This window comes from Thermobia domestica, unplaced genomic scaffold, assembly GCF_964235325.1.
Source record: "Thermobia domestica unplaced genomic scaffold, izTheDome1.hap1.1 HAP1_SCAFFOLD_128, whole genome shotgun sequence".
NCBI lineage: Eukaryota > Metazoa > Arthropoda > Insecta > Zygentoma > Lepismatidae > Thermobia > Thermobia domestica.
The window spans coordinates 34,967-107,055 of record NW_027655893.1 but is presented as its reverse complement, the minus strand read 5'-3'; the positions used below and the strand labels follow the sequence as shown (position 1 = coordinate 107,055).

The 72,089-nt window shown below is 36.4% G+C and overlaps 1 long non-coding RNA gene across 1 annotated transcript; it reads right to left on the bottom strand.

The window, feature by feature from the left end:
• Positions 1–20,179: 20,179 nt before the first annotated feature.
• On the bottom strand, positions 20,180–51,761 carry LOC145676384 (uncharacterized). The gene is made up of 3 exons (XR_014129387.1): positions 51,609–51,761; positions 48,063–48,218; positions 20,180–20,590 (listed from the first exon to the last, which is right to left on the bottom strand). It is a non-coding gene; the product is annotated as an uncharacterized LOC145676384 (long non-coding RNA).
• Between the last annotated feature and the right edge of the window lie 20,328 nt (positions 51,762–72,089).

Sequence of the window (72,089 nt, the reverse complement as noted above, 5' to 3'; positions counted from 1 at the left end):
AAGAATATGGTTTCTGCAAGGCAATTTGTATCGCGTAATGCAAATGCACGAACCGTTACTAGTTTTTATGCAAGAAAAGAAAAGTGATTTGAATGTTTTAGGAAGGAAAATGTTTGCATCAGAAGTATGTACAGTGATTTTCCATTCGGTTGTTACTGATGCCAGAAATTTCGGGTTTTCACTCAGTATCTTAAACTCTGCTATTAAAATTTGCTCGAGTATACGACAAGGATCTCAATTATAATCAAGGATTTTCTTAGTGTTTCTCGTTATCACAGGTAAGAGCTCCTTAGAAACATGAGAAAGGAACTTTTCACTGTAAAAGTAATGTTGCAAATAAGAGTTAACGAAGGGCTGTCAAAATTTCGCAACCCAATCCAGGACTGCAGGTAGGATAAATGGAATTGTAAACTTTACATTAATGACAATATTCTTATTGCGTTTCTCAGTCCCCTAAAATGATCATGTGTGCCAAATCAACGAATTTCACGAATATCGAGATCTGAGCTGTCATGAAATTTTGTTTCAGCAAGGTAAGTCAGCAAAGGAAAATCATGAGGCAATCAGTGAAACACTATAAAACTCTCCTTCGTTATAAGCAGGGGTCAAGAAGTGGCTGGCAAGGTTAAAACGTGTCGATTTCTCAACAGATCGTGCTCCACGTGAAGAAAGAACGAAAACAGGTTGCCTCCTATATCGTGGACAAAATTCGTGACATTATTCTTGAAAATCACAGAATCTATGCAAACCTGGTGGCAGAGAATGTAGACATTCCTTGGGGAACCGCCCGTAGCATAATTCATAAACTTTTGAACATGCGCAAGCTGTTGGTTAAATGTATACCCAAAAATGTGTCAGCAGATCAAAAGTCTTAAAATGTGAGGTATTAAGGGAAGTCATCATTCATTTTGACCGCAAAGGAGACGTTTTCTCTCACGTATAGTAACGAGTGCTAAACATGGTTGTATCAGTATGATGCTGAATATGAAATATTGTCAATGGAGTGACAGCACTCAATTCCCCCTTGCTCCAAGAAATTCAAAAGACAGAAGTCGGCTGGGAAAATGTTCGCAACATTCTTCTGGAATACGGATGGAATCCTGCTCATAGACTGCCTACTGAAGTGTCAGGCATTTGATGGAGAATATTGCTCCGCATTACTCATACAACAGGAAGACAAGTTGAAAGTACAGCGACGTTGAAACTTGATAAAAGGAGTTTTATTCCTCCAGTACAATGTCCCGGCCCATCAAACAATGTAAACACAACTGACATTACATTGTCTAGGGTTTAAATATCTAGATCATCTTGTTCTCCATATCTAGAGATGTCAAACTATTATCCATTCCTCAAACTCAAAAAAACATTGAAAGGATGCCATTTTAAATCTGATAAAGAGGTGATTAATGCTATTCGGAAGAATGGTGAGAGGAATTGTCTCAAGACTTCCAAAGCTTGGATCATTGTGCCAGGAAATGTATTGAACTGCGAAGGAAGTATGTGGAATAACTAAGCTTTGTCATTCCAGGTGTATTCCATCTGGATTGGCCTAGAAAGCCTTCAGCAGCCTCTAGTATATAGTGTTTTTATTGAACATTCAAACACATATTCAATAACATCTCTTGATGAAGTTCTGGTTTGAATGTCCATGGTTGTCGTTCATAAACACGACACATAATTCTGCGAAGCTCAAAGATCTGCTACTAACTGACTTTTCACGCCTTTCGTGACAATCCGTTTCTAAAAGACGTCATTATTTTGTGCTGGGTTGTTGTGACTCGCTCATCTCGTTGAGTTGTTCTAAGATGATGTAACAGCCTATGGTTGAATTTTGTGTTGAAGTCAGCCACACTAGCGGTCTTTCTGCTGTCTTCCTATGTACCTAAAAGGCTTCCGCTAATAACTTTACAGTTGGATTCAGATTGATTGTTATGGTTCGTTACAGATCCTCCTTGGTAAACGTTGATGGATGCCGAGACCATGGTTGATCTTAAGAGTTTGTGTCCTTGTCCCTGAAATTTGAAACCAGCAACGAAATGTGCCTTCGTCAACTGTATTCTTACTACAAATTTGACTAATGCAGCGTTGGGTAAAGGTCGCACTGCTGTCTCCATTGAACTCCAACAGTAAGCGGTGTCTGATGTTCTTTATTGGTCTCCATTTCATCGGCACAAAACTCTTTGCAGTTAGAAGCCACTAGAACACAGTCATTCCCTGCTGCTCCTATAATATTCTTCCAATAACATGACCACCGATTCCAGCTCTTGGAGTTCTATCTATTCGATCACACCACCTTTCACCAGCTGCAAATAACAAACGGGTAGAAATTTCGCCTATACCAAGTAAGTAATTTTTGCCATGTTGAAAAACTGGCGGGATTTAACGAAATAAATGCCCTTTAATGATCTTTAATGTTATTAGCTCCACGTAATCCAAAGTAATTTATAATTTTGACTACGAATATTAAAATGTTTACAAGAGGAAATGACTTCAAGAAATAGAGATAATCAAGTTTTATCGAAAGGAATAGAACAGATTGTACTACTATATTTTAGTTAGCCTTAGCTCTGGTATAGGATCCGCATAGCCTTGTATGAAAGAATAACTCCTAACAGTGTGTGTTACTTGCTACTTTGATTCTTCTGACTAATTTCAGAACAGTAGTAGATAAGTTTTAGAATGAACGTCTGTTTTATTTCTCTCTGTATCATTATTATTTCTTTATGAATTTTAAATCAAAGTTCAAATATATTATCTTCAACTCGTGGGGACGGTTCTATCTTTATTCCTGACCTCAACTTCCCTAATTTTTTAGATTCCACCATCTCCTTCAGGAAGTTATCAACTTAGATCGAACACGCGTGAAACTCAAAAAGGGAATTTGCTTTAAATGTAAACGGTGCGTCTTTTCATATATTTATGTTAATAATTATGAGTAGGAAATGATGTGAAAAGATGTTAATCACAAGTGAGATCACGTATATAATTTCGAAGTTGGTGAAGGATGTATTTCCTAATTATGATAAGAAACAACGCAACCGGGCCGAAACAAGCAATCACAACGCGGAATGACTCGTCTGAAGTGTAAATTTGTGTAACTTCGCCTTATTAATTGTATCTAGCACCAAGTGACTTCTACTTCTTTCCAAGTTAAAAAAATGAAGCGCTTCAAAGGAACACAATTTCATAACTGTGAAGAAATGCCAACAGTTATAAACTAGTGATTTCATTAATAAATAAAATCATTTTTCCTGGGAACGTTATCACAAGCGCCTTCAACTCCGAGGCGAATATCCTAAACGTGTGTCAACTTTAATTGAGGTACCTCTATATTTTTAAATAAAGTTCTAATTACAGAAGGTCGTTTCAGATTTATGGTAACCAATTGAATCACTAGATGTAAGGAAGAGCAAACATCCCGAGAAGTGATTCCAAATATTTTAAGGGTGTTATACATTGATTTGCATGGAGGACATTTGTTGTGTATAAAACTGGTCATAGGGTACCAAAATCAGCTCCTTTCCAACGTAGGTTACAGCTATAGTCAAATAAATTAGCAACGTTTTCATGTGTGAAAGAAATAGATCAATACATCGCAACGAAACAGATAACCTTGCTATTGCTTGTCCCTGCATTATTGTGTGTCGTAGATATTGGAGTACCCTCTGATATGATCCAAATAGCAACGTTCATTAGTGCGAAGTAAGTGCCCACCGCCGAAAGGAATAATAGCACGAGCAGTGGAACGTACCTCCTAACCAGAAAATCGCATAACTGTATAACATTTATATCTGGTAAAGGAGTATAAGATCCCAGTTCATATGTTGCGCATTGGACGTATCAAGGAAAGGAAGGCGAACAATTGATAGCAATTTTCAGATAGATGTTTGTAGTAATTTTCAATGATGCATTGGTTAATGTGTAAAATGACTTTTTGTAAAAGACCATAGTGAAACACTCTTATACCGTTTAGAAATTTTCAACATGATTGAAAGTTTAACGCATAGTGAACAATTTCTTTATTACTCCAAATTAATACATTTTAGATGTAATACTGTGGCTTGTATATCATAAGAATTGTAATTTGCTTTTATAGTATTTAAGTCTTTTATGTTTCTTCAGTGATAACATGAAATGGTTTTGGTTTCAATGTAAACCCTCTATGAATTCTGTTGATGGTGGAGGTTGATTCAGTGGAACATTGAAGGTACATTTCTGCAACATCATTGTTGTAAATAGAAAATGACCATATTACTCACATTTTAACCCAAACATCTTCTCCTTCCTAAAAAGAAAGAATAACGTTTAAGTATTTGGTCTAGGAATTAATTCGTGCGGGTGGACAAGAGATGGCGCAACGAACGGAGCGTCCCACAGTTCCGTGTATCCACACATGTGTTGCAAACCCCTGTCATCGCGTATCGTTCGTAGTATAGGGCAGTGGATTAAAGCGTCAACAACACCAGTTTGTAGTTAAGTGAACATGGCGCAATTTGTGCCTGATAAAGTGTTTTTGCGGGGTGTCCTGCTGCATTACTTTAACATGCAGAAAAGTGCGACTGAAAGTCATCGTATTTTGGTGGAAGTGTATGGTGACCATGCTCTAGCTGAGCGAACGTGTCAGAAGTGGTTTGCACGGTTTAGAAGTGGTGATTTCGGCTTGGCAGACCAAGAGCGAACTGGATAGCCAAAAAAATTTCAAGACGAAGAATTGACAGCATTGCTCGAGCAGGATTCGTGTCAAACGCAGGAACAACTTGCAGCAGCATTAAGCGTTGATCAAACAACAGTCTCCAAACGCTTGAAAGCCATGGGAATGATTCAAAAGATGTCACATTGGGTTCCACATGAATTGAAAGACAGAGACGTTGAAAGACGAAAAACCATTTGCGAATTGTTGCTTCAACGACAGAGCAGAAAGGGGTTTCTGCATCGAATTATTACGGGTGATGAGAAGTGGATCCATTACGAGAACCCTAAACGAAAAAAGGCCTGGGTGAAACCAGGTGAACCAGGTCCATCACAACCAAAACGAGATATTTTCTCTGTGCAAAGGTTATGCTGTGCATATGGTGGGATATGAAAGGTGTGGTGTACTATGAGCTGCTGCAACCGGGTGAAACTATGAATGGAGAACGTTATCGACGACAATTAATGCGTTTGAAGCAAGCTCTGGCTAGAACACGACCAGAATGGGAGAACAGACATGATAAACTTATTGTTCAACATGATAACGCTCGCCCACATGTCGCAAAACCGGTCAAAACCTATTTAGAAAATGTCGGATGGGAAGTTTACCCCACCCGCCGTATTCACCAGACGTTGCTCCTTCGGACTACTACTTGTTCGATTGCATGAACAACGATTTGATTGGACAGCGGTTTACTTCTTCAGAAGATATCGAAACATGGGTCTCTGACTGGATCGCTTCCAAGGATGAGGACTTCTTTCGCCACGGAATCCGTACATTGCCTGACAGATGGGCGAAAGTGGTGGCTAGCGATGGACAATATTTTTCTTAAGGTATTTATGTATTTTGTGTTTGTACTACAGCTTCAATGTGTGCGTACCAACCGCACGAATTAATTCCTAGACCAAATATTATATTAAATAATTACTACCAACATTGATTTTAAATTCTTTATAAGAAACTTTGTTGAAAATATGAATATCTAGTACAAACACAAGGCCCAAAACAACACAAGCCCCAAAACAATCAATGCTTTAATGCCCTTAAGAAATGTAGTTTAAGTTTCCATGATTGTAAGCTAATTTCAGAATGCACTATAAGTGTTTTGGAGTAAGGAAGTTTCCTCTGTACATACAGGATAGTCAACACTACTATGGCTCCTAGTGGTACTTAATTGCTTTCCTGAGCTCCACATCTCATAGGCTACCTTCTGCGGTGCAGTTTGAAGGTGAAAGTCTCATATAAGGAAAATCTTAATTTTCATTCCATCAAATTTTCCAAGAAGGAATCATTTGGGAATACAGTGCTTGATACCACTTATATAGCAATCGATGAATGCCCATAGTGTTACTAACCATGAGAGAACATTTTGAACGATTCTGATCTTTCATCGTGTTTATTATAATAATGAATCCAATCAAAACAAATTCATGTAATTGGGACTAAAATACTACATAGAAGAGGTGAATCAATAATTTACCACGCTATTCATTTATCCTTAAATACGTAGACTGAAACATTGAAATGCTAAATAGTGTTATCTTCCTACATCATTAGAAGTCCGAAAATCATCGATAAATTTTAACAATATTATATTGCGTCATTATACGTCTCGTCTCTAATCGCTAGTCCTTCACTTCAGTTTATCTATTTTTCTACATATTTATCTATTGATCTACAGATTTTCCAACTAATGCGGGGGAAAAATTGGGAAGATTTTTCGGTTCCCAACCTTTGCTCTGTATACGTGTTGGAAGAATTATAGAACGATTTGATTTTGATTTGAGTTTGAGTTCAGAGTCCTATTCAGCAGCGAAGCTATTTCAGACGTGGATCTACGGCTTAACATGACATGCGACCACATGAGCTTCCTCGGGAATCGAACCATCGTCTCCTACGGCAAAGACACGGTAACCGCTTAGTAACGAGGGACCTTGTCTTATAGATCGACTACGTCCATCAATCGTTCGAGCTTCTTCCACAGATATCGGACCAAAATCGGTTAAATATTGTACAGATAGAAACAATGAAAGTATTGCAAAACGTTTAAGTCCAAATCACTATCAAACTCTTACGCCGTGCTTATGCATTCAAAAAGACACGTCTTGATTTACCAAATGCTTGTGGTCAATCGAACTCCCCCTCCTCCTCTCATTATCTAGAGCGGTCTGTGTGACGTATTACCATTCAGACGGGGAAACAAAACAGGAACCATGTTTACAAATGTTATAGGCCTAAAACCCCCTCTTTCATTGGTTTGTTCTGAATGCTTTTCTAGAGCCTGACTGAAACATTTTGTTACAAAAAGTTTGCAAAGCTCCATAAACGCCGGTATTTGCATTCTTCCACTTTTTCAAAGGCTGCATACCACATCTTGCTCCTTGTGAAATCTATGAAAATTGTCAATCACGGTAGTAGGTTTAGTGCTTCCAAAAGTCTGTACTGTGATTGAAGACTCTAAAAACTACTGACAAAAGTGAGTCGTATTTAATATGATTAATTCATTTTGTATCTCAGTAATTGCAGGCAAATGTTCCAGAGGAATCATTCGACAAAGCAGGATAATGTAATTCCCACTTCCTGGACTCAGATAAACATATACTGTGTGATCAAATGTGTAGTAAATCACTGATATAAAAAGTGAAACTCTTAAATTGGTGGAGAGCCTTCCTTCGAACAAAATCTAAAATGATGCTCCCTTTAACAGCAATCCAATAGAGTTACAACAACAAATTGTTAGAGCGCTTTCATTTGGTTTCAAGAGTCGAAGGTTTGATCCCAAACCATGTGCATTCATAGTAGACGACATTGAGAGAAAGGGATTCAAATATAGAGACAGAGAGGGATGATTTATATACTTATTAACATACTTTTCCTCTATCTATGTTGAGAAACTAATTGAATGGATATTCCAAAGTTGACTCGGTGCGTGCACCAGTTACATTGAACATAGACCCATCTTGTAACTTAATTACAAGGTGCATACTGAACTTCTTGTTCAGAAACACTTTTCAAGATGCTAAAAAAATGTTACTGATGTGTTAATTGAATTATATTTGATAGAACTGTCTGCTAAAGTAGTACCAAGTACTCAGATATAAATCACATTTTGTGAAGCTCAAGTGGAAAATGAAAGAAATCGTCGTAAACATGGTGGACTTTTGAAAAGTAAAATTTAAAACAGCAATGAAAATGCGCCTAGGATTGTAACTTGGATGCGAACCTATAACTTTAAAAAATAGCTTGTTCATTATATTATCTGTTAGATGAATGGTTAGTGTGAGGGACTCCTACTTGGATGGTACTAGGTTTGAATTCCGACCGTTCTTATTGTTTTCGTTTTCTTAAGCTAAGGTATATTGTGCGTTCCAAAAGTTCAAGTTTGTATTAAATGTAGTGGGGCAAGTTTAAGCCGAAAATATTCCCAACTATTAGTTTGTTATTATATACTTTTCTTTAACTTGCAATGTTTCAATTTTGGCATTAAATCTTAAAATTAATTTTTGGATTATCAAGCAATCAAATTCGAAGATTGTTACTTTCTAAAGATAAACTCATTTAATTTAACTCATTTTCCTACGTAATATAATAATCACGTTTTGCACAAGATTTATTGATGAATAAGACAGACATCACGTACAGCAAATGGTTACGTCGCTTTATATTTCATTCTATGCAACAACAAGATAACCCAATCTGTAGTTATTCCGTTACATTTCAGAACTTCCGTTACATTTCAGAAATATCGAGAGCTTGCGTTATGTAATCAATTATTTTTTTTAATTATCAACCAATCAAGTTCGAAGTTTGTTACTTTCTAAAGACAATTTAACGTTTGATGACGCAGTACAAATGGCCCGGTGTGGAGAGTTGTAATGCCCAAGTTTGGTTAAAGCAAATGCAAAATATTCATCACGAGTTAACACCAGCTTGTTGTTGGTGTTCTCCATTTATCAAGTATCAACAAAGGAGGTTTCCATGCACTAGGAGCAACAGATTTTATGCTATCCGTAACTGCATTGTATATGGAAAACTACTTTTTCTGCCATAGAAACATTTATTTTGCTTACACCTGCATGACTCAAATCTAATTCAAATATAGTACAACAGATACAATAGTTACAAACAAACGTAATGCTAAAGAGTAACTATAGTACTAGTATAGCAAGTGGTACGAACATCAATTCTAAACCATGATTGTCCAAAAACAGGAATGTTGTATGTTTACAACCGACAACTGAACATTCTAGAAATGATTTGGATGTTAAAAAAAACAGAAGTAAAAAATGGAGTTAAACCTTTTAAACGGAACAGTTCAGTATTAATATATACAGAGGGAAATGAAGAAACAAATTGCAGTAGGAATGTAATTATTGACTTGGAGCGTAAAGGTAAAGAAGTGCAAGGCAATGAGGGCGATAACATAAAGTATAAGGAGATAAAATAACAAGAAAGGAAAGGGAAACAGAATATTGCTGAAACGACTCCTAGTTCTGACATTATTCATCAGCAGAATACGTTCGAAGATATAGTGAAAAGAAGAAAAGAAAAATATAGAGTGTCCAATATACAATGCAACCTGGAGTTTGGGATAGTAGAACTTTTGAACCTGAAGTGATACACAAATAATGGTTATACCAAAATGAAGCCTTGTTCATGCATATATTTTTAAACTAGGAAGCAACGATTGAAGTACACTAGGAACCACACAGTGTTGCCAGATGTAACCGAAGGTGTAAGTCAATTCTTTTTTTTTCTTTTTTTTTTTTTTTTTTTTTTGTAAAACATGAAAATTGACTCATAACTCATACGTATGGATGTTCTGTCGTTAATTTTCAGTTTGTTTAGTTGGAGTAGCTTGAAAACTATGGAGCACAAGAAAGAATTTTTCATTTCCGCCGATAACTAATCGGATGAGGCCTCTGTAAGGGTTAACTAGGGAAATCGCAGTTTTCATATATTAACACTCTGGATTGACAACCCTGTTGATGTTTTAGTGCATCAAAAGGTGTGCTAAGAATTTGTCTACATTATGCAATTCCTGAAAATAATGAAAAACAAACTTTAAAATTATCATGATAAAATTTTTACTTACATGCGCCCGGCAACACTGCTATTCATTTCTATGGGGCTATTTAAAGCAAGAGGTATACAAGAAAAATTCTCGAACTATTCAAGACCTGGAAACGAACATTGCACTGAAACATCAGCAAAGTTGCCAATTCAGAGTTATTTTAATTTATAAAAACTACGATTTCCCTAGTTATCCCTTACAGAGGCCTCATGCGATTAGTTATCGGCGGAAATGAAAAATTATTTTTTCTGTCCAGTTTCCAAGCCACTCCAACTAAACAAACAGAACATCCATACGTATGAGTTATGACTCAATTTACATCTTTGGCAAAAAAAAAAAAAAAAAAGATTTACACCTTCGGTTACATGTGGCAGTACTATGTGGTTTATAGTGTACTTCAATCGTTGCTTCCTAGTTTAAAAATATATGCATGAGCAAGGCTTCATTTTGGTATAACTATTATTCGTGTATCATTTCAGGTTCAAAAGTTCTACTATCCCAAACTCCGGGTTGCATTGTATATTGGACACCCTGTAGAGGATGAAGAAATGGAGCAAGAAAAAGTAGAGCCAGAAAACGTAAAACGTGCAAATTCTAACTGTAAACTCGAAATTATGCAATGTTTGACAAAGGAGTTAAGGATGAAAGATGATTAGTTGGAACAAGTTAAGAAAACGAAATGGAATAATAGAGCAGTTGGTTATTAATGACTTAAAGAAACATGAAGAATTATTGGAACAGTTGCGAGTAGACATTACGAGACCAAGGATAAAGTTTGATGTGCATACAATGAAAATCGAGAATTTGGAACATAAGGTTGTATCTTGGTACATTCATTTAGCCCAGGGTTTCTGGTGCTCGCGAGAGGGCTTCATGGAGTACGCGAATATAAACAGAAGACATAAATACAACTACAATCTGATACCGCAAAATATTTTTTTTAAATATTATTTTAATTTTGCTCTCAAAGGGATACTTTTATTTTTATACATACTGATAAGAACAACAAAAAATTGGTCTGCTAAACATTTTTAGCGGGTGCAGAGTTGTTTAAAATGCAATTTAAATGAAAGAGGTATGATATGAAACTAATGAGAATTGTATATTGAAATACCAAATAAAATACAAATGCAACAAAATCTGCATACTGAAATACGATTAAAATTGAAAACTCTATCCCACAATAGCTGTGTTGCGTTTGTTGATAAATCAACAATGGATAAATTATTCTGTTGAGAATAAAAGGGATTGCTTTTGTTTAGAATCCTTTCTTGTTCTTTGCAGAATTGTACACGTATGTGTGTCAACGAATAGTCTCTTTTCCAGCTAGCTGGGCGCAATGGAGGTGAAGTTTTAGTGTGGAATTTTATTTGTTTCCTAAGTTTTAAATGTAAATAAGTTGCTCTTAACATTTTTTGGTGATACTGTACACATACACAACAATGTACCAAATTCTCAAATATTTGAGGTAATTCAAAGTGTCTGCCTCTCGAAAATTAAAATACTCGTTAACTTTTTTGAACTACTGTTCACACTTTTAAAATCAAAATTAGAAATCATTATATTTTAATCACATGACCCAAAACTAGGGGAGTAATGAAGTTTTAAAATTTTCAAACCGCCTCAATTGCGAAACAGTATGACAAACCACGTTCAATATTCGTAATATAAATGAACTCACCAAATTTGGTTATAATCCATTCACTTTTAAGGAAGTTGCTCTATCCACTATACACAACATATAATTTCTACTCTTATAGAAATAAATGGAAATCGTTAAGATCTCCGCAATAGCTACATTAAAATCCCACAAAAGTTTATTACAAACCAGAAATTATAAGGGGTCGCTTGCAAGAGGATGAGACGAAATGAGGTAGTGATAGGAATTAGGTTGAGAACCACTGATTTAGCCAATGGATGAAAACAAATGCTAATATCGCAATAGTGTGGTTTTCATGTTAGAACGGTGAGAATGTTTGGTGAGAATAGCTATGGAATTGGAATTGATTCATTTATTTTGTTATGTTGTGTTTATCTGTGGTAATATTGTTATTGGAATTAGATTCAGTTAGTTTACCTACTTTCTGAAGGTGTCTAGAAAAGTAAGTTGATTTATGTAAAGGGAGGAGAGTGTTGGACGTTATGGAATAAGACTTGAGGGCTACCGCCTTCAAAGGTTTTGAAATAATGGCACATGCTCATATTATTTTGTGTTAGGAGGCATACGCGCAAACAGTTAGTTTGTATAGTGACAAGAGATTAAGATTTATAGAGTTGAATATAGATGGAAGATATAGAGTGTAGATATGGATTCATTTGTTAAGGCAATATTACAAGGAAGATTTGATTGTTTAGCAACCAGATTTAGATTGAAGATAGGTTGATGATTAATCAAACAAGGTTATAATGAAGGGTTTTTAATTGGAGTAATATTGGAATATATAGCCACGTTAGTGTATTTGTGGTGTGTGTGTGTGTGTGTGTGTAATTGTTATAATTAGCTGTATATCAGTAAGGCACAAGTTAAGAATAAAAGTATAAAATAATTCAGTTGTTTATCTTAAGATGTTGACATTGATTATACTACTGAATTATTAATTTCAGGTTTTTGTATTCAGAATAATATCTGTGGAGCGTGGAATAGTCTTGTTAATTAGTTTTTGTACGATAATCAATTGAAAAGACATAATATTCGTATTACCTCCTCCAAATGGATAAATTTCCTTAGAATTAACAATTTCTCCATCTTCGATAAAACCGTCTGATCGAAATTCGTCTGCATCCTCCCACGTTTCTTTGTCAATGTTTGCTAAGCTCATGTTAAGCCATATAGTTGTTCCCTGAAATAAATTAAATCTGACAATGAAATTCAGCTAATCCTACAGTGATAAATTCAAAACCTAGAATTTAGTAATAGCGTAAAGGGGGCAGATTATTGGTCAATGGAAAATAACTGGTTATTTATCACTGTAATACTTTGCAATTCAGATTACATGAAATTTCAATCTTTGTGGAACAAAACTTGCCTAAAATTGTCATTTTCTCTATCATAATGGCTTGACAATATTGTTGGAAAATACCCCCTTTACTCATCTCCTCCCGTAGGATTGTACAGACGGCGCATTGAACAAATGATTTGAAAAGTGCAACCTAGTACAGTACGAGTTCTTATAAGTGACTTGTCTTCTTCTTCCTCACCTCAATCATAGGTTGATGGACAACATTCAAATTTTGAAGCTTTTCTCTCTCTTTGGAGAGTTTTTTTTTTTATATTTTGGTAAGTTCTCTTCTTGATAACAGCATCTAGATATTCTATCCTTGGTCTTCCTCTTCCTGGTTTTCCTCCTGCCTTTCCCTCTATCAACACGGTGATCCAATCGGAGTGCCGAATAAGATGGCCAAGTATGCTATTTCTTTTTTCCTATTATCTTCATGATCTGTCGTCCTTCATTATCTTATTTTTCTTTCGGTCCATGATATGCTCAGTATTCTGCGCCAACACCACATTACAAATACTTCCAGCTTGGAAATTTCAACTTTTCTCAATGTCCACGTCTCTGATCCATAAAGCGCCACGCTCCGTACCAGAGTCTTAATAAATCCTTTTTGAACGTCCAATGACACATTTCGTGGTGTTAGCAGTCCTCTTTTCCTACTGAATCTTTGTTTAGCCTGTGCCATTCTGGAACTTACGTCTTTTCCACTTCTTCCATCCGAGGATATTCAACTTCCTAAATACGGGAATGTCTTGACTTATTCGATTTTCTCACTGTTTAGCAATACGTTTGCCCCTTCCTGTCCTGCTCTTGTGCATTTTATCACTTAGGTTTTCTTCTTATTTATCTTCATTTTGCATATTTTTTTCCAGTTGGTCGTTCAAGTTTGAAAGTGTTTCTTGAAGGTCCTCTTAATCATCTTTTTTTCCATCCTTCTATATGCTGAGAACTCGTCTTAGTAAAGTTAGCAAGCTTCAAGAAACATTTGAAAGTTTTACCTAATCTTTTGAAGACATTGTACCTTCACCTAGTACTAAACGCTTGTTTCAAAATCAGTAAGAGAATCATTGCTATCAGGCAACAAAATCGGAGACGAAGGTTAAGATGAAGAGATGACACAATGTCGTCAGTAAGCTTTCCACTTTTAACCTTGCGTTTTCTTTTAGAGAGCCACAAGTTTCAACATTTTCTATTTTTTTTTTTTTTTTTTTTATGATATCAGCTATTAGTTTGCTTTTCGATGTTTAGGATCTTTGTACAGTAAACACTGAGAAATAAATTCCATTACTTCGTTGGGATTCCCGGTTCGCTTTGTCTGTAGTATAGCCGAGTGTATTTGGTTGGCATGTTCTAGAGTCACTTGAAGGTCATGTAGTATCTGAGTACAGCACTGAATTGTTGTGTTGAAATGTTGTTACATTTTATTACTGAAGAAAGGATGATAGCTTCCGTGTTCGCAATTGTTCCTAAGTACTTAAATATAATAGTAGTACTTAAATATAGTAGTAGAAAACCGCGCCATCTCTCTTATGCTAGATTGAGAAATTTTACCCTATATTATCGAAATAAATGTTTTTTAAATATATATCCAGTTAGTAGCGCTGGCTAAAATGCACACAACAACTAATGCAGTATAGGAGACAGGCTTTCCACATATGTGCTTACAACTGTTGTCATTGTGTCTATACAAAAGCTACAGTGTGAACAAAATAAATTTATTTCGCTTACGGCGTATACTCTAACAACTTGAAAGGTCCAAAGTTCCTTTGCGTTTTGGTAAACAGAAGACCTAACTCTTCTGCTGAAGATGACTTCTCTTCAACTCTAAATATTGACGCCAAGGGCCTGTTCCTCCACTGCTAATCATGTGATGCCTTTTCTGTCCCCATCCTCGTCGTCACCCCTTATACTTTTCATTAAGCACACGATACAAAACGAATTCAAAACATATCTTATAATATATTAAATATGGAACACATCAATTTAGAAGAAATTTGGAGTCGTTAAGATTTATATGCGACACCTACTTTTCAATATGAATTACTAAATTTTAGAATATTCCTGTGGCTGTAACAATATCTTAATAATAATTTTACTCTGCATGTATTTACTTCTGAATTTAAAGAAACACAATACGATGTAATAATGTTGGAGACGGTTGTACCAAATATACAATTTAATTATTACTTTTAAAATTGTCCTCAATGACCAGTGCAAGGTAATTCATTATCAGCAATTAATGCTGTGTTGGAACACCAAATTTGTAGAACAAAATCATTTTTAAATTTTAATCTTGGATCTGAACATTTGTTTGGATATGGAGGGATAGCATGTTCTTATTAGGTAATGTAAATTATTTTCTTAATATGTATATTACTGTAGCCCTTCTAATTTCTCCTCTGAAAGCTGAGTAATCAGACTAAAGCACTTCAATCAGAGGTACTCAGTTGTCAAATTGTCTTGTAGCTGTAAAGGCAGGCTGGTATTATATGCCTAAAGTTCTCACTGACTGGTTCATGAATGCACGAATGATAATATTGGGCTCAAGATGGAAGGTTTTTATGTTGAGTTGATGTATTGAAAAATGATTATTTAAGTGGCTTAAGCTGTTTTTGTGTAAAGTTTTACGTTTCGGTATTAAAAGCATGAAACTTAACAGCTACTATATACAAAATGAAGTATATGACGCTCTGATTTGAAACCTGAAACCAAACTTTAAAAATATATTGTTTAGTGTAGTTTATTAGCAATATAACTTGCATCTTTAAAGACACAAACTTGAATTCAATAAGATTATTTATCGGTACTTAATCATTTACAATTTATGCAGAGAAACAAGTTCGTATTTTAAGGTTAAATCTCATTTATAATTATTGCGTTCAATTCGTTGGAGCTTCGAATTGAGTAGATTTACCAGCAATATCATCGAATGAAACTTCAAACATTATGGTAAAGTATGAGTAATATTTCATGAGTAATATTTCATATTATAGTTATGGAGATTTTCCCAATTTTTTTCAATAGAAGATATACCACAAGTTACTATGGAGATGGTAGAGTTTACATAGTGGGCTCTACACAAAGAGAGGTAAATGTCGGATTTCTTACTCTCATATCCAGTTATTTGACAAGATACTATTCAGCATCAAGGGGGTGCGGTGGCTCAGTGGTAGAGCGTTCACCTCTGGTGCTTGGGGTCCCGGTTTCGATCCCAGCCTACGCCAAGTGAACTTTGTGGTGGACAAACACCGTGCTCGTGGGTTTTCTCGGGGTTCTCCCGTTTCCTCCCACTTTCTTCATTCCACCATTCCACTCATCTCTCATTATCACCGTCTCCTTTAGCCTAACCGGCATAACTGTGGGACGTAAAACTTAAAGATTTCATTTCATTTTTATTCAGCATCAAAGCGATGTGAATTGAATAATTCCGGAAATAATTACCAACTAACTGACATTAGAAACCTTTCTGCCTACATGGTTATATACACTGACTAGCAGAACACCGTGACCAACCGCTACTGTCTGAACGAAGTCGTTGGGCTGATAAAAATAACACGGGACACAGTATAACCGCTCGCCATACTATCACAGCTATCTCAATCGATCAATCAGTATAACGATTGTGCGTAGAATTGAGAAGACCGACGATATAAGAGTTCGATATTAGCCAATTAGTGATGGCCAGATGGTTGTCAATGAGTATATCGCAACAGCACCATTTGTCAGATGCTCGCAAGCAGGCATGGTTAATGTGTTCCGAGGGCAGGAAGAAGATGCTGAAACAATCACTAAGTGACAATACAAAGGACAGCCACATCTCTTGGTAGTCGTAGAGTATTGCAGTTGGTACAACAGAATACGAAGCAAACTGTTCCACAAATAACAGCAGTGTTTAGAGCAGCAACAGTTGGACAAACGACGAGTATGTATGAGCACAAAGTTCACAGTACACCATTATATATGGCCTCTGTACCCGATGTTCCATTTGTATATTAATGTTAACCTCATGGCATCGTCGATTGCAACTGGAATGAGCATGTGCCTACCTTCATTATACCATTGAGCAATGATACAACGATGCACAGTCCTGTGAATCACGATATTGTAAACATCGCACCGATGACTGAATCAGGATTTGTTGTCTTCTTGGAAATCAACTATTACAGAAATGCACATTAGTACGACAGCAGCCCATTGGTGGCTACATTGTGATTTAAGAACCTTTTACATGGACATACATAGGTCCAGTAGTGCTTGTGGAGAGTATAATGACTGCTACTAGCTATCTAGAAGGCATTGTCGTTCGTGTCGGCTAGGTTTCCAGCTGAGAATGACAGTTTTCAGAAGGACAATGCTCCTTTCTGCAGGCTCAAAATTGTGATCCAGTTGTTTGAGGAGCACATTGGTGAATTTAAATTGCTGCGTAAACTCCCAAACTTACTCGATCTTAACCCAATTTAGCTCCTTCTGGAGGAATGTCGTTGAAAGTCAGATCGAAGCCCATCGCGGAATTCACAGGACTTAAGTAATTTGTGTACTACACAGGTTGGGTATCATGTCTCCAGACACCTACCAAGGCCCTATTTCTTCCATGCTGAACCGCATTGCTGCTGCCCTGTGAGGCCAAGGTGAACGTACAAAATTATATGTAAGTGGTCATAACATTTAGGTTGCTCAGTAATGGTTACGACGAAAATGTGTATGAAAATTGTTAATTATTCTTTTCAACTGTTCAATGGTTAAATATACAACGAGAATCTACTTTGGATGTATTTTGGGTGTTACAGAAGTAATACATTCGCAAAATCTGTTATATTTTTGTGATTATAACTTCCTGAAGGACAAGAGACTCAGCGTATTTGACTATGCTTGTTGCCGGCACTTGCCTATCGGTAGGTGTCGTCTTGTCATGTGCAACAAATACTCGAAACAGTTCTGGTTCGAGCAGCAGCAATATAGAGTTGAAAGTTACTGCCGTGTACAGCACCTTAGTTTCCACGATTTATGAGATTACGGATATCCTAAAGGAAGGTGTGATACTGATAAATCGAGGACATCCCAAACTTTATATAATATAATATAATAATATAATATAATAATGCAAATCGAACGCACGAATCTATAACTATACGCCCTAATACTAAAAAAGTAGAGTATTAAATGAGTCTACTTGCACTGGTGACTGACGTCCTATCAGTTAAGAAACACTGAGATCCTTGTCAACTGTGGCATCTCAGTATACATTCGATCGGCAATTCTGTAGATTTCTTGCAGTCTATTATATGCATCACGCTGGGAGTCACTTAATTCCACAAGAGGCGTATCTGAAATTGCAGACACAGCTTGTAATCTATATACAACGAATTTGCATACTTCACTCTGCCTTCTGTCCGACGATCTGCTATCTATTACCAGGATGCTCTCCATAGTAAATAGCCTTTTTATTTCAATTTATGTTTATAGTCCCTTTCAACAGTGAAGCAATATGAGAGGAAGACATAATTTAACATATGATCCAAACCACGTAAGCCAACACCAGTAATCTAACAGGAATCTTTTGCGCCAAAGGCGCGTACGTTATCCACATAATCAGAGGAGAGATCCTGCCTGCCATTCATAGTACCAAAACTGTGGGACTTTCTAACATCCTAGTCGCTCAGAAATGTTGCTTCTGGTGAGATCAACGTAGTCTGGTAAGAGGGAAGATGAGTGACCGTTCGTACTCACCAGATAGTGTTTGGATTCATTCATATATTCAGTGTCGTGAAGATAATTGAGGATCTACTTGAAAAATAGGAGTAGCAAATTCCAGCTCTTGATAGGCAGTGAAGGGGACCAGTATCTTGACCACACATTAAAACAAATGAGTGAGTGTTACACGCTGACTGATAGATAATGACCACCTGACTGTTAATATCAAGAGTCATTTCAGATTGGGTTTAGTATGTCGGAACCTACAAACTCATCCAAACTAAAATCGGCATGTGCTCTACAGGCGCATTCTACGATGAGACTTCCTTTCCAATCGGGTCACGTATTCCACATATTTGAGAATGCATTGTCCCGGATTCTAAATTCCTAAATAGTAATAACTGTATATGCTTTTATCAAAACAAATGTAACTGTTCACTTTCTCACCTTAGTTATTTTATAATCCGAGAGGTAAAAGTCCTCTAGTGCCTTTCTTGGAATAAGCGGCAACACGGGCATTATTTTTTGGACTTCAAATATGAAGGCAACTGTATAAGGCATCCTAAAATTAAAGAGACCAATCAATGCACACAATTAAAGATTAAAATAAAGTATTTCTCGATGGTCAAATAAAGACTGCGTTACAAGCTGGTTTAGAATAATAATTGATCTGGGAGAAAGAAAGTGTAAATATAGGCTTCCCGATTATATTGTAGAATTACTTGAGAGAAACAAAATTAACATTTTTTTTATTTCTTGCCATTTCATGTGACTGGCAAATGATCAATTGTTAACAAAGATTTGTTTTTTGCCTTTTCATATGATTGGTGAATGATGGTGAATTGTCCATTCCTATAACTTAAAGATCAACGTTAAAACGAGACTCTTATCGCTTATATTCTTCGGAGAGCAATATTGAAACCAGAAATCGTAATGGATTTCTAACATATCTAACTGAGAAAAATAACAGCAGGGCATCTCGACCAACAGTCGTGGATAAACGCAGTATACTCAGTTGGTTTGGAAAGTGTTGTTCAGGTGACAGAATATTAAAGAAAATAACCCCATCGCCCACCGATCAACAAACTCGTCTAATTATCTCCTTAGGAATACCGTGGAAGTAAGGCCACCGGAAAAGTGTTCGTGAATGCAGACTAGTTAAACAGACTATAAACTTGTCCTTCCACGCAACATATAAAGTGAAAGAATTGAACTATTTTGAGTCGAAAAAGATTATGCCAAGCAATAAGGGTCGTTCTGTCTAGGTGTGCAGTTTCCTCAGCAGGACACATCACCAGTGGGCTTTCCTGCATTGAATTACCACTTGTAATTCCTTATCTTTTTAATGGATCAACTACGACATCCTCAAATGGACAGAACTGTGATCAATGCCCAGAGTGTTTTTTTTTGTTTTTTTTTAAACACCACTTCACCCACAAGAGGTATATTTTCAGATGGTGGTCTATTTTGGACGTGATCCATCATGACTTTGTCTGTCGAAGAAAAACTACTATTGTGGATAGTTTGGTTGTTGTGCTCTATTTAATGCACTGTAATTTAGTCCACAAGCATCCAGAAATGGTTAACAGACATAATATCCTTACTCAGACTGGGAGAACTAAATTGAAGACATGCCCATAATGTATTGCAGAATTTAATAAATATACACTTGAAAGACGTATTATTGTTTATGTGAAAAACTATTTAAATTACTTAACTTTACCTTGATACAGTCACCGAAGAGTTTCTTTATTTTAATTTGGCTGGTGTAATTGTATATCCTGGTAGAACATATCAAAGCAGTGGAAATGCATTTAGTATTAGTACTGATTTCGTTGTTACTGATTCATATTCTTCGAGTAGATGTATCATTTAAAGTAACACTGGATCACTTTAACTGAAAATGTCCTGCAATTAATCTCCATATACAATTAATAACAGGTGCATGAAATATATGATCCACTGCAACTCCTTTCAATCCAGATTCCAAAGTTCTGTGTTGTAACATTCCTATGAAACGTGATCCTTCGTCAGCAATCATCGACTCCGTGATATTCTTTCCAAGTTCTAGTGTTCGTAATATTTTAAAGCTCAATCGTCTATGTTCCAACCATGTTTGTCCACTTCGAGAAAACAAACCTGAAATAAATACACTGTATTATAATACGAGATACTTGAGGATTGCCATAGAGATAACTTTCATTTTATAATGTCGTTTCGATTACTCATATTCACATATGAAAGTGTTGCCCAAGAAGTAAATGTGACTTATGCTCATTATAGTTTTTATTTCTATAAAGTATTTAATCGTTACAATATACATACTTCAATTAAAATTAATTAGTTTTGGTGTAATAATTAAAACTCAAAAGTTGTATAAGGTATCGTAATAATTATTTTAACTGTGGTGCCTTATCTATACCAAGATGCTATAAATAATCTGTCATTTGATCTTATCATATCAACTAAACTCATACCAATATGTTATATCTAGTTGTATTTTTACTCCCACTCAAGATAATTATTAAAAACTTTAGTTTCGTAATTGCATCTTAACATCTCTCAGTATTTTTCTTTTAAGATAATTCAAGGAAATAGAGACACACATCAAGACAAAATAACCTCTGTTGTAACCATTGTAAACAATACTGTACCATAATATATTCTACGTATATTTTTGCTTGATTCTATAGTTAAGAGTTTTGTTTGAGTTATCACAACCGGAATAAATATTTAAAAAAGTCAATAACGATAGTGTTATAATAATCAAATTAAAAATAGAAATGAATTTTTAAAATATCAAAGTTGTCTCAAATTAGATAGATCGATTGTTTTTGTATATTCTGCATCTTGCTCCTGTAATTTTAACCTCCTCTTGCAGTAAGAATAAATTATGCTAGATGATGGTGCAGGTTTTATATAAAGTAAAATTTTATTGTATTTGTAATATATACAAAAAATTTTGAAATAATTGTGTTACATCTGTAAAGAATCCTATCGTTATTACGAGTGTATGTGTTAACAACAGAAATAAATAAAAGCCAAATTAAATGATGAAGGTTTTATAGACAGGTTAAATTTACTACCACTCTGAATTCTTTCAAAAAATTAACATAATTTGACCTGATCAATTTAGTATCACTTGTACCGTAGAATAATGTTGAAATTTTCGTGTGTCTTATAAACAAGAATATAGGACAATCAAAAATTACGTAAAGACGATGTCTTGTAATGTAATGAAAAATTGGTACAGTTATCTAAACATTCATGGCAACACTATGCTACTTTCAGGGTATTGTGCTGTAGATTTCTTTTGTTTTTTTCTTTCTAGTGATTAAAAGTAATTGGGGACGTTTAACTTCACATAATGTGACACTTTCATTCTCAAATAGATGCAAGGAATTTCGAAATTATCATTGTATATTTCTTCTAGATCAGGTATGTCAAATTCAAGTTAAGCATGGGGCCAATTCAGCCCGAGCCGAATCAACGACGGGTCGCACTTTAGAACAAAAGAATACATCATATTTTGATGTAACGAAATTTAAAATTGATAAAAAATTCGTAAATTGTAAAACATCTTACCGGTATTTTTTTTATCGAACAACGAATTTACAAATGCAGTAATTATGCTGTCTGACTACAGTTAAGTCATAGGTGCCACGTAATTTTTTATTCATCAAATCATTTAAAAAAAAAGAATTCGAATAGAGATGAAAAATTACACACAGTCATGAAACAAGAAACAACTGATGAATAGCCAATAAAAAATTATTGAATTACACTTACGTTACTGGTTTTTCGTTTAGAATTGGCATCTGTTTCGGGAAACAACAATTTCAATGTCAGCTACTTGATTCTGTGAAGATGCTATTTTCAGGAAGGAAGACATGTTCTGCTGTAGGTCCTGATCTATGAGGAGTTTTGTTTGTGTTCATAAAGGAAAATAATTATTCACAGAGGTAGATGGAACCAAACAGGGCTAGTATTCTCGCAGAACCTGACGTATTGCAGGGATTCATTTGGCAAATAGCAATATAACTTACGGATCCCTACTTCACTATATTTGTCTATCAACACAGAATTGAACTAAACTTCAATCAGTTCAATTTGGATGTTACTGTCTGCCTTCCGAATGTCAAAAGAGAATGGAACAGTAAACAAAGAGAAATCACTCTCACACGATTCGAAGTCTTGAAACCTATTCTGAAAATCATTGATTAATTCCTTTGTGTTAGAACTATAACTGTGAAGTCATAATCACAATGAGACTTCTTGAAATCCTGGCAGGTAGGAAAATGAATTAAACTGACATTGCACTTCTGTCTTTCCCCATAGCCTGAGTTGCAATGTAAAGGCCTTAATTTTGTCATACAAGGGAACTACAGCCGTTGTGTGTGTGTGTGTGTGTGTGTGGTGTTCTATATGTATATGGTAGCGAAAATATGAAAACTGGAAGATTAAGATAAAGAAAGAACTTTTATTGCTTAGTTTAATCTTACAAAGAGTAAATACGATGAAATACCATTGACTGTATAATACAAATGAACAAATACACTACACATATTAATAGTTCATGAAGCCAAACCTACCATAAGAATATTAATGTTATGTAGTCACTATTATTGCTTAGTTCTAAGCTTATATATATCATTTCACAAATGTAAGCATAAAATTCAGAATTAATTACCTCTTTTTGCAAAAAACAAAAAGTTTGCACTATTCTACATAAGCGTAATACAGGGTGTTGCCAGAAGACTAGACCGGGCTGAATATTTTACAAACTACGGTGGGTATGTATTGGATCTGAAGTCAAATGGAATCAATATTAGGAGAGGGAGAGGGTTATGCTTTGATGTGATTCCGGTCGTTGTCCGCCATTTTGATGGTGGCTGTACTCAATTCAACTTTGTTATGTCAAATAGCAACATGAACGTGTGATATATCTAATGACTTCCTCTCTCAACAAGAAATTGAATGGTACAGTCTATTCTACGATAACTATAACAGCAGTGCACTTAGCGTGGAGATGAACAAAAGTCTAGACCGGACTTAATATTTTACAAACTGCGTATGGATTGAAGCTCATATTAAATGGAATCAATATTAGGTGAGACAAAAATGTTTGGACGTGGTTTTGGTCATCGTTTGCAAACACGATGTCGGCCCTACTTTCTTTTTTATGTCGAATCGCAATGTGGCCATATGATATACTAAATGACACCCTCTTTGAATGAGAAATCGAATGATAGAGCTTATTATACGGTTGCTTTAACGCTGGTGCACTTATCAACGATTTTTTATGACATGACTACCTTGCGATTTTGAAGCCTTTCGTAAGTGCACCAGCGTTAAAAATTAAAGTAAATTGAACTGCACCATTCGATTTCTCGTTGATTATTATTATTTTTTTTGTTATATCACATAACCACATTGTGATTTAAAATAAGAAAGTTGAATTCAACATGGCCGCCATCAAGATGGTGGACGACGGCACGTCACGTCACATTTCCTACTTTCTTGATTTCATTTGACTTTAGGTTCAACCCATACGCAGTTTATAAAATTTTCAGCCCAATCCAGACTTGTGACAACACCTCGTATACTAATAAATGTGCTACTATGATTGTAATAACTGAATGAAAGTATTGGCACAATTAACTGTAATGCGTAACTATTAAAACATCACTTTTTTGAACAAAGTAGTTTGCATCCATTGACTTTAGACGACACCTGTTAGTATCCTTGGTGCAGTACAAAAATTGATGAAAAAAAAAACCTTTGACATTGCGGCATTTACTTAAGGAAAACATATTTGTTCATTATACAATTATTATACTATCTACACCGGTGTATGTTCCTTTTAACAGAAGTACAACTACGCGAAGATTGAGATGTGTGTTACAACAGATTAAATTAAAACCAGCCATGCACGAGCGTTTTTGACTCCTGCAGAAAATAAATAAAAATGAAATGAAATCTTTGAGTTTTACGTCCCACGGTTATGCCGATTAGGCTAAAGGAGACGGCAATTATGAGAAATGAATGAAATGAAGAAGGTGGGAGGAAACTGGAGAACCCCCGAGAAAACCCACGCACACGGTGTGTGTCCACCACAAAGTTTACTTGACGGGGGCTGGAATCGAACCCGGGACCCCAAGCACCAGAGGTGAACGCTCTACCACTGAGCCAACGCGGACCCAGAAAATAAATAAGAAAATACTTCCTTTTACATAAAAATAAGATGATATGCAGTTATCTTCCAATTCTACACAATAATTAATAACGGGTTCAATGTTACGATCACTGCTATCTTCAATGTTAATGGAGACAGCCTGTATATCACCATATTGTTGATTTCCTGTCTGATCAGAAATATTCTTAAGAAGTTGTCTTACCTCATTGGAAATGTTCATGTATAACTGCTGTTTACCGATTACTTTTGAAACAATAGGCATACTGAGAGAGAGAAAAGTAACACGAAAAAAATTACACAACACGCCGCAAGAGAAAATAAAGTACCGTACTTTTATTATCTTTGTTCAGCATATCATGTACGAATCGCTGAGGTGCATGTTTCAACAAGACCTTAACTGAGTCTGTAACTTCTTTTTCTGATAACATTGGATGGAACTTTCTGGCACTACCTGAAAGGGAAAGATACGAAGCTTTAACATTGCTTTTTTTTTTATGGTAATCTTGTGTTTTCAACTTTCAATACAGGTATGTTTGCGTCTGATTTACATAAGAATTGTAATTCTGCACTTCTGTAACACAGAGTTAAGTGTTTGAATTGAGAATGTATATTTGGAAAGGAGTAACAGTGATTATAAATACAAAATAATACCTAAAATATAAAAACTTACTCTTTTCCTTATCATAGCACCCTCTTATTCTACACTCCTTCCTCAACTAAATGAGGATTTCAACTTACAAAGTATCAATGACACTATAATTGTATTCTATAACCATAACACCCCACAGCAGAGGCAGTTGCTTTCCCATGGATTTTAGAAATACGTATTAAAATATGTTAGATTTTTTTTATTTACACACTACAGTTAGTAAAGTTGGCAGTGAGAATAAATAAATGTAATTTTACCTTAAATATTCTATGGTTCAAAGTGTCTGTATTCGCAACTTTATCCTATATAAACGAGTCCTGTAACCGAGGAAGATGGGTTAAAATAGCTAATTTTCTAAGCCCAAGTACCAGGCAATAATAAAGTACAATGAGCAATTACGAAGACGAGACGGCTATTGTTACCGGAAAGCTGTACAATTGTTATTTTTCTTGCGTAACCAAGTAATTCGGTTAAAACTTTTTGCCAATTTACTCGGTAACTAGTAACTCAGGAAAAGGCAAAGTGTAGTTTCACCGGGTACTGCCCGGTTATTATTCGGCTACGATTTCTAGCGTAGTTTTAACCGTAATTCGACTAGTAGCAGCCAAGTTTTTCATTTAATTCTTACTCTGTATACGAACAATTTTCTCACTGTATGTGCGAACACACACTTCATGCAGAAATTTTGCAAGTGCACCACATGTATATTTTTGTAGCTATATATTTACTCTTTTCATGGAACTTCACTTTTACCCCTTTACGATCCTATACTACATGGAAAAGTAAATTGCCTTTCTGCTAGATTATTACTGCCCTGTGATTATTCCTTAACACAATAGTACTGACCATAGGGAAGCAACTATGGAGCTCGTTTTGAATAGTTTTGTTACATGTCCCCTTGAAACTCACCAGTAGGTAACCTATTTCCAGAACCTACTGCACATATTATGTCTAACCAAGATATCAACTGTGTTGTTCATTGTAACATCTGTTGGGGTCGCAGTGGCTCACAAGTAAACCTTACGTTTGGGTGAATCGAGTTGCTGACTGAGACACATATGAGAAAGTAGTAATAAATGTGGGCAGTATTTCAGTGAAGTTGTAGGTGCGAAGCTCTAGGGGTTTAGGAGATACAGCTACCAGAACATCACATGGAAGTACAGAATAGTCTTCATACAGTTGGAGGTAAAAGCTCTGTAAGACCTCTTAAACGACAAAAGGTTAATAACAAATACATGGGTACATACTAGGACTGGGGGGAAGTCATATAGTAAGGGTATACCTGACGGCGGCCATCTTGAAATCCGCCATTTTGAATTAAGGTTATTTTTTAAAATAGGAATAGGGTCATGTGAAACATGATTTAAGGCCCAAATTTAATCCGAAGAACAATGGTGACGTTAATTTTGATATACGCGCAATTGGTAAAAAGTTACAGGGAAATTAAATATTGTTGCAGCATATGTATTAGTCCTTTACCCCACCTTGTAAATGTTGTGATAATGATAATAATTAAATAAAAAGCAGGTGGATGAATATTAAGTCTATGGTAAGAGTTGCCTTGATGGCTGCCACGTTCAAATCCGCCATTTTGAATCAGACAAAGGTTTTAAACAAAACGCATAACATTGACACGGGGGTGTAATATCCTATGTGATGTCGTAAACAAGCAGTTCCACGCTTCAATGTTTACAAACAACACCACATGGTTCGGCAAGAGGATCTTCCACCAGAGGGACCTGTAATCACATGCAGACGACGGCTTCTGGCCCCTCCCATGGAGCAGAAGACGACATCGGAGCAACAGCGCCACCGCCACCCAAAAGGACCCAATAAATTGGATGGACGAAGGCAACTCGGGACCAGTTCTCTGGTGACCCTCCTCTAGTCTGCAACGGGACTCTTGGAGTAACCTAACCCCAGGCCTCTAGTCTGCTACGGGACTACGCCTATCCTATCTCCTGGCTTAGCCTGCTACGGGGCTCTGTCTGGGAATCCCAACCTCAGCCGCTTAGCCTGCTACGGGGCTCTGTTGGCAACTTAACCTGCCTCTGCTTGCTACGGAGCATTGGTTCCTTAACTCCACTCCTCTTAGCCTGCTACGGGGCTCTGTTGGAGATCCTGTCTGCGACCACTCGGTCAAAGACTACCTTTTACTCACCCTTTTAAATAGAGACCAAATTGTATAGTGTTTTGTACAAATACTCATATAGTGGATTTTATAATAAAACTGGTAGTGGGAGTCGATTCCGGACACTCTTTTTATTATCTGCTCTACCTCTTCCTTATATGAGACGAAATTACACAAAGTTTTACATGGTAGAGGCTTGACCGACTCAGAATAAGCTCTGAATACTCCCCTACCGGACGGTATTTTTATTAACCGGAAGTGGACTTTTTTCTTTGGAAGGTATATGAATTTTAAAGTGTTAGTGCTTTTAGTGAAGTGAATTTGTTTATGCCTCAAACTAGAACTGGTAAAAACACTTTTCCAGAAAACATTTTTAACATGGAGCAGAATTCGCGCCCTTCTTTTAATATACCACACCTCACTAAGTATTCGGGACACGTTACGGAGGACCCCGATAGATTTTTTATGCTTTTTGACCATCTTGCATTGTTGCATGCATGGAATGAACAGAAAAAGAAAGAACTATTACCTATGTACTTACAAGATGTAGCACTTGATTTAGTACTACAGTTAAAGGCCCAGAATCAGTTAGACGCGCTTAATTATGAACAATTAAAAGACAAATTAGTTGCACTGAGTAGACCAAGATTACCGGCATATCGAGCGGAATTCGAAATTTTTCAAGTCCAACAAGGTGAAAACGAGCCAGTAGATGCTTATTTTCTCAGAAAATTAAGGGTCATTAGACAAGTTCTGCCTCAGGCCACCGAGGAGCAGAAAATAAATTATTTATCCTTAGGTTTAAAGAAAACTTTTTTGCAAAAGATAGCGTTAGAAATATTTACAACTGTTCACGCCTTACAAACGCATTTACACAACCTCGAGAAAGCTAATGACCTAATGAAGAAACGAGATTACGTGGAATTACAACAGGCATTCTATTCACTCTGCGATCAGAGTACACCAGTCAGCAGTTTACATTCATCAGCAATCGCTGGCGCTTCCTTCCCTGTGCATCAACAACAACTGACCTATCCAATATGTAACCCAACACCTAGTTGGAATCAATACCAGCAACCAGCTTCAGTTTTTCCTACACCTTCAGCACCACAGCTACAGGGTGCATCACAAAATCAGATAATTCCAAATCCTTCCCCCCAAGTTGCTAATCCGAATCCCCCTCCCGAACCCCCCGCGCCTAGTACGTCTAGTAATTCCAGTGCAAGTAATTCGTTAGATTTCACTAAATTAGCAAATCAAATGGCTGAACTATCTCTTCTTGTAGCTCAAAATGCTATAAAGAACTCACAATCTAGGAGAGGTGGCCGTAACAATTATAGGTCGAAAAGTACAAATAATGGAAATCAAAATCGGCAGAGAAATGGAAATAAGAACAATTCTAAAAATAATAATAGTAATCCTAGGCCGGAAACAGTTACGGTATGCGGTACGTGCTATAAGAAAGGTCACTCTTCCAGCACATGTTATAAGAATAATCAGCAGGGAAACGCCTAGGAGGGCCCCAGGACAAACCCTCTCAAGAACATGTTCTGAGGGCCGAGAAACAGGAAATAAGTGAACAACAAAAATTGGCAAATACATCACTTTATGCAGTAGCTCCGTTATCAGATAGAAGGGAGAACATTAAAATGTTAAATCAGGAACATAAATTATTAATAAATGTGACAATTAATAAAGAAAAGTATCCTGTAATCATACACACTGGCAGTTCATTGAGTCTTTGGCCTAAAAATTGGCTTCCACCAAACACAAAATTGATTCCTTTTAGCACTAATCTACGAGGAATTGAGAATTCTGTCGTAAATTTACGCTATATAGCTTTGATTACATTCAGAATTGGCTCAACAACATTTTCTCATTATTTCAGAATTTTAGAACATGGAGATTTTTTGCCTTTATTCGGTGAAGACATTCTAAATCGATTACAGACCAAAATTGACTTAAAGAATAACATGTTGTCAGTATACAAGAAACCACGGCCTCCGCAGTATCCAATTGAAATTGATACCCAGGAAAAATTATCTGCTAACGCTATGCATACAATAAAACAGCACAAGTCGGCTGATGTTTTTACAACTCGGAAGGTTACCATACCAGCCTTGTCACATTTCTTTTTACCAATTAGTGTCAAGAATCGGCAAAAGAATAATAAATATTTTTTCATCTCTCCATTAGAAAATTTGCTGGACAAATACGGACTACAAACGTTGCCTACTAAGGTACCTAAGAATAATTTGACTTTATTAATATCAAATCCTACTAGTAGACCGGTAACGTTAGTAAAGAGCACCCCAATTGCTTACGTAGAAGAGAATCTTCAAGAAGTATATTTACAGGGTAATTGTCAATATAATGGCCATGATGACGAAACTTTTTATAGATCAGAAAAAGAAATTCAGGATCGATTAGAAGAAACAAAATCATTTTTTAACATTAACTTATTTGACATAAACCCGGATTTATTAGAAGAAAAAAAGAAAGCCGTACAAGATTTACTCTTTAAATATAGAGATGTTTTTTCCTACACACCAACAGAGGTTATATACATAAAATACGGATAGACAAAGGAGCATCCTTCCATCAAAGATCTCCTCCGGTTCCATTAGCAGTAAGACCTCAAATTGACTTACAAATTAAGAAAATCTTAGACGCAAATATTATCAAGGAAACTAGCGATAGTTCGTTTTCATCGCCATTGCTCATTGTGAAGAAGCCAGGGACTTCGGAATTCAGGTTAGTCTTGAACCTCCAGGCTTGTAATAGGTTCTCACATTATCTAAGTATACCATTTCAAAATACGGAGGATAGTCTACACGTTTTAAGAGGAAAAAACTCTATATCCACAATTGACATAAAATCCTCCTATTTCCAGCTATTGTTGCATCCCAAAAGCCAAAAATACATGACTTTTGAGGTCAACCATACTAGAAAGGCATATAAATTCCAGAGGTGTACCATGGGTCACTCCAGTTCCGCCGCCGGACTCAGTATAGCTGTACGCATGCTTTTAGAGGGCCTACCACCCCGTATAACTGCCTTTGCTGATGATTTGGTCATAGGAAGTAAAATTTGGAAACAACAGTTATCGGATTTAGAATTACTTTTTAAAAGATTAAGAAAGCATGATTTTCGTGCCAGTCTAAAAAAGACCCACTTATTATACACAGAAATGGACGTTTTAGGCTTCACAGTTAGTGGGAAAGAAATCAAGATTTCACCCAAAATCGCTAACAAGATTCGAAATTTTAAGAAACCAACTACTAAAAGAACTCTGAAAAGCTTTTTAGGATTATGTTCTTATTTAAGAGCACATATCAAAAATTTCTCAGAAAAAATAGAACCATTTCAGTGCCTTTTAGACAAGAATTCAAAATTTAAATGGACCTCTCAGCATGACGAATTATTTGAGAAACTTAAGACTGACATCATACACGCGCCATCTTTGTTTCACTTCGATCCCTCACTGGAAATACGTGTGTATACCGACGCTTCCTCTATCTCCGCAGGAGGCTTATTAGCATGTTATAACCAAAAAACGAAACAAGAACGTGTTGTTGCCTATGCTAGTAGACGTTTTACACCAAGTGAAAGGAAAGCATCCACTTGGCAAAAAGAGCTGTACGCCTTAATTTATGTTTTGAGAAAATTTAGATACTTCCTACTAAATAGAAGATTTAAATTATTTATAGACGCCAAATGCTTGACATCTCTCACAACACAAGCGGACAAAGTTGGAAAATTTAGTCGCTACCGAATATTCTTAGCAGACTACAATTTCGAAATACAACACATTAAAAGTCAATTACACCCAGCGGACATCTTTAGTCGTTTAGAAGATAAACAGGAGATTAAACAGGGAGAAAAACAAGAAATTGACAATTTCTCGGACACGGAAGATGCTAAAGTATCTGCATCCCATTCTTTAGACACTACTCTCCAAATTGAACAACCTATAATCCTACCAAATTTAGGAGAAGAACAAAGGAAAGATCCTTCATTCTCTGACATCATCACTGTTTTGGAAAATAAGGAACCTAATAAGTTGTCTACTTTTCGAGCCGCAAAATATTTTTCTCTAAAGGACGGGATATTATACAGAACACAGAAGCATCCCCAATTAGGATTGTTATATCTACTTTGTGTGCCGAAATCTTTATTAGGTAAGTGGTTTGATGCCTTACACAATAACCCCATGGCACCACACTTTGGATATACCAAAACATACCAGTCGGCGCTTAGGAAATACTATTTTCCTAACATGAAAGCTTACATAGCCAGTAGAATAAAGACATGCAATCTTTGTCAAAAACTAAAGAAGTTACCAGCTAAACCAGCGGGCCAATTGCTACATCATCCATCTAAACCCATTGCCACTGCTTGGCAGTACGATTCAATTGGGCGAGTGCCGGTCGGAGATGGAAAATTCAAACACATACTAGTTGCTATAGAAATGTCCACGCGATACTTGTGTCACCAGAGTTGTAGACAACATCACAGCAGAAGAAATTGAACAATTTCTCATATATGACATTATTCTTAAGTACGGAGCTTTTTCATACCTGTATTTGGATAGACACCCTGTACATAACGCTAAGAGACTGCAAAACTTAGCAAAATTCTACAATTTTGAATTTAAATTTTGTCCAGCGTATGACCACAAAAATCTGGGTGTAGTGGAAACATTCCACAGAATAATACAGAACGCTCTTAAATTTTTTGTACAGAAGAATCAAAATCAATGGCCAAAACTAATTCCATACATAACATTCGCAATTAATACATTTGTGCAGGCCGGAACTAAATATTCATCTTTTCTCCTCATGTATGGATACTAACCTAAGACCATCTCTGATATTGCATTAGCGTCAACTCCAACATTATGTGTCAACAAAGAACATTTGAATAAGATACGAGGGATCGCTCAGGATAATTTAATCGCAAGTTATAATAAACAGAAAAAATATTTTGACAGCAGACATCAACAAACTAATTTTGATAAGGGACAGAAAGTACTTGTATTCTTTCCCAATCGTCAAGTTGGGATACCAGAATCATTTTCATCCAAATACGTAGGACCTCTAGAAATTATCGAAAGAGTTAATCCTAATCTTTATAAGATCAAATTTCCAAATTCATATCGTCAAACAATACAGGAGATTTCAGTGGACCGGATTAAGCCATTTCATGAATACAGAGATCATATAGAACAAGAATAAATAACTTCATTTTATTTTCTACACGAGCGAAAAAAAATGCAGTACTCACCACTAAGAAAGAAAGAAATACAAAGACATGACTTCAGCAGATAAAAACACTCTTCATAACGATGCAAACATTCATTTCCTTTTTTTTTGTTTTATAAAAAGCTGATTCATTTATTTTACGGTGGACTGAAAGAATGCTGAGATCTGCATTTTTGCATTTAAAAGGCAACTGACCTTTACAAGAACAATCAACTTATAATCATACAACTTCTTCATTCTTTGAGCTAAATGGTGCCACCAACATAGAATATAAATATTCTACAGGACGTTCCAAAAGTTATGACCACTTCTACATTATACAGGATGATCAGGAATTCAGGACCATTATTACTATTGTCATTGACATTTAAAATTGGATTATTTTATTGAAATACATATCTTTAGTGTATATATTTTAGAAACTTTTAGACCTTATACAGGGTGACCAAGAAATCACGCCGTTCGAATCAGAAATTTCCAATGTAAATTATCTTTATATAACCGTATTAATTACAACTTTTTTAGTATTCCTAAGCCTTATTATTTTATACATATTCGCTCGTTACCAAACAAATCTAGAACGACCCGCATAGAAATTTCATCTCCTATTCCATTGGAAACATTTAATACCAATAATACAACTAAGGAGCAACAGCTAACACAGACTCCAACCCCACTTACTATAAGTGAATTAGTATATATTTATTGACGCCAAGCCAAAAACAGCCCTATCTCGAGGGAAATGAAGTATCATGTGCCATGTACGGATCCTGCCTGTATATAGGGACCACTTGTTTAGTGCTTCCTTTCGCTACCTTATTATTGCTCCGAAAAGTGATTTTTTTGTGTTGCAAGTGTTATTAATGTTTTAGTGTTTTTTGTGTTGTTGTGATACCTGTGTTGCCAACTCTCATATAAAGAAAAATAACCCTTCGGCTTATTTTTTAAACAAGCCACGGGGGTGTAATATCCTATGTGATGTCGTAAACAAGCAGTTCCACGCTTCAATGTTTACAAACAACACCACATGGTTCGGCAAGAGGATCTTCCACCAGAGGGACCTGTAATCACATGCAGACGACGGCTTCTGGCCCCTCCCATGGAGCAGAAGACGACATCGGAGCAACAGCGCCACCGCCACCCAAAAGGACCCTATAAATTGGATGGACGAAAGCAACTCGGGACCAGTTCTCTGGTGACCCTCCTCTAGTCTGCAACGGGACTCTTGGAGTAACCTAACCCCAGGCCTCTAGTCTGCTACGGGACTACGCCTATCCTATCTCCTGGCTTAGCCTGCTACGGGGCTCTGTCTGGGAATCCCAACCTCAGCCGCTTAGCCTGCTACGGGGCTCTGTTGGCAACTTAACCTGCCTCTGCTTGCTACGGAGCATTGGTTCCTTAACTCCACTCCTCTTAGCCTGCTACGGGGCTCTGTTGGAGATCCTGTCTGCGACCACTCGGTCAAAGACTACCTTTTACTCACCCTTTTAAATAGAGACCAAATTGTATAGTGTTTTGTACAAATACTCATATAGTGGATTTTATAATAAAACTGGTAGTGGGAGTCGATTCCGGACACTCTTTTTATTATCTGCTCTACCTCTTCCTTATATGAGACGAAATTACACAAAGTTTTACAATATTGTTGCAGCATATGTATTAGTCCTTCACCCCACCTTGTAAATGTTGTGATAATGATAATAATTAAATAAAAAGCAGGTGGATGAATATTAAGTCTATGGTAAGAGTTGCCTTGATGGCGGCCACGTTCAAATCCGCCATTTTGAATCAGACAAAGGTTTAAACAAAACGCATAACATTGACACCTTATTAATAGCAAATTTTATCATAAATCCAACGGTATAACCATTTTTGCTTTATCGTTAACCAACTTTTGTTATCGCATAAACAAGTTGCTAGTTTAAGGAAAAATGACCAAAGTGGAATTGAGCCATAATTGAACTTGGGCCTTTCTTCCAGAAAAGTCCTCAATTAGTACAATCAATATGTAGTTCAGAAAACAGTGCATGAGTTGCACAAATGCTCTGCTCACAGTGAGAACACCTGACAAAGGCAATCGAGTTACACTTGACACATTTGTCGTTAACAATTCCGTCAAAGCAGTAGTCGTAAAGAGCGATCCATTTAATTTCGTGCTGGTTAATGATAAAGCAAAAATGGTTATACCGTTGGAGTTATGGTAAAATTTGCTATTAATAAGGTGTCAATGTTATGCGTTTGGTTTAAAACTCTTGTCTGATTCAAAATGGCGGATTTGAACATGGCCGCCATCTAGACAACTCTTACCATAGACCTACTATTTATCCACCTGCTTTTTATTTAACACAAAGTTTACAAGATGGGGTAAAGGACTAATACATATGCTACAACAATATTTAATTTCCCTGTAACTTTTTACCAATTGCGCGTTATCAATATTACCGTCACCATTGTTCTTCGGATTAAATTTGCGCCTTAAATCATGTATCACATGACCCTATTCCTATTTTAAAAACTTAAACTTAATTCAAAATGGCGGATTTCAAGATGGCCGCCGTCAGGTATACCCTTACTATATGACTTCCCCATAGTCCTAATATGTACTCATATATTTGTTATTCACCTTTTATAGTTACAAGAGGTCTTACAGAGCTTTAACCTCCAACTGTATGAAGACTATTCTGTACTTCCATGTGATATTCTGGTAGCTGTATCTCCTAAACCCCTGGAGCTTCACACCTACAACTTCACTGAAATACTGACCACATTTAATACTACTTTCTCATATGTGTCTCAGTCAATAACTCGATTCACCGAAACGTGAGGTTTACTTGTCAGACGTAGAGCGTTCACCTCTGGTGCATGGTGTTCTTGGTTTGATCCCAGCTCGCACCAAGTGAGCTTTGTGGTGGACAAACACCATGTGCGTGGGTTTTCTCAGGGTTTTCCTGTTTCCTCCCACTTTCTACATTCCGCCATTTCATTCATTTCTCATCACCGTCTCCTTTAGCCTTTACCCATGGGACGTAAAACTTAAAGATTTCATTTTTGTAAACTCTGCTGCTTTATGATATGCCGTAAATACATCTACCTGGTAGGCAAAAGGATGAAATGAAATAGCACATCAAAGTAATCTACACCAGCATAAAGATGACATCCATTGTTAGCTACAGAGAAAAACCTGAAAAAAAGGTATAATTTTCTAGGAACATTTTAAACCTTCAACTTTCCTTTGCTTTTTTTGACATTATCGTGAAACGGTTTTGTCATAGCGGCTAAAGGAAACGTGGATCTACAGGAGTATTCGCAGCAATTGATCCAACTTTTGATTATCCAATTTGGGGCCACCATGGACCATAGCGAATAAATCAAGGATGCTTTGGCCCGGGATTACGTCACCTATTGAAATTTTGCTAATGCTTAACAGGGGCCATGCACGCTGGTGCGAATGAGTCAGAAGTACCTTGGCCCTACTATGACGTCATTGAATTGGGAGTTTTGGATAAGATGTTATGATAATTCTTTAAAATTACTAAAAATATGATCTTGATGATTTATTACGTTATGAAATAGTACAGGCTTACGAATGCTTTTTATTTTTCGTTCCCTTTTATGGCATAAAATTTGGAGTTTGTTATTTTTGATGAGATGGACTAACACTGATGCAAATGAAATCTTTAGTTTTACGTCCCACGATTATGCCGGCTAAGCTAAAGGAGACGGTGACGATGAGAAAGGAATGAAACTGTAGGAGAAAATTGGAGTATCCCGAGCATAATGTTGCCACCACAAAACTACTTTCGCGGGGTTTGAACCAGGGACACCCATACAGCAGAGGTGAACGCTTTACCACTGAGCTACCACACTCTTTACTGGTGCGAATGAATTAGAGGTATTTGGTTTGAGCTAATGTGTTCGTATGACGTCACTGAACTGGGATTTTACGCTTTGAGGTTATGATGGCTTGTTTCGTTCCCTTTTATGGGTATAAAATTTCCAAAACAAGGTTTGATTTCTTTCTTGATGACCTATTACATTATGAATTAGTAGACCCAGTAATAGTATAAATTAGTATTAGTATTAATATGAAACTCGAAAACCTTGGAGTTCCTCCGTGGCTAATTGGTTAGCCTATGCGCTTTAATGTGGGAGAACAGGGTTCGATTCCCGGAAGGAGCTTATGCGCTTCGGATTTCACCTTAATTAGTAGGTTTTATCCTCGTTGCTGAACGGCAGTTAAACTCAAAATCAACTTAGCTCGAAAACTTTGGGAGGAATACTTGATTTTTGGTTAAGGTATAGATTTCATTTACGGGACTTATGGGACTCGAACCACGATATTCAATTGTCAAAAAGTGTGTCCAGGAAAGCATACATTTATTTGAGACGCATAAAAGAGGGGCAGGGGTAATCCCGGACTTTGTTAACAATAATAATTTATATTGTATTCGTTTGTGGATTAAATAAAACTGTTGAAAAGATTTAAAAAGCTTCTTTGTGTATTGACTTATAATCATATGTTGAAAAAGAATCGTCAACTATAACGTGTTACATATTCTTACGCATTCTTTGTCATAGTAACGTTGGCATTGTTTGTTTGAACAAGTACGGTGTTTAATTGTCAAATATTGTGTAATGATTTACTTTGAAAAAATATATTCATTCTTTGAGAAGGAGGAAAGTGATGAGATGAAGTTATTTTGGACCTAGTTAGTACCTCTTGTTTTCGTCTGTGACGCCACATTTACGTTTTGCTTAAAACTGATTGGTTCATTGTAATAACGATTAATCATACTCATGTAACGAGATAACATTGAGGAGTTATATCTTATGAGAAAACAAGAACATTTACTTTGAAAGAATACATTCATTCCTAGAGAAGGTAAAAGAGGGAAGTGATGAGCTGAACCTAGTTACTACCTTTCGTTTCCGTTCTTGGATAAATAATAATGACATCATGAGTATAAGCTTTTATAGGGCATGGGTACATGAACGAACACTAAAATTTCATGATTGGTGGATTAATTTGGCAGAACCAAAGTCATGGTCTCCAGAACTAGTTTTAGTATTTGATCACCTAAAATTGCTAAAGATATAATTTGGGAAGGTTTCTAACCTCATGTATTTTCTTTATTACGTTATAGGCATGCACAGGCTAGATTTAGTTTCCGAAGATCATGAGTTTGATTCTCGATGATGGCTTATATGACTGATTTGTGCTGTTTTGGATTTATGCTCTACATAGACGTTGTGTGAGCTCCTCAAAGCGGAGTTTACTGTCACTTTATTTACATATAATGAGGATATGCGTACCTTAATGCACTCCTCTTAAGCTTTTTGATAAGAGAGAACCATGATACCTTAAGGTTACCTTCTTGGTCTTGGTGTTAGTTCGTGTAATTTATATCTTAAATAACATTGACGGTTTAGTTAAAATCATCATCTGAAAATATTTTAGCCAAAATTTTTCAGTGAGTGCAAAGAGGGAATTATTTCACAGTTAACCGTCAAACCTTATCAGGTTTTTAACTATTCGATTAACAAATAAACGGTTATTTATCTATTCGATTAACAAATAAACGGTTTTTAACTATTCGATTAACAAATAAACGGTTTTTAACTATTTGATTAAATTTTGAGTCACCTTATTTCCAGTTATTACAAAAGTTCAAGTGAAAATTAGAAACTGAAATTTCTAGAACTCAAAAGTTTAAAATCAAAAAAAATTGAACTGAAAAAAATTTTATAACTTGAAATTTTCAAATCACAATTTTCGAACTAAAAGAGTTGAAACCAGATTTTAAAACTAGAAAGTTGAAACTAAAATTTTCGCACAAAAAAACGAATTTTTTTAAATTCGTAATTTCAAATCAAAGAAAAAAATTCAAACTGATATTTTATAATTAAAAGTTTTCGAAACAAATTTGGAAAACTACAAATTTTCGAACCAAAAAGTTGAAATAAAAATTACGATTTCAATTTTTTCAAATAAAACAACTTCACACTGAAATTTTCGAACTAGAAAATGTATACTACAATTTTTCGAAACATGAAATCTAAATTTTCGAACCAAAAGAAGTTGAAACCAATTTTCAGAACTAGAAAGTTGAAACAAACTAAAATTTTCGAACAAAAATAAAATGATTTTTCAAACAAAAAATATCGAACTAAGATTTCCGAATTATAAGTTTCAACTTGTGAAACTAGAAATTTTATAACTTTAAAATTTCAAATTACAATTTTCGAACCAAAAAAGTTGAAACCAAATTTTAGAATTAGAAAGTTGAAACTAAAATATTCGAACAAAAAATGAAATCAAGATTATTTCAAACGAAAAGAATCAAACTGAAATTTTCGAATTAAAAGATTCAACCTATCAAACTAAAAAAATATGACGAAATTTACAAATCAAATTTTTGAACGTAAAATTTCAAACCAAAATTTTCGAACTGAAAGTTTAAAGTTTCGAACAAAAAATAATTCGAAATTTTCATACAAACTTTTTGGAAAAAAATTAAGCTGAGGTTTGAGAGTGATCACTTAATTAGATTACACCTTAGAAATAAACAGTTTACAACAAATGAACATTTTCGACTACATTTGCAATCTTAAATGAAAATGAAATCTTTAAGTTTTACGTCCCACGGTTATGCCGATTAGGCTAAAGGAGACGGTGATGATGAGAGATGAATGAAGTGGTGGAATGAAGTAAGTGGGAGGAAACGGGAGAACCCCGAGAAAACCTACGAGCACGGTGTTTGTCCACCACAAAGTTCACTTGGCGGGGGCTGGAATCGAACCCGGGACCCCAAGCACCAGAGGTGAACGCTCTACCACTGAGCCACCTTGCCCCCCTTGCAATCTTAAAATTCAAAGTGTAGGTCGAACTAGGAGTTACAGCTAGGGATTAACCAATTTTGGGAAAAGGTAACTTTTCATCAATAACTATCCTCTATTCAAGTTTTATAGTCATTAAAGTTTATCATTTCAGATAACGAGAAAACTCCATAAAATTAAAAAAATTAGCAATGATCTGTTTGGTCAAAACTCATTTCATAAGGCATAACCATAGCCGTTTACTGATTTTAAAATTTTAATTGTCTTGAAGAAATATTTGGGACTAAGTTTTTGAGACGATGAACCGTTTGGTAAGCCATAGCCGAATCGAGACATTGATATTGCTTGAAATGAAGTTTAATCAAGCTTTATCTCATCAGCAGCTCTAACTTACGAACCGTTTTAGTGAACTGTAATCTTTTATTTGTTTCAGATCAACGTCGAAGCGATGAGCTAGTTGGCCAGCCATAGTCGGACTTTTTTTTTTGTATCATCTTGAAAGCACGCAAAGCTCTTAGAACGGTTATAGGCGTTACGCTACGTGAAAATCCGAATCCCTACCACAGAACAAACATAAACGCATATTTTCAAGACCTTGAATCCAACCTGGGACCATTTTAAGAGAAGGTTACTTAAAACAGCGAATCTCATCCCGATGTGATCAATCCATCCCGCATAAGTGAAACGAACGTGTTAGCAAAATGCTAAGATGTGCAAATTGTTTCAGGCTGACATGAATGATCTATTGCTCTCTCTCTCTCGCTCTCTCTCCTGTGATAACAAAGTACATCTCAAGATAGGTTGAATGCTTGGATTTCGTAATGAAAACAAATGCGATTACCTTTGGCAAGGTCGGTTAAGATGATTTCTGCAAGTGTCAGCATCACCTGTACTTCCTTCAGAACGACAACGTTTCATGGAAAGACTGACGAATGAAGTTTACGCACTGTTGTGAAATAGCGATCCTTAATAGCAGATATTTATCGCAAACCGTAATTCAGAACCCTGGTGAGGGAAGAAATCAAACTGACATCACAAACACGATTTCAAGGAATCACTATTGCATTGCACGAAGCATACTGAGCTAACAAAAATGCAAATGCTACATTCTTTATCTATGACGAAACTAAAAGATTTCAAGTGCAGAATCAAGATATTTTTCAATGGAAAATCAATCAGTTTACAGTATAATGCCGTTTCAAAAGCTTGGCTGGGTCGATTAAACACATCCGGTTCAGAAGCCGCTGTGGTAAGTAACCTTTTCTTAAAATGGTCCCAGGTTCGATTCAAGGTCTTGAAAATATGCGTTTATGTTTGTTCTGTGGTAGGGATTCGGATTTTCACGTAGCGTAACGCCTATAACCGTTCTAAGAAGCTTTGCGTGCTTTCAAGATGATACGAAAAGAAGTCCGACTATGGCTGGCCAACTAGTTCATCACTTCGACGTTGATCTGAAACAAATAAAAGATTACAGTTCACTAAAACGGTTCGTAAGTTAGAGCTGCTGATGAGATAAAGCTTGATTAAACTTCATTTCAAGCAATATCAATGTCTCGATTCGGCTATGGCTTACCAAACGGTTCATCGTCTCAAAAACTTAGTCCCAAATATTTCTTCAAGACAATTAAAATTTTAAAATCAGTAAACGGCTATGGTTATGCCTTATGAAATGAGTTTTGACCAAACAGATCATTGCTAATTTTTTTAATTTTATGGAGTTTTCTCGTTATCTGAAATGATAAACTTTAATGACTATAAAATTTGAATAGATGATAGTTATTGATGAAAAGTTACCTTTTCCCAAAATTGGTTAATCCCTACCTGTAGCTTCTAGTTCGACCTTGAAATCCATTCATTAATTTTACACTTTGAATTTTAAGATTGCAAATGTAGTCGAAAATGTTCATTTGTTGTAAACCGTTTATTTCTAAGGTGTAATCTAATTAAGTGATCACTATCAAACCTCAGCTTAATTTTTTTCCAAAAAGTTTGTATGAAAATTTCGAATTATTTTTTGTTCGAAACTTTAAACTTTCAGTTCGAAAATTTTGGTTTGAAATTTTACGTTCAAAAATTTGATTTGTAAATTTCGTTATATATTTTTAGTTTGACAGGTTGAATCTTTTAATTCGAAAATTTCAGTTTGATTTTTTTCGTATGAAATAATCTTGATTTCATTTTTTGTTCGAAAATTTTTGTTTTAACTTTCTAATTCTAAAATTTGGTTTCAACTTTTTTGGTTCGAAAATTGTAATTTGAAATTTTCAAGATATAAAATTTTTAGTTTCACAGGTTGAAACTTTTCATTCGAAAATCTCAGTTCGAATTTTTTCGTTTGAAAAATCATTTCATTTTTGTTCGAAAATTTTAGTTTGTTTCAACTTTCTAGTTCTGAAAATTGGTTTCAACTTCTTTTGGTTTGAAAATTTTGATTTATTGTTTCGAAAAATTTTAGTTTACATTTTCTAGTTCGAAAATTTCAGTGTGAAATTGTTTGATTTAAAAAAATTGAAATTGTAAATTTTTATTTCAACTTTTTGGTTCGAAAATTTGTAGTTTTCCAAAATTTGTTTCGAAAACTTTTAATTCTAAAATTTCAGTTTGAATTTTTTTCTTTGATTTGAAATTTCGAATTAGCTGTGAAACAATTCTCTCTTTGCACACACTGAAAAATTTTGGCTAAAATATTTTGAGATGATTTTAACTAAACCGTCAATGTTATTTAACACTTTAGTCGCCATGTGCATGTATTTTATGCACATTTGGTCTGTTCCTGGGGGCCATTGCATATATCTTATGCACAATTTTGTTTTCTCCTGGAGGCCAAGGCATAAATTTAATTTTTTCTGTTTCGGGTCTGTCTTTTTTTATTCTTTGTTTGTTAAAAAAATATTTTGTTGTTCTATATATTTGATTATATTTTATGATGATTTTTGCGAAAATACGAGCGTGCATAAATTACATACACATGGTCCCTGGTATAAAATTGCGAAGTAAATTTTCATGTTATTGAAATTTACGATAAATTTATTTCAAAAGTTTGGCTAAATAAGTTCTTATACTGCTCGAAATTACAAAGTATTTGGAGATAACATTTCAAACAAGTACATTTTTTCTAGATATTTATGCTTAGCTTTTACAAACCAAGAGATAACAAATATTTTCTGATAAGAAAATGTGAGAACAAGTCACAGTTTATCTCAAGAGTTAGCAGGGAATATCACTTTTTTTTCAGTTTTTCAAACTTACAATGTGTTTTACAAAATACACAATCTTGGCAAATCGCTTTGTCCTCTGAACATCCGAGACACACGGTTAAAACATGCTTAGAGTGTTTAGCTGCATGTGCTCTTCCAAAGCTCTGAGACAGCTTGGTATAGCATTCTGTACAACGACGCCTTTTCTTATCTGATGTTTGGAGAATGTGTTTTCTTGGAGAAGGTTGTCCATCGGGATGAACTGTGTCTTCTATCTTCTTACGAAATATCAAAGCAAGGGAAAGCTTTTCACGAAAGTCAGTAATTTGGCAAGTTTCGCCCGTCACTTTTTTGAAAATTGCGTGCGCATTAACTATAGCCGTGTTAGCAAGTAGTTCTAATGCCACTTTTTTGTACCATTTCACTCCCTTCCGTGTTGTGATTGCATAAGAAGCCATCTGGTCGGATACATCAATATACAACTGCTTCGTTGTATTCCAAAATCATGGAAGATTTTTTTGCTGTACTTGTATGTAACTTCTGTTTTGGTTGGCACATCTTTGATGGAAAGAAATAAATCATAACGCCTTCACTTCCCAACAATCACATTGGTATTGTTTTTCAGAGCGATCATTTCACCTTTTTGGAGTTTTTCTGAAACTACAGGTTTTGTATTTCCTTTCCGTTTTTTCCTCAGGGTTCCTATCAAATATGTTTGATTGTTGTTGAGTTCGTGAGCCAGAGCAACACTGGTATAAAAATTGTCTGTGAACAACGTTCTACCGGCATTCAATAATGGACTCATCATTTTCATCACTATCTTCGTTGACACAGCTTGCTTTGTTGATTTGGCCTCCTTTCCTCTCTAGAGTTTTACGTACCAAGTGTATCCACCCTTGACATAAAGCTTGAATAATTTCAGTCCTTATTTGTGTCTCTTACCTGGTATGTACTGCTTGAAATTAAGTCTTCCTCGAAACGGTACCATTGTCTCATCAATACAGACATTTTATTCGGGCATGTATACAGTCTTGAATTTTTCATTCAGCATAGCAATAAGGCAACTGATCTTACTCATTGGGTTAGATTTGTTTTCCACTGATTCGTTATCAGAGAAATCAAACATAATACTAAGTAGTAGTTCAAACCGGTTTCTAAGCATACACTTACTAATATTGTTTTCATACAGTGGGCTTTTAGACCAGTATTTCCTGATATTTGGTTTTTTATCCAACCCCATCCATAAAATCAAACCTAAAAACTGGAGTATTTCACTCTTATCTGTATCATACCACATGGACAATCGTGCATGATGAGTTGACGTTTCGTTTTCAATGTAAGAAATAATACATTGCTCTGCGTATTTGTTCGTTTCAGGTATAATTAAGTCCAATACTGATTCATCAACAAATAGCTCATAGTACTTTACGACGTCTTTTGTACCTTGCAAAATGTCAATAACCTCGCCCGTCATACCACTATCGAAATTACATTGGAACTCGTGCAAGTTTCCAGACACTGGATACCACACAATTTCTTTTGCAGAACTAGTCCCAGATTCGGTTTCCCTTGGGTCTGTTTCGGAATCACTCAGTTGATGATCACTAAATATTGAATCACCATTCTCTGATCTGCATCTTCTTTTCCGGCGTGGCTTAAGGATATCTTCATATTCTTCACTGCTAGAAGAATCACTGATAGTCTTGGGTGGTGAAAAAGGAGGATCATCAAAATTAGTAATGTTACTAAATAAATCTTCACTCAAGTCACTCATATCACTTTCCATTCCTTGCAAAATATCTCTTATTGCGTCCTCGTTTGCCATATTGGGGTGAAAAAGAATTATTATACGTAACAGGTGCTTCTCACAACAGCGTAATGTTAACTGAAATGCACTACAATTTAGCTTCTAACAACAATGAACTTTGACTGCCTGCAGTGGTACCAACTTTTGAGTAATTAATGGCCTATCACTATATATTGTTCTCAGGGGTCAGTACTAAATATCCGTACATTTGTTTCAACGATAATTGTATAGAAAATTTGTACACAAGCCTATAATCAGTACAGTGAATCATGCAGAAAATATATGCACATGGCCCACAGGTAAAAACTTTTTGAGCATACAATTTATGCACATGGCCAAATAAGGGAAAATAGAAAAAATGTAGTTGGTCCCAAGAGGAAAATTCTGATTTTGACCCTTGGCGCTTAAAGTGTTAAGATATAAATTACACGAACTAGCACCAAGACCAAGAAGGTAACCTTAAAGTATCATGGTTCTCTCTTATCAAAAAGCTTAAGAGGAGTGCATTAAGGTACGCATATCCTCATTATATGTAAATAAAGTGACAGTAAACTCCGCTTTGAGGAGCTCACGCAACGTCTATGTAGAGCATAAATCCAAAACAACACAAATCAGCCATATAAGCCATCATCGAGAATCAAACTCATGATCTTCGGAAACTAAATCTAGCCTGTGCATGCCTATAACGTAATAAAGAAAATACATGAGGTTAGAAACCTTCCCAAATTATATCTTTAGCAATTTTAGGTGATCAAATACTAAAATTAGTTCTGGAGACCATGACTTTGGTTCTGCCAAATTAATCCACCAATCATGAAATTTTAGTGTTCGTTCATGTACCCATGCCCTATAAAAGCTTATACTCATGATGTCATTATTATTTATCCACGAACGGAAACGAAAGGTAGTAACTAGATTCAGCTCATCACTTCCCTATTTTACCTTCTCTAGGAATGAATGTGAATATATCTTTTCAAAGTAAATCATTACACAATATTTGACAATTAAACACCGTACTTGTTCAAACAAACAATGCCAACGTTACTGTGACAAAGAATACGTAAGCATATGTAACACGTTATAGTTGACGATTCTTTTTCAACATATGATTATAAGTCAATACACAAAGAAGCTTTTTAAATCTTTCCAACAGTTTTATTTAATCCACAAACGAATACAATATAAATTATTATTGTTAACCAAGTCCGGGATCACCCCTCCCCCTCTTTTATGCGTCTCAAATAAATGTATGCTTTCCTGGACACACTTTTCGACAATTGAATATCGTGGTTCGAGTCCCATAAGTCCCGTAAATGAAAACTATACCTTAACCAAAAATCAAGTATTCGTCCCAAAGTTTTCGAGTTAAGTTGATTTTGAGTTTAATTTCCGTTCAGCAGCGAAGATAAAACCTACTAATTAAGGTGAAATCCGAACCGCATAAGCTCCTTCCGGGAATCGAACCCTGTTCTCCCATATTAAAGGCGCATACGCTAACCAATTAGCCACGGAGGAACTCCAAAGTTTTCGAGTTTCACATTAATAATAATACTAATTTATATTATTACTGGGTCTACTAATTCATAATGTAATAGGTCATCAAGAAAGAAATCAAACCTTGTTTTGGTAATTTTATACCCATAAAAGGGAACGAAACAAGCCATCATAACCTCGAAGCTTAAAATCCCAGTTCAGTAACGTCATACGAACACATTAGCTCAAACCAAATACCTCTAATTCATTCGCATCAGTAAAGAGCGCGGTAGCTCAGTGGTAAAGCGTTCATCTCTGCTGTATGGGTGTCCCTGGTTCAAATCCCGCGAAAGTAGTTTTGTGGTGGGCAACATTATGCTCGGGATACTTCAATTTTCTCTCACACTTTCATTCCCTTCTCATCGTCACCGTCTCCTTTAGCTTAGCCGGCATAATCGTGGGACGTAAAACTAAAGATTTCATTTGCATCAGTGTTAGTCCATCTCATCAAAGGATAACAATCTCCAAATTTTATGCCATAACAGGGAACGAAAAATAAAAAGCATTCGTAAGCCTGTACTATTTCATAACGTAATAAATCATCAAGATCATATTTTTAGTAATTTTAAAGAATCATTATAACATCTTATCCAAAACTCCCAATTCAATGACGTCATAGTAGGGCCAAGGTACCTCTGACTCATTCGCACTAGCGTGCATGGCCCCTGAATAAGCATTAGCAAAATTTCAATAGGTGACGCAATCCCGGGCCAAAGCATCCCTGATTCATTCGCTATGGTCCATGGTGGCCCCAAATTGGATAATCAAAAGTTACATCAGGTGCTGTGAATACTGCTTCTACTGATTATAATGGAATCCAAACTGTATTCCCACCGGGAATAGAACCTAGCACCACGCGCACCCAAGGCAAGAGTGCTAGCCATTACAGGAAGTGTGAGTCATAAATCTTCAAATTATTGTATATCTGAAACTGCATTGTATTGCACGTTATAATGCATATATACTATAAATTATTTATGGCCTCAGGTATGTATGTTTCTTTTGTATGGACCTATATGTTTTGAAAGGCCATCACGTGTGCATTATTCTATGTATGCAGGAAGATATGGACCTACTGATCATAGTGGAATCCCAACTTTCTTCGATCAACTGTACCCGCATCGGAAATCGAACCCGGAGCCACGCACACTGAAGGAAAAAGTGCTAGTCACTAGACCAAGCGGGGTTCCTTTAAGTATCTATGAGCCAGGGCAAAATAAGAAAGAGAAAAAGATGTCCGCAAAGTCTAATTTGCAGACACCGTCCCAGTTTGTTTGATGTGAGAAAAAATATTTAAAAAAAAGTAAGTGAGAATAGTTGTCTGCTGGGATTGAGAAACCACATCCGGACACTACAAAGGTACTGTGACAAACAGAATTTGAAATTTTCTAATACAATTGCCAGTGTATTAATAATTTCCAGAAGTTTTAACAGTATTGTCATTTCTCACAAGTATACTATATAGTTCGTCATGCTACAAACAATTACAAGACGCTGACTTTTTAAGGAATATTCTTTCTATTGAAATTTAAAACTTCCAACATTTCGATATATTTGTGTAGACCATCCAACGCTGTACAGCACTTGGAACAGTGAGAATACTTAAGTAGGTAAAAATATTAGGTACAAAGCATTGAAATTTGTAAATATACTGAAAATTTGGATAAAGATATTCTTTCAATACTAAACTGGATAGTGATGTAAAAATAACTTACACATACTTTGGAGATGAACTAACTTTATCTCGTTTTATTCCTTAACATAAATGAGTGGTAAAAATCAGGTAATGAAAGGAAAACGTAACAGTTGAGGGTGAAACTGCGACCTAGGAACAGTAATAGACTATTCAGAAATAACATGAAAGCATTCTTGTAGACAGAAGAAAAACGCATTTAAAGAAAGCAGGCGTGTAGCAAATTGGGTTCTTACATTGTCTTTTTTATTGTCTGTAGGCTATCCTAATATAAACCAAGTACTAAAAAGAACACTATACTTACGAATAATTGCAGTCTTCAATGCTAACACTTAAAATTTGCTTTTCCCTATTTTTCCTCTGAAGTTGAACTGCATTGCTAGACATTGCTGATGAAATTTCACACTGTAGCATTTATTAGTCTCCTTCTGGATCCATCAAATGCGGATATGTAAGTATACTGAAACAAAATTTTACATCAATTAGTACTAGCAATATTTCGGTGATTGCTTAAAAATTATACCAACTTGTTTTCAACTTTTAAAAAAATCCAACAAAGTATTTTTCTTACTTCAACAGCAGTAAATTTCACTTGATGCATTATTACTAATGACATTCTGTAAGAGTTTCGTTTCAATATTTAGAATTTTCTTCCCAGTGGTACCAATAGTGTGGTTTCTGCAGCGGGCTTCCGGTTTCCAAGCTTTCTTATATTTCCTTTGTTTAAGCCAAAACCTTTCCATCGCCCAAATAAGGAATTTTACAGTAACGTTTCCAATATTTTGACTTTCGTGCACCCATCCTGAGAGAATTTTATACTTTCTGTTATGTAACTAGAATATATTTCCCTTTCTCTCTCCGTCTTTGGACAATCTCCTGTCATTCAAAAAGTACATCCACCTTGAAAGAAATGTATTTTCAAGAAATCTGAGCAACTGACTTGTGGCAGCAATAATTTATTTTACAATTCTTATAGAGGTTGTCAAAAATTAATGCGACAAACTTCGATAGGTGATTCATCACATCAAAACAAACAAACAAACAAAAGGTTCATGTGGACCTGAGGTCAAACGTATATAGTTTCGCAGCTACAGGCTGTCAAACCCGTGAAAAAAGGAACTTTAATGGTCTATAGTTCCACTACTACGGGACCGATCGCAGTCGGATCAACACATTACTTAAGAGGTAGTACATGCCCTATCCAAATATTTTTGTTTCAGAATCTTGCGGCACTTACAAATCAATTTTTATAAAGGCAGTTCGAGAGTACTCAGAAAACTTGAAATACTCACAACTGTCTATAAAAATTGATATGCAAATGCCGCAGGATTCCGAAACATGGATATTTATATAGGGCACGTCCTAGTTCTTAAGTGATGTCTTGCCCTGACTGTGATCGATCTCACAGTGGATCTATTGATCTTTAAAATTTATTTTCTTATGTTTTCGACAGTCTATAGCTCCATAACTATGGACTTTTGACCACTGGCGTCTGTGACACTCAGACGCCTTTACCCTGAAGCATCCCAGAATACCAAGAAAACTTGCCCAATTTGAGAGAAGGATGTGTGCACCTTAGATCCGACAGGGAGGGGCCATATAGAAAAAATATCAGTTGTGATCGCGATTTGAACGAGGACAACCCGATTCGTAGTCAGACGCACTACTACCTGGTTCAGAATGGCTCTACGCATTCATGAAAGGTGCAAAAAAAAAAAGTATGATTCTTTCCACGCCTAAAACCAAAAATAAACACAGGGACTGAGACTAAAAATCAGAACAATTCTTTGTTATCCCCGCCTCTTGGGAATTCCTTATCAAGGGCCATTTTATTACAGCACACATAAGTCATCGATACTCACAGCACAACTCCCAAAGTTACAAAAATTAATTAGAATTTAAAATTTTAGACAAAGCCTTTCTTTTCGAAACAAGGCAATACTGCGTAATTTTTAAGGGGAGAGGTGACACCAATGCTTATAATGTAAGTCTCCGTACATGAGTTATACGATATCAAGGGCTGCGGTGGCTCAGTGATAGAGCGTTCACCTCAGGAGTTCTTGATTCGATCCCAGCTCACGCTATGTGAACTTTGTGGTGAACAAACATTATGTGTGTGTGTTTTCTCGGGTTCTCCCGTTTCCTACCACTTTCTTTATTCCACCCTTTTCGTTCATTTCTCATAATCACAATCTTCTTCAGCCTAGCCGGCAATATCGTGGGACGCAAAATTTAAAAATAGAAGATTTCTACAATATCAAATGAAGAATAAATAAATTATATCGCATTACAATTGTTAGTATATATCGGAGCATTAGGCCTACTCGTCCAGACGGTTCTGCCAAATTTTGACATTCCTTGTGGCATATTTTCAGGTTAGCTTAGAGATTTGTATTTCTCTTAGGAGAGCATTCACTAAATGAGAAGCTCCATTACTACTTGCAGACTGGTTACGGGAGGGCTCTGTATAAATACTGTGTGGATGTATGGCATAAAAAGTACATAACACACGAACCAATTCGTGCTAGGTGGGCACTAAAAAACATAAATGCTATCTAACCGAGTCAGAGCAGGACCGCAGTGCGGGGTCCGAGTGGAAGGGAGGGAAGGCGTCCGTAGGGAGCAGGCGCGTCAGAGAAAACGAGGATAGTGGAAAAGCATACTTACACATAGATTACTTTCACTATTATTCAAAATTCATTTCAATATACTGTGCATTGACAGTAATTACGGGATAATTTTGGAACTGGGGGGCCAAAATCAGGTAAAATCACCATGTTTACAGAAGAAATGAGTTGATATGTTACATAAGTGTAATTACTAAATACTAGCATAGCACAACCCAACCTAAACTAAACTGAAATAAACTAACCTAACCTAACCTCGCCTAAACCATTAAAAAACCAGAAAATATAGGAAGAAAGTACGAATTTTAAGCAAAAAATTATGGTTCCCCAAATCCAAATGTACTAATCTAACCTACCCTAAACTAACCCAAACTAATCTAACCTACCTAACCATAAAAAATACAGAAAATATAGCAAGAAAGTACGAAATTTAAGCAAAATATTCTGGCCACCCAATTCCAAAAATATGCCTTAATTACTTATATACACACTCGCGTTCTCTCACGAAAAACGTTTCATATAGTATTTTACCTATAAATTTTATATTTAGTAGAAATGTCTGCTCGAGTGAACGCTATGTCGGCTTTTTGGGGCCCAACATTTTTGATTTAAAAAATTAGTCTTACTACCTTGTCAAATATTGGCTAAATTTGGTTAGGTTACGTTAGTTTAGTTTGGTTTAATTTAAGATATGTATAGTTTGCTATTTCGAACTAACTTAAATTTGTACCTACCTTCACGGTTTGCTTAGATCAGTCACATTATTATTCTTCCCAAATGTCTTATTATGACTCTTCCCAAATATAAGTACAGAGCACGGGCGACCATGTTGTGGTTTCAATGGGGAGGAGGCAAGTAAAGCGACGTTTCAAAAATAGTTTCAAATTTTGCTCTAACTAACGTAAAAATTCTATTGGGTTTTCGATATTCCCAAGTATAATTTCCTCTTAGGGGGCGAGCGCCGCACCTTGCTCCCCCCCCCCCCGACGGGACGAAGTACTTTGCTTAATACCACCTACTTTGAATTGTTTGCGTATGGACTGGCAATTTAACTTTAGTAATTTCTTATTATTTCGGAACACCTCACCATTGCATTTTCATTCTTTTCAATTCACAAATTATCCCTTTCTCCTGTAAACAACGTTTTTTTTTCCTACTTTTGGCTCCAAAGCTAACATTACGATAATTGTCAATAAGAGGAGACAATATATATATTTACTTACTTGTTTGGAATCCAACCTTTGATATCTTCATTACTTGACATATTTCGGTTAACTCTTCTGCTGGCTCCAACTAATATTGATATACTAACCACCACGAACCAAATCACCAGTACGACATTTGTTTGTTTTCAAAACTCTCTCTAAAGTTCAAAAACTTGCCCACTCGCGCTGCATACTACAGGTAATAGAATGACGTGTAAAAGACTTCCTAATGTTTTGTCTTAAATAATGTTTTGTTACCATTCTTTAACACACCAAGTGACGTCATATTACTCCCCTTGACGTCTTTTGGAATTTTATGACCAACATTTGACGGTGTTATGACGTAAGTGTGCTACTTGGGTAGGCAAAAAATATCCTTCTACTGTGTGCAGATGCTGTTGGAGAATATAACTTGCATAAACGCTTAATACGTCAATTAAATATATATAACAGTAACGTCACACATGACATCATACTGAAAATTGCACAAGGGTACCAAACTTGCATCACTCGGCAATCTGAAAGAGGACATTCCACTCCATAAAGAGATGCAAAGAAATTAATTTTATACCACATGTTGGGATCTCCCCACCCCCAAATCTTCTCTACTATATAATTCTATATGAGAGAGGGGGCATGGTGGCTCAGTAATAGAGCTCTTACCTCTGATGCATGAGGTCCCTGGTTCGACCCCGGCCAAGTAAATTAGTGGTGGACCATATAGTGTCCGTAGGTTTTCTCAGTGTATTCCTGTTCCCTTCCACATTCACATTTCATCGATTCATCCATCATCATTCATTTGCCTTAGTTTATCCGTCTCCCTTAGCCTAACAGGTCATAATCGTGAGACGTTAACCTAAAAGATTTCATTTTCATTTCATAATTATACATATATATTATACTACATCATACCTGAAACACAGAAGAAGCTACCAGATCCTTTCTAATGCCCTTCAATAAAATAACAACAAATCTAGTAACCACCTTGCAGAACACTAGTGCAGCATGAGAAAGTTTTCTTTGAAAGAAGTAATTTACATATATAATGAAAGGGCAATGTTACATGTTCATGTAGAAAGTAGCAACTTATGAATTTTAGTTGCCGGAGTGTTTTAAATGTTTCCATCTTTCTAGATATAAGAAACATATAATGAACACTTCCGTGGGAGCACGCTGCTCAAGGTTCTGTCTTTTTCTTCCCGCCCCCCTTTTCCATCCACCTTTCTCTCTCTCTGGAATGTGAAACGTAACAGACATAATTATCATTTGATATATACTAAAATTTGCAGTTCGTAAACAGGATTCGAGAAGATAATAGAGATTCAACTGAATAATAACAAGAGTTCCCTGCTTTCAATCGACTTTTAATTTCTTAGTTGATATGGTATTGGTCTGTTAGCATTGACACTAGATGTTTCAAATTACATATATACTTTTGACGGAAGTATTACTTCATATTTTAGCGCATGTATAAATTTGCAGTATTAAGTTCAAGGTGAATTTCCACGTACGATGTTTCCTATTCTCTGCATCTACTTTTCAACCCATGTCCTTGCAACCGTTTAAACTCTGCGTTTCTTTCTAATTGTTCTCATATAATCAGCTACGAGACTGATATCAGCATAAGCCATAATTTACTGAGTGCCATTCAGCGCCAGGCCTTGGTTTCTATCTTTAATATTCCTTATAGCGTATTCCAGAACAAAATTGAATAATAATTAGCAAAACACATCTCCTTGTTTCAGGCAATTCTCGGCGCGAAAACTCGTGAACAAATGATTCTCTATTCGGACTTTACTTTGAGTTTCATTTAAACAAGAGACACACGTTGGCTTAGTGGTAGAAAGCTTACCTCTGATGCGTGGTGTCCCTGGTTCCATCCCCGACTAAGTAAGTCTGTGGTGCACAACATCGTGTCGGTATGTTTTCTCAGAATGCTTCCGTTTCCTCCCATTCTCATTCCACAGCCTCTTCCATCATTATTAGCTAGCCATTGGTCTCCCATAGCCTAAAGGGCATAATCGTAGAACGTTAACACAACTCTATTAATCTAATTAGCCTTTTCGAAATATCAAATCCGGTAAGAATGTTAAATAATGTTTCCATCCTAACCTTGCTGTAAGCATTTCTGAAACCAAATTGATGTATTGGGCTGTCCTACCATTGCTTTCTGAGCGATTAACGAATGTACTTCAGCCTGCCTACATACATCTGAGAAACACTGACATTTCGTGCAATTGTTTGGAAGAATAATAATAAAAATACATGATGAGATGTGCGAGTTTGAAAAGTGGACTTGTAATGTGACACAATTTTGAGAAGCTATTTGGATGAAGTACCATTGAGGCAAGTCTCTGCTGACATAACATAGTTACTTCTGTGATGTTTTCCGTGTCAAGAAGGTTCTTCCAAACGGTCATTCTTGAGGGTCATACTGGATTGTATACTCATTTCCTTGAATTTTTACTACCGTTTCAAGCCTCTTTCCTTTGAATAGTACATTAAATTTTGGAAACACGTAGAGAACGGCAAAAATTAAATCTGAGAGATGCCGATGAGAAATGCGTATGTACAATTGTACGCGGAATAACACCGTGTAAGTGGCGAAACCAATAGCGTCAGCAAAAGACCACGGCGGGGGGAGAGTGCATACTGCAACAGTAAGCAGAGATACATTTGCTGCTGTTGAATGAAGCTCTAAATACAAAACCAATGAAATACGCAATATTTGAAGAGAGTGGTTTCCATATGGCTGTGACAGAAGCGCAGTGGATGGGGGGAACTATCATGAGGGACAATATACGATGCTATAACAAAACGGAAGAAGAAACTATTGATTGCAACGAAGAAAGACGGACCGAATGTACTGTTTCCAAAGCATGGGACAAAACATGGGGACTGAAATCTGAGGCGTTGCAATCAAGCTATTGGAGAAACATGAGTAGAGAGCTAAAGAATCAGCTTACCTTTTGCGGAGTGTAGTCGACGCCTCCTGGCTTTCACAAATGTTCAAAGTGATGTCGCCGAACAGCAATACAGTGATTTATTCGCTGTATGTAATTGTGAGCAACAGCTTCCAACTCGGCCACGTTGATGGTCCGAAGTGCGATTGTAATGCGGTCTTGTATGTAGCGAATTGTAGTTGGTCGGTTGACATACACAAGATCCTTAATTCGACCCAAGAAAAAATAGTCCATACAACTAAGGTCGGGCGACCGCGGAGGAAACTGTGGATTGGAACCTCTTCCGATCCAGCGTTGCGGAAATAGAACATTTAGCTCTTCCCTAGACGTGGCAGCATTATGGGCTGGACAGCCATCTAATTGGAAACCACAGCGTCTGACGTATATGGAGCGGTACGTTTTCCAACAGCGGCTGTAGATGGTGTCGCAAGAAATCACGAAACATTGCTCCTGTTAAATGACCAGGAAAAAACCATGGCCCAATGACCTTAGTCCCTACAATGCCACCCCACACATTAATGTGCCATCGGTGTTGCCGATTGACTTCTCTCATCCAGTAAGGGTTCTCCGCTGCCCAGTAATATGCATTGTGGAGACTGGCGTTGCCATCACTGCAGAATATCGCTTCATCAGTCTATGAAATTAAGTAAATGAAATTCGGATGTTCTCTCACGCGATTGACCACCCAGTTGCAGAACAGAAGCCGTAAATTACAGTCGTCATCACTTAGTTCTTGATGCAGAGAGAGGTGGTACGGGTGAAAATATGATTTCCAGAAAATACCACCTTGACTGATACCACGACTGATCTGCCGCGAAGATACATGAGGATTTACTGCAATAGCGGCAATTACATCAATGGCAAAGTCTTCATTTTGTACGACTCTTCTCCGGACACCATAGCGTCCACGCATGATGCCTGTCTGTCGCAATCATGCTGCTAATCTCCGCAGCAATTGTGGGAAATAGCTTGTGGCTGTGGATAGCGTTCAGCGTATAATCGAGCTGCAGCCCTATATTTTTCCCGGCTTTCCCCTAAAATCATGAGCATTTGGAATGCCTCCAAATTCGTACACCGCATGAATGTTATTTACTACCGACACTTCCTACTACAATCACTCAAACGTCAACACAATCAAAGAGGTTTTACTGATTGTGGAAGTTTTCTATTCGTACCGTCACGAGCTTGTAATGCACAGGGGTAGTAAAACTCAATGCACGGCACCTTGTTCAGTACACGGACCACTTTAGCTCACTGCGGAGGTTAATCACTCTCGGATTCTACACGCTTGTGTTACCTGTTTTGGATACAACATCGCTCCTTCTGCCCTCTGTCTGACGTAGAAGCAATCGCCTGTTCGAAGCCGCATAGACTATGTCTTGAGCAAGGTCATGTACGTGTTAGTTACTGGATCTACAAGAATACCACCACACAATCACTGGCAACGATAAATGAGTGTGCTGTTCGAAACAACGACAACCAAGCCCAAAACACATGCTCTCGGATTTGGGAGATATTTCATATTTGCGTACGCACACAAGATACATCGCGCGTCCACGTCATTCTGGGTCTGGGCTACCCTTGACTTAGGCCCCGAGTTAATCGGCGGTTGTTTGCCAGGCCATGGTTTGCACGTACCCTCCTGGCATTCGCCTTGTGTGACTGGAGACACCCTCACATCATCTGACTTTCACCTAGTAATGCGACCATGTTGCTGCCAACGAGGAAGAAATAGACAACGTGTTTCCTCTCGAAGTTTCTCCATTTGCGCTTCTTTCAATGGAGGCACAACCAACTCCTGTTTCCAAGTCAAATTTTGCAGGAGACCCCCGTTGGAAATATTCACGATACGCCACTGGTGTCGCTACTATTTTTATTGCATTCTACACACGATTTGGTAGTTCAATTGTTTGTTTGAGGGCTCCATGTGAATTATTAGCTGAGATAAAGGCCTGCTACGGATAGTCAGATACAAGTCTGCAACAACGCCTCTAGGGCCTAAACGGGAAAGAATATGACAAAGTTTGTCCTCTAAAAGTTGCATGACATTTAATGTCCTTTCGAACGATTCCAACAGTTATACCACTTTCCATTTCAAATTTTGAAGTTGTACCCCGTTGTAGGTATTCACGAGACGCCACTGGTCTCGTTACTATTTTTATTGCATTCTACAAATACGATTTTGTAATGCAATTTTTTTGTTTGAAGGCTCTACGTGCAGTATTAGCTGCGATATAGGCCTGATACGTTCTTATTGAATCACCCTGTATATACTTTGATTATTATGACATAACCTTGTTGCTTGGTAGTAATATTAATAAATGATACATGTCATAAGTTGGCCACCATAATACAGTATAATATGTGAAACTAACAAGTTTGACTCCGTTTAGCAATTGAAGATGGAAAACGCCAAGGAAGCATAAGTGGTTTCAAATGCATACAACTGAGCCCCCTGGAGGAGCAACTGTATGAAACAGGTAGACAGGAGTTACAATCGCTCTGATAAGGTAGAATATACTCGATGGAATGCCGTTACTTCCGTCAAGGGTAGCGTTAGTTACTAGTAAAATTGGGTGAGTGAAGATTGTCGTAGTGATCAGAAGCAAGTGTATAATTTCAAGACGATACCGCGAGGAAAATCTGTGCGTATTGAGAAAAGGGCAGCGATGGTTACCCTTCATATAGAAGGTCTCTCATTGGAATCAGTCTTTTGTCCCTTGAAAAAAAATACTGTAGATGTCCGTGCTTCCGAGTAAATTAGATTTTTTTCTTCTTTTTTTACAAGTTTCGAAAGAAAATTTACTGATTCCCGATCTAATGATAGGAATTTTAATGATACAAACTGTTTTATCAAAATATATTGGATTATTCCAATTAAAGATATACCACATTGACTTCATCCTTAGTCTTACGTTGCAAGTGCTGCTGTCGGCTGACGGAATTCCACTCTCTTTCTCTCGCTTAGCAACAGCTGAACCCTTATTGGCTCAACGCGTGGGTGTGTGAGGGTGTGAGCCTTTAGTTCGCGTTTTTGCCAGGGCTCAAGAGATTTTGGCAGCACAATAACCATTAGAATCACATCGACTCAGTGATAGAATTCCTGCTTATGAGACGAAAAGGAGTCAATACAAAACAGGAAAAAAACAGAACTCTTGCAATAGAAATATACATCTTTCCGCAACAATCCCCTTCAAACCTTGATTTAGGGCAACACCTGTAGAAAGCTTACTTCTGATTAGCGTAGTTCAATACCAATGTTACGTGGAAGTTATATTTTGTGCTAAACAAACACCCAGATTGTTTCTCTTAGGAGAACGGTTTCTCCATTCCATCATCATTATTTTTTTCTATTCATCATTGTCTCCCATAACATTCGAGCATAATTAAGAAAGATTAAATTTTATTATATGCTCTTATTATTTAATCCGAAACGCAACCAAGAAATGCAGACAACGAATACATACTAAAGGACTTTTGCAATACATATCGGCATATTTGTATATTGTCATCTATCAAGAGGAGGATTTGCATTCACTTTCTTTTCTGAAATTCATCTCCTTACACGATATGTTGAGATACTGTAGATATATGGAAACTCATAAAAACGAAGAATATTTGCCTTTGTTACTGCAATCCTTCCACAGAACTGAGATGTACAACTTTCAAAAGCAAATGTCTGAGTTTTTGAGGAAATGTGCGTACATCGGCATTTCTCGTTTTATTCAAATACAGCAAATGAAACGAACTACTAGTAAATGTTTTGATCGTCCCTGGTAGTAAAGGCCTAGAGAAATGAATTTGCAAGGACTACTTAAAATAGGGAACCACTTCACAAATTGACAGTTCGATTTTACATTTTGTAATACCTGAAACATCAACATGAATATCTGAAAAGTAACGAAGTTTTTGTTATTATTAATGACAGTATTGCGTAAAGTTTTACATAACGGTTATTTCCTTTTTAGTTGTATCACTATTACTTTTTTATGAGTTTTAGTTCAGAAATATTATCTCCAACTCGTGGGAACGGTTTCATCATCATTTGGGACCTCACCTTCCTTAATTTTCAAGATTTCACCATTTTTTCAGGAAGTTCACAACTTAGATCTAACACGCGTGACATTCAAAAGGGAATTTCCATAAAATATGAACGGGGTATCTTTTTCTGTATTTATGTCAATAACTGAGACAAGGAAATGTGTCAAAAGGACTTAAACACAAGTGAGACCATGTAGTTGACGAAGAACATTCTTTAAAAAAAAATGAAACAATGCAACCGACTTAAACATGACACAGCGAAACATGACTCATCTGAAGAATAAATTTGTGCAACATTTACCTTATTCATTGTACCTAGCTCCAAGTGATTTCTATTTCTTTCCAAGTTAGAAAAGAAGCACTTAAAGGGAACACAATTTCATAACTATGAAGAAATTGTAACAATTATAAACTAGTGGCTTCAGGCCTAACCAAAATCATTTTCCCAGGAATGGTATCACAAACACCAACTTCGACGGAAAGGATGAGACTCCATAAGTTTTTTCTTTTTGAAAATCTCTAAAAAATGAAATGAGTACAACAATAATTGTAACTACCAGTGTTAAATATAGAACATACCTACGTAACGATGCCATAAATATTTGTTTCACGCTATCCATATTTACGTTTATTTTTACCCAGGTGGAGTCTCGAACTCGAGTAGTTGGAGGATTTTTGCGAAAAATTGCTGATTTTTCCTTAGTCTCATGCTTGTTAAACTATAAGCACAACGTTGATACACTTTTTCATTTATATAATATACTAAGCATGTAACAACACATAAGATAAATAAGTAGCTAACAAAGTGTATCTCAATTGCGCTCATAGTAAAAAGAAAAGAAAAATATATCAGTAGGTAGTTGCTGCGCTGACGTCATGTAGCAGAAAGTTACCTGTGCAGACGAAACGAAACCGCGTTTAATCGCACGGTGTGTGTGCATTTGTGAGAGAAAGAAGCTTCATGCAGTGATTGTAGGAGAACAGAAAGCACTGTAGCAACGTTGTGCGAAGTAGCAGAGATGAGCGTGTGGTGCAAAATATTGAAGAATCAAGCGAGACATATTCCAAAAATGCCACATTTCTTACAAAGCAAGAAACAGCATACCGCAAATGAATCAAATGAGTCACGACTGGTTACATGTATTAGGTGGGTGATCAAAGCTGTCAACGGTTTAATCAAACTATAGAAAGCTCTAGGGAAGGTAATGCCAAACACACAGATACACATGATTGACGAGTTTGTTCGAATTTTTTGTGCTATGTGCAATGATTTCACTGCTCAACAATAAATTGCTTATCTTAATGTTTTTACATTTACCGAATGATTTTGAGGTGCTAATTACAAATCTGGTATTAGTTTTCCTCAAATGTCAATTGTTTGGAAGGAATTTTACAAAATCGTCTTTGTTCAAGAACGCCATTTGAGAGGAAGAATTTCAGCCTTTACTTTGGTTGTCCATAGATGACAACGCAGAACAAACTCTTGTGGATTAATTAGCAAGTTCCGTTTCGTAACATATGCGCTCTGTGATTACAAATTTTGAATACAGCATTTATTTTGAATGAAAATAACTGTCTAGAAAAATATAATTTCTTATTTTTCCCCTTACTTTCACAAACAATATTAACTTTTACTTAAGTAAAGTAAGTAAATTTCTATATGACTCCACTTGGATAGCCAGCTGTATTCAGTATTGAGTAACTGTAGTGATAACTATATTAGTGGCATTTGATTTAATTCCACTAGGTGCTGTGTGGAAGATAAAATGTTAGCAGATTCATTTTGTTATGTTTGTGGATATTACATAAATTCCAAACAACTTAAACATAACATTGTGCTTGGAACAAAGTTCTGTGTTGCATATGAAGCTTACTTTCGAGTGCCCGTAGGTGATCAAGACAAACATTGGGCTCCGCATATGTGTTGCGGTAGTTCCCGCTTACATTAGAAGGTTGGTTACGGGGAACCAGAAAGTGTATACCATTTGCTATTCCTCGAATTTGGAGAGAGCCTACTAATCACCATAATTACTGCTACTTCTGTGCAGTTGACGTGACACACTATAAAAACAGAAAGAATAAGAGAAAAATAGAATACCACAGTTTACCTTCATCCATTGCTCCAGTTCCACACAGTGACGAACTTTCTGTACCCAAACCACCAGAGGTATTGTCATCGGAAGGAGAGCCAGAGGAATCTTCCGATCTTGATATTAGTTTTTCGCATGAAACCAGGAAAAAGGAACCACATTTGCTTAATCAGCAAGAACTTGATGACTTGATAAGAGATTTAGATCTTCCCAAATCAAACACAGAACTTCTTGCTTCCCGTTTAAATGAATTGAATTTTCTCCTTTCAACATGTAAAATATCAAAATATTGGAAAAGGCATAAGACTTTTTCACAATTCTTCGAAATGGAAAGAAGTTTGTTGTTATTGCCTTGACGTTAGTGGTCTATTTGAAGCTATCGGTTTCCAACATCAACCAGAGGAGTGGCATCTTTTCATAGACAGTTCATCTAGAAGTTTGAAGGCAGTTCTTCTGCATAATGAAAATGTCAATCCTTCTGTACCAGTTGCACATTCAGTCCACATGAAGGAAGACTACGAAAACGTGAAATTATTGTTGGAGAAGATAGAGTACCAAATATATAAATGGGATATTTGTGGAGATTTTAAGATGATCGGTTTTCTTCTAGGTTTACAGAGTGGTTATACTAAATATTCGTCTTTTCATTGCCTTTGGGATAGCAGAGCTACTGACCGTCGTTATACACTCAAGGTGTGGCCAGAAAGGAAACATTTACTTCATGGCACTCACAATGTCATACATAAACCTTTAGTTGAAAGAGAAAAAATCTTACTGCCACCACTCCACATTAAATTAGCATTTGTAAAACAGTTTGTTAGAGCATTAGATCCACATTCTGCTGTTCTTTCTTACATAAGACAAATGATTCCACAGTTAACTGACGCGAAACTCACAGCTGGCGTATTTACTGGCCCACAGATACGTGTGATGCTTCAGTCTGAAGGACTTTAGAATAGAATTACTCGAGATAAAAGAAGTGCTTGGGAAGCTTTTATGGAGGTAGTGTAATGATTTTTTGGTAAAAAAAAAAAATAGGAGTGAAAATTATAGGGACTTATTAGGTTCTTTGATTGGCCTATACCGCAATTTGGGTTGTAGGATGCTGTTGAAATTGCATTTTTTGTTTTCCCATCTTGATTTTTTCCGTCCAAATTTAGCAGATGTGAGTGAAAAACATGGTGAACGCTTTCATCAAGACATTGAACAAATGGAGAGAAAATACCAAGGGCGCTGGGACACCGCGATGATAGGAGATTACATTTGGACATCGATTTCTGATGACAAATCAGCTTCGCACAAGCGAAAAAGCAAGCGTGCTCATTTTTAAAATGTTCTGCATTATGTAAAAGAAATTGGATGCATTTTTGCTGTTTTATTTATTTATTTTTTATTTTTATTTTTATTTTATTTTTTTTTTTTTTTTTTTTTTGTACGCCGTGTTCATATTCCAGTGACTATGTTAATTCTGCATAATTTCTTCAGTGAAGCATATTGTAAGATAGCAATTAGCTCTAAATTTCTCGATAAAAATCAAAACCAGGCCAAAACTGCTGCTTATATAGACTAGCCATTTAATATTCACTTCTGCGTATGAAAAATGTTAGAAATATAATATATTCTAGTTGAAAATAGAGGTTAGGAACTATTACACGGAAATGAAAAATGACTTTTTTCATTTTTCTTTGTCAAGTTCCAGTTGATTTCATAACCAAATTTTTAATTTTGTCCCCAACATTTTATGTCGTCCCGTGAATACCAATTTAAAACTTACAGAATCAATTTCTGATCAAAAAAATATCTGATGTAATTTGACTAACTGTACAAACAGTGTTGCCAACTCCAGAAATAAAAAATAATTAATTTAGAGGAAAAATTAAGAATTTTCACAAAATTTAATGAATAAATTTTCTTTCGCATGTAATATTGCAAATAAACTTACACAGTTTCAAAGCCTGTTACTTTGCTTAAAAATCAAGGCATAACCGGTTGTGTTAGGGTAAATGGTTTCTTAGTTATAACGCTTTAACGAAAAAAAGGAGGAAACATTCGACAATTAACCGATTTCTAAGAGTTAAAGACAAATTTTAAGGCGATTTTTGACATTTCGGGAAAACTAATGTTATGCACGTTATTAGTACCACCCAACGATATTTAAAAAAGAAAAGAAATCAGGTAAACATAAAGTTGGTCAAAATTTGTTACCCAGTGTTTTCGACCTTCCCGTATCTCAAGTGATACGGAAGATGAGTTAATCGCCGATAATCATTTACAAATAGCCTAATAGTAGAATCTGAAAACTGAAAAAAACGCAATATGTCCTCTGACACTTCAATGGACTTTCCAAGATTGACCAGTCAGGAGTTGAGCAATATGACGCTTGGGATATCAAATTAAGCAGGCCAAGTCTTATACAGAGAAGAATTTGAGTGAATTGGGTCTTTATGAATTCTTTGTTCACAAAGAGCACGATGATATTGTTCGTGTCGAATTAGAATCACATCACATGTCTTCCAAAATATACAACGCATAGATTCAGTACTACAATAATGTTTCACCTCCAATTTGTGGCTGCTATTGCGAATGCAAGGTTAGTGCACGAGTGGTTGGATGTTGTGCGTATATAGCGCTGTATTATGGTATTTGGGTTATCAAAGATACTTACAAGCACCAGGTCCTTCTTTACTTGCACAAGTCTCCTATATCATGAATGCTACGTTTCTCATTGGTCTGAAAGTGGAGAAAGCTGTGATAATGGGTCGGACTAATTACTGCGTAGGTTTTCACATAGTTCATTTCGTTATTGTATACACGACTCCAAAAGTGCATTACCACCTGCAATTCTCGTTTTCCTGCAATAGCAGGCAACCCAAAAAGCTCGGCGGTTGGGTTGGTTCCGAATTCGAAAGGCGCTGGACCAAACCTCAATTTTGTAATAAATATATCAGTGTGGCAGACTGCAAATGAGGGAATAAAACAAATTGTTAAAAATGACAATAATATTATCATGACGGAGATGGATGACATCAAAAGTTACAAAATGATCTTACTTAAGAGTTCAAAAAAGATGAATGGCAAAAGACACATATCAGAGGAAAACATTTCTCTCCTCACCTCCCAAAAAAAGAATCTCATAAAAAAGAAAAAGTTACATAAAGTTACGTAAGTTTTAATATAAAAGCCCCACTCTATATTGTGAAAGTTGACACCCGAAAGGCAAGAACAACTGAACCAAAGTCAATAAAATTGTGCACAGATATTGTAGACGTAAAAGGATGGAATACGAGTTTCGTATTTTCCTGGAAAAAACGGTTGGGTGGGGCACGGACCCCTCCAAACCTTTTATCACGAAATATCAAAACTGCTAGTAACAGTATGTCAGAAGTGTGTAAAAGACATTAATAATTGCAACGGAACATTTTGTATTGAAAATACGCAAAAACTAAAGGAATACGGCCTTTTTAAATTTTCTGCGGAAAAACGGATTTAGGGGCAAAAGCTCCCACCCAAAATTTTGAAACTTGATGTCCGAAAGACAAGAAGTGAACCGAAGTGAACGAAATTAAGCGCAGATATTGCAAACGTAACATGAGGATACGAGTTTCGTATTTTCCTCGAAAAAACGGTTAGGTGGGGCTCGGAACGTGGCACGGAAAATCAAAGGTGCTGGTAACAGCATGTCAGATGTGTGTAAAGGACATGAAGAATTTAATCAAACTGCGTCTATGGACAATACGCAAAAAATAAAGGAAAACATTTATTTAAATTTTCTGTGAAAAAAACAGTTTTAAGAAAAAAAAAGCTCAAACCCAAAATTTTGAAAGTTGATCCCCGAAAGGCAAAAGGAAGTGAACCGAAGTGAATGAAATTGTGCACAGATATTGTAGATATAAAATGGGGGAATACGGTTTTAGTATTTTTCTGGAAGTAACGGTTCGGTGGGGCACTAACCCCTCCAAACCTTTGATCACGAAATATCAAAAGTGCTAGTAACCGTATCTGAGATGTGTGTAAAGGACATGAAGAATTGCAACGAAACTTTATGTGTGGACAAAAAATAAATGAATATTGTTTTTTTTTATTTTCCGCGGAAAAACGGTTTTAGAGGGAAAAATGCCCACACAAAATTTTGGAAGTTGATGCACGAAAGGCAGAAGAAAAAATCTTTCAGTTTTACGTCGCACGGTTATGCCGGTTAGGCTAAAGGAGACAGACGTTGATGATGAGTAATGAATGAAATGGTGGAATGAAGAAAGTGGGAGGAAACGGAGAACCCCTAGAAAACCCACGCACACGGTGTTTGTCCACCACAAAGTTCACTTGACGGGGGCTGGGATCGAACCCAGGACCCCAAGCACCAGAGGTGAATGCTCTACCACTGAGCCACGGCAGCCCCTGGAAAGCAGAAGTAAACCGAAGTGAATAAAAATTTTCACAGATATTGAATACGTAAAATGAGGATACGAATGTCGTATTTCCCTGGAAAAAACGGCCGCGTGGGGCACGGACCCCTCCAAACACTTGACCACGAAAAATAAAAGTTCTTGTAACAATGTCAAATGTCTGTATAGGACATGAAGAATTGCAACGAAACTTTGTGTATGAACAATAGGCAAGAAATGAAAGAATACGTTTTCTTAATGTTCTGCAGGAAAACGGTTTTAGGGGGGCAAATGAACCCACCCCAAAAGTTTGAAATTTGACGCCGAAAAAGCAAGAAGAAGTAAACCGAAGTGAATGAAATTTTTCACACATATTGTGAAAATAAAATGTGGGAATTCTAGTTCCGTATTTCCTGAAAAAAACTGTTAGGTGGGGCACGGACCACTCCAAACATTTGCTCAGGAAATATCAAAAGTGCTAGTAACAGTATATCAGATTTGTGTAAAGGACATGAAGAATTCCAATGAAACTTTATGTACGGGCAATACGCAAAAAAAAAATGGAGAAGGGTTTTTCTGCGGAAAAACAGTTTTAGGGGCAAAAGCTCTCACACAAAATTATGAAAGTTGACGCCGGGAAGGCAAAAAGAAGTGAACCGAAGTGAATCAAATTGTGCACGGACATTGTAGACATAAAATGAGGAATATGGGTTTGCTATTTTCCTGGAAAAAAGGAGTGGGTGCGGCACGGACCCTCCCTAACGTTTGATTACAAAATATCAAAAGTGCTAGTATGTCAGATGTGTGTCAAGGACATGAAAAATTGCAACATAACTTTGTGTATGGACAATACGCAAAAAGTAAACGAATACGGGTTTTTCTAAGTTCTGCGGGAAAACGGTTTTAGGGGGCAAAGGCTCCCACCCTAAATTTTGAAAGTTGAACTCGAAAGGCAAACAGAAGTGAATCGAAAAAAAATGAAATGAAATCTTTAAGTTTTACGTCCCACGGTTATGAAGGTTAGGCTAAAGGAGACGGTGATGATGAGTAATGAATGAAATGGTGGAATGAAGAAAGTGGGAGGAAACGGGAGAACCCCGAGAAAACCCACGCACACGGTGTTTGTCCACCACAAAGTTCACTTGGCGGGGGCTGGGATCGAACCCGGGACCCCAAGCACCAGAGGTGAACGCTCTACCACTGAGCCACCGCGACCCCAAGAAGTGAATCGAAGTGAGTGCAAATGTGAACATATATTGTAGACATAAAATAAGGATACGGGTTTCATATTTTCCTGGAGAAAATAGTCGTGTGGGGCACGGACCCCTCCAAACCTTTGATCACAAAAAATTAAAATGCTAATAACAGTATGTAGAAAGAGTATAAGGGACATGAAGAATTGCAATGAAACTTTTTGTATGGATAATACGCCAGAAATAAAGCAATACGGGTTCTTTTATGTTCTGTTTAAAAATGGTTTTAGGGGCCAAAAGCTCCCACACAAAATTTTGAATGTTGACTCCCGAAAGGCAAAAAGAAGTTAACCGAAGTGAATGAATTTCTACACAGATATTGTAGACGTAAAATGAGGGAATACGGTTTTCTATTTTCCTGGAAAACAGGGTTGGGTGCTGCATGGACCCCTCCAAACCTGTGGTCACGAAATATTAAAAGTGCTACCAACAGTATGTCAGATGTGTGCAAACAACTTAAAGAATTCCAACATAACTTTGTGTATTAATAATACGCAGAAAAATGAATACTTTTTTTTTGTTCTGCGGAAAAACGGTTTCAGGGGCAAAAGCCACCACCCGAAATTTTGAAAGTTGACGTCCGAAAGGCAAGAAGAAGTGAGCCGAAATGAATGAAATTTTGCACAGATATTGCAGACGTGAAATGAGAGTACGAGTTTCGTACTTTTCTGGGAAAAACAGTAGGGTGGTGAACAGACCCCTCCAAACCTTTGATTCCAAAAAATCAAAAGTAATAATAACAGTATGTCAGATGTGTGTAAAGGAAATAAAGAATTGCAACATAACTTTGTGTATGGACAAGACGCAGAAAGTAAATGAATACGGGTTTTGTTATGTTCTGCGGGATAACGGTTTTTGGGGGGCAAAACCTCCCAAACAAAATTTTGAATGTTGACTCCTGAAAGGCAAAAAGAAGTGAACCGAAGGGAGTGAATTTGTGTACAGATATTGTAGACATAAAGTGAGTGAATACGGGTTTCGTATTTTCCTTTAGAAATCGGTTGGGTTTCACAGATATTGAATACGTAAAATGAGGATACGAATGTCGTATTTCCCTGGAAAAAACGGCCGCGTGGGGCACGGACCCCTCCAAAGCTTTGATCACAAAAAATGAAAAATGCTAGTAACAATATGTTAGATGTGTGTAAAAGACATGAATAATTGCAACAAAACTGTCTGTGGACAAAAAATAAAGAATATGTTTTTCTTTTTTACGGAAAGACGGTTTTAGGGGCAAAAGAACCCAAAACCAAAATTTTGAAAGTTGACGCGCGAAAGGTAAGAAGAAGTGAACTGAAGTGAATGAAATATGGACAGATATTGTAGACACAAAATTAGGGAATAAGTTTCCTTATTTTCCTGGAAAAGCGACCAGGTGGAGCATGGATCCCTCCAAACCCTTCATCACGAAATATCAAAATATCTAGTAACAGTATATCAGATGCGTGTAACGGACATGAAGAATTGCATCAAACTGCGTGTATGGGTTGAGTTGAGTTGATTTTAGTTTAGCGTCCCTTTCAGCAGCGAGGCTATATGAGACGTGGACCTACTGATTAACGTGGAATCCGAACCACATGAGCTCCCGCCGGGAATCGAACCCGGGTCTCCCACGACAAAGGCGCGTACGCTAACCGCTTAGCCACGGAGGAGCTCTGCGAGTATGGGCAATACGCAAAAAATAAACGAATACATTTTTTAATTTTGGTTAAAAACGGTTTTGGTTGGCAAAAGCCCCCGTCTACAATTTTGGAATTTGACCCCAAAAGACAAGAAGAAGTGGACCGAAGTGAATGAAATGTCCACTAATATTGTAGAGGTAAGGTGAGGGAATACGTGTTTCGTATTTCCCTGAAAGAAAAAAAAATTGTGAGTGAACCGAGGCGTTGAGTCGCGGGAGAAGTGGACCGAAGCGAAAGCAATTGTATGTAGATATTGGATATGTAAAATATGGCCCCTCGTGTTTCACAAGTGTCGTGTCTCCATCCGATTTCTTCAAATTTGGCAGATCAAGTAACAGCAAACACAAACAGTATAGCGTATTTTATAGTATTTCAGGAGGCACCTTTAACCCTTGAAATGTTTTTTTCAGCATAAAGAAAAACACGTGTCGATTTATTTCCAGTTTGCTATTGGTATGCCAAATTTGAAGCAAAACGGATAGGAACACTTGAGAAACACGAGAGCCCTTATTTTACATATAATGTCTACACACAATTTGATTTGCTTGGGTCCACTCCTTTCTGAGCTATTACGGTAATATTTCCTTTTTTTTGGGATGGGACCTAGGCCCCAACACTGTTTTTCCGCAAAAATTAAAACACGTTTCATATACTGTTTTGCAAATAGTCCCTTTACGAAGTTTCGTTCCAAATCTCCATATTCTTTAGGAACTTTTGCGTATGCTTATTTGCACTTTTGATATTCCCTAATCAACGGTTTAGAAGGTCCGTGCCTCACTCAACCGCTTTTCCGAGGAAAATACGAAACCCAATTATCTCGTTTTTCGTCTACAATATCTGCGCACAATTTCATTTAATTCGGTGCAATTCTTCTTGCATTTTGGGCCTCAAATTTCAAAATTTGGGATGGGGGCTTTTGCCCCCTAAAACCGTTTTTCCGCAGAAAATAAAAGAAAAACCGTATTCGTTTATTTTTTGCGTATTGTCCCTACACAATGTGTCGTTCCAATTCGTCATGTCCTTCAAACACTTCTGTTATTAGCAGTTTTGATATTTCATGATCAAAGTTCTGGAGGTGTGTGTGTCCCATCTAAACGGTTTTCTTTTTTTTTCTCAGGAAAATGAGAAAAACGTATTCCCTCATTTTATGTCGACAATATCTGTGCACAATTTCATTCAGTTCGGTTCACTTCCTCTGGCCTTCCGGGCCTTAACTTTCAAAATTTTCGGTGATAGCTTTTGCCCCCTGAAATCGTTTCTCAGCACAAAATAAAAAAAGAACCGTTTGCCTTTATTTTTTGGTATGTTGTTCATACACAAAGTTTCGTTGCAATTCTTTGTGTCCTTTACACACATTTGTCATATTGCTATTATCACTTTCGATATTTCGTGATGAAAGTTTTGGAGGGATCCGGTCCCCACCTAACCGTTTTTTCCAGGAAAATACGAAACACGTGTTCCCTCATTTTATATCTGCAATATGTGTGTAAATTTTTGTTTACTTCGGTTTCCTTGGTTTTTGCCTTTGGGGCGTCAACTTTCAAAATTGTGGGTGGGGTCTCTTGCCCCTTAAAACCCTTTTCTCCGCAGAAAATAAAAAACACGTATTCGTTTATTTCATGTATAGTATCTACCTTCCAAATTTTATCAAGATCGGAGTGTTACACTTCAGAAGTGTTGCTTGTTAATAATAATATTTCTCTAAACTTTTATGAACAAATAGAGGGAATTAAAGCGAAAAATTGGGATCAATTGGAACTTCGGCTCCTACCAACATTGAAAGAAATGACAGCACAAGTATTTAGATGCAAGGTAGACATAAAATTTAGAACTGAGATTTAACTATATTTCTGTCATGATTTTAATGCAGACTTCGAAGTTCTTAAATGCTAATTAAGTCAGGATTTCACATCCAAATTAAGTTGCAACATAATAATTCTTGTTAGAAAACCCGAATCGGCAATGCGAATTTAAGATTAGCCGATACTTTAGATAGCATGGGAAAAAGGTGAAGAGTGTAACCTAAGTGTGCTGCCAAGTGAGTTGCGAGGCGGTTTAATAAATTGGATATCTTCTACTCGGCAGAGTCCACTTCAACCGTTTAATTTTGTTTTGAAACAAAACATTTTTGTCATGAGTTACATTTAGGGATGCGCACGAGACGAATCGAGACAGGATTTTCCTGACAAAATTCGAGTCGAGACGTGGCACTTCCAATAGAGAAATATACATTTTTCGAGTCGAGACATCACTTTTACAGCACATTTTCGAGACGAGACAGCCACAAATCTTGTCTCGTGCGCATCCCTAGTTATATTAGCACACACTACATGAGTGACAATTTATATTATGATAGAATATACTATGAGCTTTAATAGAAAAAGTGTAGACACTCGATAATTATTTTATGTAGTAAGATTTCAATAGATTCAGTGCTTGATCGTGCCGTGTATGAAGTTATGAAATATGAATTGGTTTCAACAGGCGCGGATCCAAGAGGAATTTTATAGGGGATAGGGATACAGCCCCCCCATGACGCTCAGGTGCACACTGGATAGAGTGGGTTTCAATCCTACTTTATTTACACTGGGTAAAGTTGGAAACTATGGTTTAGTCCAGCGTTTCCCAACCTTTTTCAACTTACGGCACACTTCAGGGTAACTTGAATTCTCGCGGCACACATATTATTATTATTATTATTATTATTATTATTATTATTATTATTATTATTATTATTATTATTATTATTATTATTATTATTTGAAAATATAAAATACTGTAATATTTTTTTCTGATTACTGACATCCTTCTCACAGAGAAGAAAGCTAGACCACTGTTTTTCCCCGTGGTAAATCATTATGCTTATTTTTCATTTTAATTTAAAAATAGAAAACAATTACAATCAGATATAGGGCTCAAGTTGTTAAAAATACATTTTTTTTCGAAAACTGTATCCAACCTTTCATTAAGAAGGAGGATCACTAAATAACGAACGAACAAACGAATCTCTTTTACTTTTAAAACACAAATATAGGTAATTCGTATGCATGTTTACTTTGCCGGAAGGATTGAATAATATTTTAAAATTTCAAGTTACGAAATAGTCTGCAACAATAAATAAAGAAGCAATAATGGTCATAACAATGATAACAAATACTTTTTTTTTCAAAATTAGAAATGTACAGAAAAATGTTCTACAGAAAAGTAACACAGTATGAAACTTTATATTTTAGATTCATAGTAGTAATTTGAAATACAAATATACCTTTTTCTGTATGTCTTGCAATTTGATTGCTATAGAATTAATAATTTTGTTCCGATTTCCTCGCGGCACACCACTGTGCCGCGGCACACCGGTTGGGAAACGCTGGTTTAGTCCATCCCTTGATCATATTCTGGTTCTGCGGTGTTAATATCTGGTCAGAACTTGCTGTTCTAGAAGCCTTAAGTTAATACGCGATAAAATAGTATTTCCGTATTATGCACCTTTTTAAACTATTTTCAATATTTGTATGTATCTTCAGATAAACCCTCCGTGAAAAGTTTTATTTATTGGATACTGTATTTCTGACGATGCTTCCATTATCAAATAGTGTATGTAGTTTTATTTAACATAGAATTGCATACGACAAAACAGTAGAAAACATTCTCATTGTTTTAACTTTTCTTGAGTTGATTTTGAACTTAACGTCCCTTTCAGCAGCGAAGCTATATAAAACGTGGACCTACTAATTAACGTCGAATCCGAATCACATGAACTCCCACCGGGAATCGAAGCTGGATCTTCCATGCGTTAACTTTACTTGAATTTGGACTCGAACGCTCTGCAGCAGATTTAAAACGGTGGACTTGCCACCTCTGAGTTTTTCAATGAATGTATTTCTTAGTAATTATTTTAATTTTACTTTTGAAAAGGTGTAAGCATTTTGCTTTTAAAAAAATCCTTGAATTATACGTAGTCAGTGTTGAATACAGGTTTCATTTTTGTACGTGGCAATAGTAACTTCCCTGGTCCCCTCTCTTCTACCTCCAGACACAGAAATTTTGTTTTTAATAACGCCAAATTACGATTTTTATCAATAAAAATT